The sequence below is a fragment of the Tasmannia lanceolata genome, unplaced genomic scaffold (assembly GCF_043159265.1).
Source record: "Tasmannia lanceolata isolate RefF3 unplaced genomic scaffold, GAP_Taslan_0.1 ptg000015l, whole genome shotgun sequence".
Taxonomy (NCBI): domain Eukaryota; kingdom Viridiplantae; phylum Streptophyta; class Magnoliopsida; order Canellales; family Winteraceae; genus Tasmannia; species Tasmannia lanceolata.
In genome coordinates this window covers 64,233,535-64,294,312 of record NW_027518692.1, presented here as the reverse complement: position 1 = coordinate 64,294,312, position 60,778 = coordinate 64,233,535, and the positions used below count along the sequence as shown (strand labels likewise).

The following is a 60,778-nucleotide window of genomic DNA, read 5'->3' as shown; positions in this document are numbered from 1 at the left end:
AAAAAAAAACATTTAAAAATACAAGAGACTACATGGTGAAGGTGGCCATAGAATGTACATAGTTTTGAATTAAGACCTAAATGCAACACGAGGTAAATGATCAATCATGTATGATTTATTGGCAAAAAATGTTTCATTTATTCATATGATTTAGAGCTTAAGAAGGAAATTTGCTTATATATTTTTATATTCACCCACAGCACTATTATAAGTATATCTTTATCCTCCCTATATTTAACTGTTGCAACACCGTATAACTTATAGGGAATCACATCTCTTGAAAAAGTTGGAAATGGAAGACCGAATGAAGTGATGACAGCTGTTGAGCGAGTGATAGGTAGCCCTAAGGCACCCAAACTGTATCTTGTAGACAATACTGGAACTCTTTGATTTGCATCTCTACTGTAGGGATAAAAAAACCTCAAAGAAATCAGACAGTCTCTATGCTACTACGAGGCATACAAATCTAATGCAAAGTACATTTATGGTCATGAATCGGTATGCCCATGTTCTAAGTCCTGCCGCAATGATCTTCTTCAACACAGAGGGCTTCGAATCCTTCCATTCCTGAAATATCGAATCTTTCCATTCTGAACATCGGGTCTGCTGTAAAAGCGTTTGCATAATCGTCGAGGCATGGATCATAACCTCCCATGATTCTTGGCATCTGATTAAGCACAACGATCATTCTCATCTTCATTTCCTCCGGCAGTACTTTAAGAAAATCAAATCAATGAAATGTAATTGATTGGATACAACTTAGGAATCTAGAACGGACAATCTTGGATTGGATTACCATGAGTCCTATGACTCAAATTACCTGCCTCGTGATAAGTCCAAACTCTATAGGCGACATTAGAGTTATCTTGAATCGTGAAATAATATTAACAAGAAAATCAGACTAATTTATCTCATTGCTCACCATTTTAGATGAAGATGACTTGCATTCAAGGTTTTAAATTTCGACCGAAATCCGAAATTTTGGGGTTTTGGTCGAAACCGAAATCAATTAAACCCGAAATTTTATGGTCGAAATTTCGTTTATTAGGTATTTAACCCAAAAATCTGGATTTTTTAAAATTATTTAATAATATCCGGAAATTCCAACCGAAATTACCGATATTTCAATCAAAACAAAGTAGGAGTAAAAATAGTGTGGAATAGATGTCGTCAAATTTTGGTTTCGGTGAGGACCGAAACCCATTCTGAAACCGAAATTTGAAACCTTGCTTCATTATGTTAACGTCTAGACCCATCAAATTGTTTATGAGGCTATAAATATATAATATATGTGTGTATCAATTTGATTGTACTGATTCAAGACATCATCCAAGCCTTTGTTTTATTTTATCTGTAATGATGCTTTGACATTTGCATGGTGGTTAACTACGTGATTGTGGAAGTTAACTAGTTATGGTAGTATTAAGGTAAGTGAGGTTGGTAGTTAACTTATCTGTAATGATGTTAATTACTTTTGATGGATATAGTAAACTTTTGGTGGTTGAATTTCATGCTTACCGTCATATTCATATCTTATATCTTTGGATGTGATGTGTTGTCTTTTTCTTAGCTGGGTATGAGGAAGTAAAAGTACTATGTTGTCTTTAATGGCAGACGGCCTATGATTAACTATACTTGGCCAGAGTGCCATGAGCAAGTTGACATATTTAGCGGAGCATGCTACCGCTCATATGGGACGTTGGTGGAGGCTCAATCACATCTAGAGACATATTTGGAGAGAGCCAAATATCGGAGCAGCGAAAAGGTTGAGGAAACGCAGAGGGTATAGGAGATGCCAAATGAAAGGGCAAAAGCAGTGCCACAGACGGCGACATCGATATTACCATGTGTTTCCCTCTTTATTGTTGGTTTCATTACCTTGTTTTTAAAATATGCTTCTTAAGGTTTTTTGAATATTTATGTGTTAGTGGACTATTAGGTAAGGCTTAGGGGGTGTAACTTGCTTTATATGTGGTCAAAAACATATTCTGTGCTGTTTCTTTTCCGTTTCCTGTCAACTGAATGCACATTCCTACTGTTTCTTTATTGTTCTTTTTCGTTTCCTAGCAACTGAATGTGCACTCCTACTGCTTTCTTAGCAGTTTCTTTTCCTTTTCATTTCCGTCTACCACGTCATTTCATTTTCCTTTCTGTTTCCTGCGCGCAACTGAACAGACCCTTAATCCAAACAAATCATATTCATCATTTAAGGGGTCTAAAGAAGTAATCCAAAACCTGAAACTCAAAGTAAAATCACAACTCCCAGATGGTTTGGGTGCCCGACCCTGACTGTTCGGGCGTCCGAAGACTCCCTTAGGGCGACCTTTTGGGCACCTGAGAGGCTCCCCTGCAAAATTTTTAGAAATCGGGGTTGTCTTCTATCACTAGCAATTTTTGTTCCGGAAGCTGCGTAACTAGGTTTTTACCTGAGGCCGTGAGTTTGCAGATATTTTTTTACAGAATTTTCACAACTTTGGGCGGCCATAACTCCTTCGTTTGAATGAATCGTGATCTAGACTCAAAAGAAGTAAGACCCAAAAAAGTAATTATGACCAAGACACAAGTGTGTATCGGAACGAAAGTGGACCATCGACACCCGATAGGAGAGCACAGCGGTTAGATCACCTGGAAGTTATCCAACGGGCCTGTAATGCTTAGAGCCTAATTAGACCCCCCTCGTCGGGAAATTTTTTGTCAAGTCCTATATCAGTCACGTGTTTAAGCACGTGACGAAACGGTAGTCGAAAGAAGGAAGAGACAATCGTAAATTAAAAATGGGAAGAAAGAAAGGGTAGGGAGTGGGGGAGAGGAATCGGAAGGAATGAGGCAACCTTAGCGGGTAAGACACAGCAGAGGGTAAGGAAATTAATTTAGCTCTTGTTCATTTCTTGTGAAAAAGGGGGTTATATTCTCAATTCCCTTCTTGAAATTGCGACTTTAGATCTCCATCGAAATTTAGGGTTTCTTTTTGGCTCTTCTTCTGCAGATTGGGTTTTTGTTTTCGATTTCAGTGGAAGAAGATATAGCAATAGTATCAATGGGGTCGAACTGATGTCACTGCTCTGGTTTGTCGTTGTTCAGCTTCACTCCATTCAAACAATGGTAATTCCCTTCTTCTCTGCTTTTTCCATTCCTTGATCGGAAAATGAAACGACCCAATCTTGACTGATTGCAACCGGATCTGCATGATCTGACTTCTTGTTTCTTTCTTTCTTTTCTTTTTTTTAGGTTTTGATGCGGAAATTAGATTATTCTATTTGTTTTTTTTTTTTTTTTTTCTTCTGTTAATTGATTGCACATTTCAAAGTGAAAAGTGTATCTATATAAGCCGCAGCCTTTTTTTTTTTTTTTTTTTTGCAGTCCACTTCGAAGAAGGTGATTACGAGGGATGAATGGGAAAAAAAGCTCAATAACGTAAAGATTAGGAAAGAAGATATGAACAAGCTGGTGATGAATTTTCTGGTGACGGAGGGTTATGTTGAGGCTGCTGATAAATTTCGGATGGAGTCTGGCACTGAACGTATCCATTTATTCTGCTATCTCTTCTCTCTTTGATTTTTCCATATATTACATTATTCTGTGTTCCAAACATACCATCTTAGATAGGTTAAAACCTCATTAATGCACCAAGTAACCTTCTCTGAACCATTCAATAAAAAACAACTAGCAAGTTCTGATACTCGGGAAGATATATTGTCTTACCCTGACAATGAAGTAATTCAAACCCATGCAAAATTAATCGAATGCTTAGAGGGAACAACAGTGCGAGAGAGACAAGAAGACGAGTATTGGTTGCTGTTTTTGATGTGGGGTGGAGAGTGTAACTCGTCTTCCACATTGAAGGTGTCGTATTCTACCGTAGCATGTTGAGTTTGGTTCCCCAAATTTCCGCTGTGCTGATGCCCTTTAACTTCATACCAACTTCCAGTTGGACTATGGTGGATTTCCCTTGGCTGCCCAACATAATTCCTACTACCTTCATAATGAAGGAAACTAGCTAATCCTAGACTAACGAGCAATCTAGGGCTGATGTAAAGTGTCTAGGGGATGCTTCTGCATCACATGGTAACTAGAAGGAAGTCCACGGATTGAACTTGCTCTGATACCAATTAATGTAGAAATCATAATTACCAAAAATGCTAGGGGAGGCTACGAAACATGTTTCCGTGGAAACACGCTTATGAAGCAAAAAATAAACATCTGATAAAAAATGTGGACAGTGTTTCAGAAATACATGGGAAACTTTCCCAAAATTTGCAAAAATATTTCGGAAATGTTTCACAAATGATTGAGAAACATATTTGAAATGCATGGGTAACATGGTTGAAGCGATACTGTATGAATTGGAAACATGAGTGAAACAATTGAAAAACACATGAAAATGGATCAAGAAATGTGGGAAAAACATTGGAGAAACATAAGAGCACTTCAAACACTTGGTGTATGCCCGTAGTTCTATACAAGCAATTCACAATGTTTCTTATGCACTATAGAAGTGCTTAATGCACGCATTAGAATCATTTTTTGTTTTGGAGGCAGTCCCTATACGTATTAGAAGGGTTATCTGCGGGCTTCAAGTGCGTTTCCCTCAACACTTCCCTATTGTTTCCTAAATGTTCCTAATACATTTCCCAAGATTTCTCATATGATTTCTTATTGTGGTCCCCTCTGTTTCTTTTTCCATGTATCCCATTTATCTTTTTCACGTTTTGCTTCCCAAATTTGTTTCCGAACCTGATAACTACGGTAGAAGCCAACCTGTTTTGATATCAATTGGACAAAATTTCACGACCACAAGTGAGCTAATTCAAACCCAAACAAAAACAATAGAGTCCTCGGAGACTATGAAGTACGGGTACTCTCTGGAGGCCCACGCACCCGTGTTGGCTGCGTATTGGGTGCAGGTGCGCGGTACGCACCCAAACATTATCGGGAGGATGAGGGCGTAGCCGGGCGCACCTGCACTCTCCGGTTTTTATAAATCCTCACTGTTGATCATCTTCAACATGGAGATAAGATCATAGGGGCTGTTTGGATACACGAATTTTAGAATCTTGGATTTCCTCAAAATCGTCGTTGGGAGACGAGAGAAGGAGACCGACCGTATCGCTTCTCTGGAGAATGAAAAAATCGTAGTTGGGAGACGAGAGAAGAAGGAGACTGACAATTAAATTTCAGTATTTAATTTTTATAAAGATATAATAAAATATAAAAATATATTATATTCAGCGTAGCCCCCAACATACCCGTATCCTATTTAAAAAAAAAAATCATGTATCCACGTACCCGTATTGTGTCATATCCTCACCCCGTCCCGTATCCGTGCTTCGTAGCTTGGAGAGAACAACAATACAAACTTGCATGCATTTCAAATGTAATAATTAGTCAAAATCTCCCCAATGAGTGTTTTACATCATATTAATAGACCCTTCTCAGCTTGAAAACATTTTTTGTTCCTAGACATAGGCATCCTAGACCTTTCCCACACACATTCTATCTTTAGAACACTTGTAAAATAGTCCTAAAGCAAGATAGATTCATCTACGAACAAAAAATAAAGGAACCTTTTTCTCTTATATAGACATTCTATCCTATGCATTTTCTAGCTATGGACTTGTTCTAATTCAACTTTACTACTTCAACGTAAACCTCAATTCAATTAGCAACTCTAGAAGCTTCTACCAGGATAACATTTTTCCAAAAGATGGAACCAAACAAAAATATTCTGAATATTCAACCAAAAAGCACGGAAAATTATGAACATTTATTTTCTTCAGAGGTCATCCTTCCTTCTCCAATTTCCAGTTTGTAGGTCATAGAGATTTCGATGCGTAACAAATTGTGCTTTTTTGGCTAAGATTGTTTTGGTCTTTTGTGATTATAAGCTTATCCTTATTGTGAAATAGCAGATATTGATCTTGCAACAATTACTGATCGTATGGCTGTAAAGAAGGCCGTACAGTGTGGCAATGTCCAGGATGCTATTGAGAAAGTTAATGATTTGAATCCTGAGGTAAGAGGCTTTTATCTCTTACTGTACGAAACATCTCCAATTATTTCATAGTTATTATTAGGGTCGGTGTGTTATAAGTTATAACTGCCTTTATGATATAGACATACATTGCAAACTGATGGCGGGGGATCAACGGCGAGGCACACTCAATCATTTTTTGTAAAAATAGGTTGCAAAGATACAAGAAGTAGAGAACTGTTCATACAAAGTATGTGTTATAGGTTGTTTTTTTTTTTTTTTGTTGCTTCAGGAAATAACCTTGGCTCCTGCTAGAGCCTGAAGTAACAGTTGCATAGTTGCAGTCTTCTACTAAACCTGTTGCTTGATGCCTTGCGAGTCATGAACATTTTAGGTCCTAAAATGGCATATTTTCTGCTTCTTTTTACTGGGCTCGACCCCACCTTGATTCTTCAATAACCAACAACAATTTTCCTTGGGCATATTGATTACTTTATTTGGCATTGCTTCTGTGTGTCACATTTTGTATGCAATTGTACTATAGAGATGGCTCCACTATCCACTTGCTCAACTAGTTCAGACAATTAACGGTTGTTTGGCTATCAAAGACTCAGGAAATATTAACTTATGTTCTTGTTTTTACTTTTTACCTTGTATTCAAGTGTATCCTAGAGATGAATCCCATATTTTTTGTTAGTTGGCAATGCTTTTATGCGTACATCTTGTATGCATTTGTACTAGATGGATCCTGTAGTTCAAAAATACTCCACTTTTCAGAGAATTAATGGTGGTTTGGCTATTCGAAGACACAAGGAATATTACCGTCTGTTCCTGGTTATACTTTTTTATCTTGTATGCAATTGTATCTTACAGATGGTGGTATTCTAGAGAATAGAGATTGATTCCATACATCAAAAAAATGGCCGGACTGCTGGATTAGTTCGTAGAATAAATGGTGCCTCGCCTATTCAAACACTCAAGGAATTACTACTGTTCTTAAGTTTACTTCTATGAAGGATTCCTCTAAGTTGTCACGACTTACCTGAGTATTGGTTGAGTGCCAGTGATTCCAAAATTTTCAAGACCTTGTTATCCTAATCACACTGTCTAGAACCGTTTCAAAAATCTACTACAACGGGTGGAGGACCATCATCACAGAAAAAAAAAAAACAAGGGCAAAACAGTCAATTTCAAGATACCCATGGTCAAAGAGGTGAAGCCCAAACTTTGGAGTTTCAATGAAGGAATGGTCCACATCTGGGAGTTAAATGAGTCATTAGAGTGTTTTATTAAGGTTTACGTCATGGAGGTAGTAGGGTCTTTTCTCGTTTAATTCAATTGAATCACTTAATAATGTTTAAATTGGCTCCACCAATGCATTACAAAATTGTGAGGCGGGGGGGTTGGGTTTTTATTTTGTAGATTTTTATTTAGGATTTAGTGTTTAGTCAAGGTTTCCAATTTGAGAACTTAGTGTCTTAAGAAACTTCAGGTGTGATAAGGGTTAGTTTCCTAATTCTATTTAAAGTTGTTTAGAAAGTCTTAGTAGAGTCCTTATTTCTATTTAGCATATGGAATAAAGTAGGTTACTTTGTAATATCTCTTGCTGGCAATCGCTTTACCAAGCTAACTGTCTTTGGAATGCTTATTGCTCTAAAATGTAGCATCTTCCAATTTCACTAATGTCATGTATATATTTTTATGTGCCATATTCTTTGAAAATTGCAATTGCTTATCATGTTGGGCATCTGTGATGGTTTTGATTCTTCCTGTACCAGTCTTGAACCCTGCACCTTATGCATGGCAACATGAGTACTTATTGCCTCTAACACTAGAGCATGTAGGAGATTAGTTGGGCATCTGTGATGGTTGTTCTCAATATTTGCGGTGGTTCGTGTATTTGGATTTTGAATTTCACATAACTGATGATTGTCTTATATGCAGATACTTGATACAAATCCTCAACTATTTTTTCATCTCCAACAGCAGAAGTTGATAGAACTTATTCGCAATGGAAAAGTAGAAGAAGCTTTGGAGTTTGCTCAGGATGAGCTTGCACCAAGGGGAGAAGAAAATGTAATTCTTTATTCCTTTATTGCACTTGTTTCATATTCATGGCTTCCACTAGATACTGTTTGTTACCTTGGGGTCCATTTAGGAAAAGACCTAGTGACCATCACCCAGTATTGGTCACTCCAATGCTATCTCAACTTGCTGGTTTGATTTACATAAATCCGAAGTTGCAGGTTTTGCATGTCACCTGCAAGGACGGGATGGCACTTGCAACCAAAATCCAACTTTAATTATACTATATAGCTTTATATCTAATTTCTTATTATGTTCTAAAACGAATTTAAGCGTTCTGCAGCAAAGCTTTTTAGAGGAGTTGGAGAAGACAGTTGCACTACTGGCATTTGAAGACGTGTCCAATTGCCCTGTCGGAGAGCTTCTGGATATATCGCAGCGCTTAAAAACAGCGAGTGAGGTAAACGCGGCCATCCTCACAAGCCAGAGTCATGAAAAAGGTCAGATGATTTTAAATTTATTTTTTTCCTTATGATCTGTTTTTGCAATTGCTTCACAAATGGAGGACATGGGCTTGAAGTTTTTTACTTATCTAGCCAGTCATTAGATGTTTAGTATCCTAAAACAGTTCAAAGCTCTCTCTCTCTCTCTCTCTCTCACACACACACACACACACACACACACACACACACACACACACACACCAAGCATAAATGATATTTCCCACCGTTACTAATCGTTCCACCCCAATTTTGTCCTATTCAAGTGTAACCGAACTGAGCTGGATAGTGAGACACATTTCTTCATCAAAGCAGAAATGATATTTCCCACCGTTACTAATCGTTCCACCCCATTTTTGTCCTATTTAAGTGTAACCGAACCGAGCTGGATTGTGAGATTCTATGATCAGTATAGTATTCATCCTCATCAATGTCTTCATTATAAACTTCCTCATTGAATTTTGCTTATAGATCCTCCCAAGGTTCAAAATATTATTTTTAGTCAGCGTATTGGCCACCAAAGGTCTAAACAACACGCATCAGCCTGAATTATAATGTCTGTTTCATTCAGCATTTCATTTTGGTCAGTGGGATGAGACTCACTGGTATTTCATCCATTTTCGAAAAGGCACAACGACTTGAGGATTTTTGAAACGGTTGAAAAATAAAAAATAAAAAATGAGAATTTTTAGTAAAATATAAGAAATCATTATATTAACCAAATTTAACAATCAGACACATTTTACTACTTATAAGATCAAATTTACTTCAAAACATCAATGAAACTAAGTACCATTCATCATGCAAAATGCTAACTAGTAAGTATAAATATTATAAGTAAAAATTAAGTTTGACTTGTTCAGACTTCAGACACATTTTTAAAAATTTGATGTGTTTTTATAGCCCCATTTGGTTGGGTTATAAAAATTCATAAAATGTCCTTCAAACAACTACAAAACAATAAAAAAAATAAGTCAAAAAACGCAAAAATGAAAAATGGCCGTTGGGGGCAAAATTTTAAAATTTCAATGAAAATGAGTTATTCTGGTCAGAATCGGGCATTTCGCCCTATCTTGTATGGTGTTGACAAAACAGGACTAAACGGATTGGATCAGATTGGAGTTCTATTCGATATGTTTCAGCCCTCTATTTTGTACCAGAATTGGTATTGGTACAGGGCATTTTGTCCATTGCGAATGAAACAAAATGGATGTATAACCTAGGTATCAATTGTATCGCCAATACGTATTGGCCGTACCAGCGATGGACTTGTGAATCATCGGGTGATACGAATTGTCATAGTCCAAAACTATGATTTTATAACATGATTTATTAAATTTTCACTATATTTGCGAGCATATTGGCGAGTATGCCTGCGTTTCTATCATTGTTTTGTTGCTACATGAATTAAAATTGCTGAAACAATTATTTTAACTAAAGAAATGATCAAATAAACAATGAGGGTAAAAGTTGAATTATTGCCTAAGTCTTCTTAAAAATCGTCAAAAAAGAAAAAAAATAGTAAATAAACAAGTATAAGCATATGCACATCGATCTAGGTGAAAATTTCTAAAAATATCAAACATTAAGGAAAGTTAATTATTAAGAGTGTAAAAATATTTACCATTCCAAAAAAGTGTAAAAATATGAGAAAACACATATAACACACACACAAACATATATATATATATATATGAGGAATAAGAGTGTGCGCTTGACCGCACCAAGCTTAGGTGCGGTCGAGGGCCAAAAACTCATGTGGGCCCACATTGTTAGGATGGCCCAAAGCATTCATTTGCAAGACCCATCATAGATAGGGTGTGTACAAAAAATCAGCTCCATAGGATCATCCTAACCCATCCAAAAGTGGAGGGCAAAATGGACAGACACCGTTTGCCACAAATCTGCCCATTTTTGCCCTCCACTTTTGGAGGGGTTAGGATTATCCAATGGAGCTGATTTTTTGTACACACCCTATCTATGATGGGGCCTTGCAAATGAATGGTTTTGATCACTACAAAAAGTGTGGGACCCATGTGTTTAGGCCCTCGACCGCACACTCTTATTCCTCTATATATATATATATATATATATATATATATATATATATATATATATATATATATATGAGGGCGAGGTTTCTGAGCTAGAGCTCTGTAAATACACCATTTCCATGTTGTTTTAGTCATCCAACCCATTCATTCTGTAGGACCTCACATAGATAAGGTGTTCCTAACAAACCATCTCCATACCATAATCCTAACCATTCAATCTATAGAAGCCCATTTTCAAGCCATCCATTCTAAACCTCCACAGATCATAACCCTAAACCTAACCTATAATCCTAACCATAACCTATAAAATGAATGGGTTGGATGAGTCAAACAACTATGGGAGTGGTGGTTTCTGAGCTCTAGCTCAGGCTGATCGAGCTTGAGCTCAGAAACCTTTTCCTAATATATATATATATATATATATATATATATATATATATATATATATATATATATATATATATAGAGAGAGAGAGAGAGAGAGAGAGAGAGAGAGAAGTTACTGCGCTCGAGTGTAGGAAACATGGTGGGCCCACATTTTTTGGGTGATCCTAAGCATTCATTTGAAAGGCCCCATCATGGATGGGGTGTGTACCAAAAATCAGCTCCATTGGATCATCCTAACCCTTCCATTTGTGGGGTGAAAAAATGGGTAGATTTGTGACAAACAGTATCCCCCCCCGCCACACACACACACAGAAATGGACACCCTGAGATGATCCAATGGAGCTGATTTTTGGTACACACCCCATCCATGATGGGGCCTTTCAAATGAATGCTTAGGATCACCCAAAAAATGTGGGCCCACCCTTGTTTCCTGCACTCAAGCGCAGATAGCTTATCTGCGCTCGAGTGTGTGTGTGTATATATATATATATATATATATATATATATATATATATATATATATATATAGAGAGAGAGAGAGAGAGAGAGAGAGAGAGAGAGGTGGGTGGGTGTATACTGTAAAGTGCTTTGGGTGACACCTCAGGAACCGTTTTCTCATATATATATATATATATATATATATATATATATATATATATATATGAGAAAACGGTTCCTACACATATGTGTAGAGAGTTCTCTACACACTAGCTTAAAATACAGTGGGGGCCCACATTGTTTGGGTGATCCAAGCCATCCATTTTAAAGGCCCTCACATAGATAGGGTGTCTACAAAAAATCAGATCCATAGGATCATCCCAACCCTACGATTTGTGGAGGTAAAATGGATGTCTTTAACCTTCACAAATTAGTCCATTTTTTGCCTCCACAGTTCGAATGGTTAGGATGATCCTATGGATCTGATTTTTTGTGGACACCCTATCTATGTGAGGGCCTTAAAAATGAAGGTTTGGATCACCCAAATAATGTGGCCCCCACTGTATTTTAAGCTAGTGTGTAGATAACTTATCTACACATATGTGTAGGAACCGTTTTCTCATATATATATATATATATATATATATATATATATATATATATATATATATAGAGAGAGAGAGAGAGAGAGAGAGAGAGAGAGAGAGAGAGAGAGAGAGAGAACAGATAAATGCATTCCTCTTTTCTTTTTTCTTTTTTTGAACAGTACCGATAAATACCTTCTCTAATAGGATCAAACACGATTTGTAGCAAACGTCAAAGAAAATGCGAGAAACACAACTTCTCAATGCAAGGAGACAAGACTTATATGGTTTGGCAGTGTGCCTAAGCCCATGGGAGAAGGGTTTTACTATTTCGGTTTAGGATTACAAAACTCTCCTTCTCCTTGGCTATGAAAACTCAAAGAACATGCACATGGACCGCTACACACACATATATGTATATGTATCAGCCTATGTATCATGATATTTAAAACCATATTGAGCTTGATCTACATGTTATGAGCACCATCCACCCGGCTAATTTATCACGATAATTAAAACCATGTGTAGAGCTAGACCTACGTATTATGAGCATAACAAACACCCCCCACCCACACACACACACGCGTGCGTGTGCGCGCAAACATCTATAATATATGGTAAATGTGAATCTTTCCTTTGTCATTTGTTTTGCCATGGGAAATTTTTATTAGAAAACTTTTTCCATAAAAAAATTTATTGGAATTTTTTCTATAGTGGATTTTTTACACCTCATGCGTAGCATGGGGTGGGGCACATCATCTTGAGCTAGAGTGGGGGCCACCATTTTACACCCATGGGAAATTTTTATTAGAAAACTTTTTCCATAAAAAAATTTATTGGAATTTTTTCTAAAGTGGATTTTTTACACTTCATGCGCGCATGGGGTGGGGCACACCATTTTGACCCTGACCCATGCATATGGTGGTGGGGGCCACCATTTTACACGCATTTATGGGCCCATCATCTCCAACCAATCCATGCATGGGGTGGGCCCCACCATTTTACACATGTTTTGTCCAGGTGAGGCCTACCATTTAAACCTAATTTTTTTTGTTTGGTGGGGCCCAATATTATACACCTCATGTTTTGTTAGGGTGGGGCCCACTATTTTACACCCATGCGTGAAATTATATGGTATCCGCACATTTTTGTGCATTATGGGGGTACAACAATGGGTGCTGCCCTTGATGTTTGATCTGAAAACAACCGAAAAATTGGCTTTCATCGGATCAAATATCAATGGTGGCACCATAATTACGCGCAGTTTAGCATGAACACCATATAAAAGCTTACTTCTATGCATAGCATGGGCCAAGAATGCACACGCACGCACGCACTCACAAGTGTTCTAAGTACATTGTAGTCTATGAGGTGATATTGATATTGGAGGGGATCAGATATGGGCAATATATCGTCACCCTTCTAATATAACAATTTAAAAATAGAATATGTTAAATAAAATGGAAAACTGAAATTAAAATAAATAAAAATTAGTAATGTAAAAACTTAAAAGCCAAAAGCATCTGTAACTTGATAGATCTAGCCTTACAGGTGTACAAAAGAATTAAAAAAAAAAATTACACGTATCATTGTTTAAAAACTTCTCGAGAGATTTTTGACTTGTCCGGTTCGGAGTTATGCCCTTCCAAGTCAATCAGAACTCTTTCAATTTGCCTGAGTTAATTAAAAATTAACCGTGCTGATAATTAACTTGCCCGAATCAACTATCCTTTACCTTGGTCGAGTTCTCATCTGAATCGACTCTCTTTTACCTTTGCCGAGTTCTCGTGTCATCCAATTCCGAGTTTTGAAGCATTGACATGTATAAATCTGTCATAAAAAGATAAAATATTACTAAAATAAATAGAAAATGCAAAAAAAAAAACAAAGAAAAGGGAACAATGCACCTAATCTCTTCAAATCTTGTCACAACTCACAATCATGCATGTCAAATTAGTCATGCATGATTTTGGCGTATTACTGCCGATCGATAATATAAAAAAAAAAGAGAAAAATAGAGAGTTTGCCCAAAACAAAATAAATAAATAATTGTTTTTGTATTCTACTTTGATTCATCGATTCGTGCTTCAAATCTTATCGTTAGTGGTTGAATCAAGTAAATTTATGTTGATTTACGTCATATAATCTTAAATCAAGCAAACCACTTTGAAAATGACTAAAATATTGAAAAGTGATACAAACTCCACATCGACCCTATATTGATCATAGATGAATCCTACTTCGATCAACAGTTTTTGTGAATCCTACTTTGATCAATGGCTTTTGTGAATCCCACTTCATTCTATAGATTTTTGGTTCAAATTTTGTCTTTCTCAGTTGAATCTAGTAAATGTTTGTAATTTTAGGTCAAACAACCTTAAAACAAGCAAAACCCTTTTTAAAATGGCAAAATAAATAAATAAATAAAGACTGAAAGGAGTACATGACACGAAGCAAAATCCCTTTTCGCAGTTCAAATATGTATCAGCCTATACGCATCCATATTATCTATTATTTGGAACCACGGATCCTCCATTCATTGTAATACACAGCGAAATCGAATGCTCCATAAACTCAAAATCATTTGCCTCATCTTCTTGATGCTCATTATCTTTTGGATCCTTGTAATTTTCATCATCGACAGTAGCATGTTGAATGAAGTCAAACTCTTCTTTGTCGAAGGCCTTTTGCTTCATTTCAACATGTTGTGTTTTGGCTCCCCAAAACTCTTTCATGCTGATTTTAACCAAATCGAATCCTATTTCCCCCATCCACTCTGGTCGGGGCTTTAATTCCACCTTTGACACCATCTGGCTGAATGGCGGAATTCTCTAGAGGACTGCGGCGACTGCCAGCCTCTATCTATGTGGCCTCGGCCAATCTTTATTACTAGAGTTGAATCTAGCACATAGCGTAGTGCATTTGTCTAATCAAAGTATCTACTTGTCTTGTCAGGATGTTAACATTTTCAAAACACTGCTTGATATTTTCTTGACTTCCACGAAAATTTCCACGTACCACGATTCCTTGCTACCATGTTACTAAATACGATTCTTAAAATCAAACTTTCTCTGGCACCAATTATGGTGTAGCTAAAACTAGAATGACAACCACAAGTTTTGAGCTTAAACCCAAAATGAATGAAACAAATACCTCAATAAAAGACTAGAAGGAGAACAGGACATGGTGTTGCTTTAGAGAGAACAACCGCGAAAAAGGGAAAAAAAATACTTGATTAACTTCAGAATTTGTCATTAATGTAAAACTCCCCCAAAAGCATTTCTTACATCATATAAAATTATAAATAGACTATTTTCGCCTCCAAAACTCTTTCCTTCCTATACGAAAACACTGTAGAAAATTTACGCAAAGACTTTCTAAAAATATAATTTTCTATCCTAAATTATTTCTCAATATATACCAGGTCATTCAACCTTCACTTCAACTTAAACCTCCTCAATTCAAATTAGAAAACTCTAGAAGCTTCAAACAGTCCCACTTCTTTCTAAAGCAGACTTTCTAAATTCTATAAAAACCTTACCTTGTTCTAAACCACGGTCTTTCTAAAACCCAAAAAGAATACTCCACAAATTCAAATAAAAATCGAAAAATTTATGAGTTTCTTTCTTCAAAGTTTGCTCGTCTTCAATTATGGTTTGACGGACTTATGGTTTGGGATGCATCAAGAATCCTACTCCTTGATCATACGTAAAAGGGACTAGATACACGCCCTGCATTCCCGTTGCACCCAAATCCATTCTTTGAATCAGAAGTCACTTCGAATTCTCATCTTGTAAGAAATGATTGTGTGGTGTCCTCAAAAGCAAACTTATACCAGCCGACTCCCCAACAAAAGGAGGCCTTATGTTAAACCCAGGCAAACAATGACGTCCAAAAATAGGGGGAAAAGGTGGGGTTCAATCAACTGCATTGCACGGTTTGGTGGCAAGAGGGAGAACAGTTTCATGCACATATTTTGTATATACTTATACATTGCTTCATAGATCCATATATACATATGCAGTTCTGTTTTCCATTCACCGTAAAATTTGAAATCAAATGAACACCACCAAATGGAACATCAAAGTGCACACGGTATGCACGTATTGATTGGCCATTATACCTGTTGCTGATTAATGTATGGTTTCCAAGCATTGCTGGAACTCTAGTTTTTCTCCCTACTAATTATGTCTTTTGATAATTAAATTCTGAGATTATCAATATGAACAGAATCTCAACTTGTATTGTTAAACAACAGATCCGAAACTTCCGAGCTTGTTAAAGATGCTGATTTGGGCTCAGAATCAGCTAGATGAGAAGGCTGTTTATCCCCACATCAACGATTTATCAACTGCCATGCTCGAAGATACTCCCCTTTGAAAGATGTAAAAGCTCCTTGTGTGGAAAAGCCAGGTCAGTCTGTTGTATTGCGAGACAAGCAAATCAACTGGAGCCTCATGTGCATAGTTTCATTATTGGATGTATGCAGGTTGCTTTTCATTTTTTTTTTATTTTCCTGTTTTTACAGTTGGATAGTACAAAATTTTCCCTTAAACCAGTTCCTTGGCTCTTGGGCTTCTGCTATACAACGATGCTCGTTTTCGTTCCTTATTGTGGAAATGTTGGGATTGCTTGCATTCCATTTAAAAATCATTCAGGTGTTTTCTCATCTTGGTTCTTGATCTTAGTAAAATTGTCATCATATGCCACTAGTTGGTCAAACAATGGCTGGGTCAAATCCAATGTTTAAAAACTCTCGAGGCTAGTCATTGAATCCAGTGACCTGACAGTCTGGCCCAACTGAGCCAGTTTAAAACTCGAGAAATAGGTCGAGTAAATGAAGGACTTGGCTTGATCGAACTCTTCCATCAGAGTCTAACTTTAAACATTGTTTTGACCCACCAGAAGCTTCCTAGGGTGGGAAGCTCACTTCGGAACTAAATTCTTCTCTCTTCCTAAACTAAGGGGAAGCACACTTCCTACACTTTTCCCCTTAATTAAGAGTATTCTTCCTTTTTAGGTGATTATTTTTTTCCCTAAAAAAGTACTACTTTTGATAACGCCGAAGGAGTGTTTTTTTTTTTTTTTTGAATGAAAAATGCATCGAATGACCATGGTGAAATAGACCGAGGAGGTCTCCACACGAAGAAAGCAAACACAAGGAAACAAAGAAAACAAGAGAAAATATAGAAAAAATGCAAACAAAGAACTTGACTCCTCGGGTGGGAACTAGGAAGTCAAAAGTAAAATCTATCTCTATCAATTCCCCAACGGGCGAAATCAAAGGAGTATTTAAATCTTAAAATCTCATCCTAAGTTTTAAATAAAACCTGTGAATCTTTTCCTAAAACCTTAAAATTAAGTATACATAAATTAAACATGTAAAACCATAAATGCCTAAATTTTGTAATTTTAATAAGTTGTGCCTCTTTAGTACTTGTTACACCAACCTACATTTACCCTTCCTCCCTAAACTTACTATAACCCTATCGATTTCTATATGCTTTTTGTTTGCTTCTAATGAGGCTTATTACATGCGTTATGTTGACTTTCGATGATGCTACTATCACTCCCTCGACCCCGGACACGTGACAGGTGTTGCACGCTTGCAACGCTCATAAGCGTGCAAGGCCTCTGAAAGCAATCATCTCAAACACACGTAGTAACATGCATAAAGATACTCACATATACACTAGTCCAGAAAAATCCTGCAAGTACAGGTGGATCCCTCGCTCACGACCATTGAAAAAGTTTATAATACCACATATAAGGTCGAGAGCCAGTAAGCTAGCAAAGTCTAAGCATGCTGAAAACAAATGCAACAGAACAGAAAATTATATTAGGAAATTCAGAATTTACTGGGTACGTAATAGAGTTTGCAATGTAAAAATCAGAATCAGAATATATATGGCACTACTAGTGCATATCAGAACATGCATAATGACAAATAATGCTCATGTGCTAGGCGGCGGTAACAAGGCTGCTTTTGGTCGCAGTAGATATCAGATTAAAGTCGACAGTCGACAGGGTCATTATTTTACCTCCTTTGACATAAGAGGGCCAACGAACCACTTCCCATTGGCGGGAGCACAAGACACACCAACCATCATGAGCCAGGCACGAGCGCCATTAAAATACCATTTACAAAATCATGCAAATATATAACTCAGTTTAAAGTTTTCATGGAAGGACCGCTGAAGTTACGCTATATTACTTACATTGATAGGCTTTCCCAATTTCTCAGAAGAACAAAACTTAGTCACCTACAAATATATTTGCCCAAAACTTAGAAACATGCTTAAATGAAAAAAAATGAATGCAAAGTGTATCCTAGGGTCGAATTTTACAAAATAAAACCCAAATTAGAATTTCTCTAGAAGTGTGATTTTTCTCCCCCAAAACCCTTAAAGATTATAATTTCCTAACTACCCAATGTGTAGAAGAAACCGAGAAATACCTTCTCAACACGGATCGAACACGATGTGCAGTAATAACGTCAAGAAACGATGGGAAGAAACAGAATCACGCAAGAAACACAGGATGTTACGTGACGGGGGAAGATTTTCACTATTTCGGTCTAGGGTTACAAAACTCTCTTCTTCTTGGCCAAGAAACACAAAGAAAAACCTAAACTTGCAACCCTAACATGTGGCTTATATATCAACGCCACTACATGGAGAAATTTATTGAAATACCCTTTAGGCTCTGTTCAGTTGCACGTTTGAAACGGAAACGGAAAGGAAAAAGTGCCCATTTTCTGTGGAAACGCGCCAAAATGGTCGTTTTGTTGGCCGCCTAAAGAAAGCGCGTGGAAATGAGTCTTGTGACGTGGAATCCCTAAAATCCCTTGTGGCGGCCTCATTTCCGCCTTCCAATATCGATCCAAACTATCGGAAACGAGTTATTTTCCGAAGAATCGCGCGAGGGTTTTTGCGGAAAAAAAAAAAACGCACCCTTCATCTTCCTCGAGCAGTTTTCAACCTCGCCGGAGCTCCGGCACGATCAAACGACCCTCCCTCTCTCTATCTCCTCTCTCTCTATCTATGTACTTGTTTTCTCTTTTTTTCCTGAGAAGCAGATCTTAGGGTTCTTCTTCATCATAGTACCAGATCCGAGAGTTCTTCTTCCTCAAGCATGTTTTTCTCAGATCCGAGGGTTCTTCTTGTCTTTAACTCCCTCCCTCTGTTAGATATGGTGGTTAGGGTTCTTGCTAGGGATTTTTAAGGTTTTTTATTTCAAGGCTTCTTCTTCCCAGATCCGAGGCTTCTTCTTGTCTCAGTCTCTAATAACAGATTCGAGGGTTCTTCTTCCTAGATTTTTGTTTCTTTTTATTACATAAATTATTCATGGATTTAGGGTTTCTTATATTTTTTTGGTTGTAAGGTTGGGGATGTTTTTGGTTGTAGGGTTTCTTCGTATATTTTTTTTTGGTTCCTGGTTACATTTCCGCAACTAAGAAATTATTCCTGGATTTAGGGCTTATTTGATCTCCTTTGTTTTGTAGGGGATTGGTGTCCTCATTTGATTTTCATTTCTCTTAAGAGACCCGTTTCCGTTTCTCTGGCAACTGAATGCACATTCCTGCTGTTTCTTTATTGTTTCTTTTCTGTTTCCTGGCAACTGAATGTGCACTCCTACTGCTTTCTTAGCAGTTTCTTTTCCTTTCCATTTCCTTTTGCCATGTCATTTCCTTTTCTTTTCCGTTTCCTTCGCGCAACTGAACAGACCCTAGTGAAAAAACAGAAAATAAAATTTTCCTAACGATGGGCGTGCGACCCCCGGCCTAGGAAGCACGAGTACTCTCCCGGGGCTCCCGCACCCGCACCCGATATGTATGGGGTGCGGGTACGTCCGGGGTACGTACCCCATTTTAAAAAGAAAAAAAAAAAACTAGTTTTGGTTGTTGGGTGCGTGTGCGCACCCACGCGTACCCGACACGTCCTGCTTTCTTTACTATTTTATTGTCCATTTACTTAAGATTTACATGTAAATAACGGAATACCCCCCATTTGGATTTATTAAAAATAGTTTCAAGACCCAAATCTAAAAGGAAAAAAAGTCAACTCTCCTGTTCTAGTACAAAATTCAAAGAAAAAGGGTCGGGTCACAATTTTAACTTTCTTAACTTCCAAACGGTGGGGTATTTTTCAAATTTTAAAAATTCATAAAATCTATCGTGTCCAAACATTATTAAATCCCAAAAGTCTGGTAAAAAAATCTCATAATTTGGTCTCTAAAAATTATTCATCATGTCAGGCACTGGTCAACACACTGGTGAGTCAGTGATAGATTTTTTTCTTCTAATAAATGATGTATTGATGCCTCTTGTTATGAAATATGGAGCTTAATCATTTATGAAATGAAGAGTAATATTAGAAATTTCCATTTTAGTGATGTTATTGTTATTTGATTGCTCACAATTATTTTTAAATTTTTTATAAATATATAATAAAATATTAAAATATATTATTATATTCGGCGTACCCGAACGTACCCGCACCCGGTTTTTTTGGCAAATCACGTACCCACGTACCCGTGTCGTGCCGTACCCGCACCCATACCCGTGCTTCATAGCCCCCAGCTAGGAAGCACGGGTACTCTCCCGGAGCTCCCGCACCCGCACCCCGACATGTATGGGGTGCGGGTACGTCCGGGGTACGTACCCCATTTTAAAAAGAAAAAAAAACTAGTTTTGTTTGTTGGGTGCGTGTCGGGTGCGCACCCACGCGGACCCGACACGTCCTGCTACTTCTCTTTCCTCTCCTGTACTTCTCTCTACTTTCCTGTACTCATAAAATCTATCGTGTCCAAACATTATTAAATCCCAAAAGTCCGGTAAAAAAAATCTCATAATTTGGTCTCTAAAATTATTCATCTTGTCGGGCACTGGTCAACTCACTGGTCAACACATTGGTGACAGACTTTTTTTTTCTACTGAATGATGTATTGATGCCTCATGTAATGAAATATGGAACTTAATCAATTATGAAATGAAGAATAGTATTAGAATTTTTCATTTTGGTGATGTTATTGTTATTTGATTGCTCTACAATTATTATTTTTGATTTTTATAAATATATAATAAAATATTAAAATATATTATTATATTCGGCGTACCCGAACATACCCGCACCCGATTTTTTTTGGCAAATCACGTACCCGTGTCGTGTCGTACCCGTGCTTCATAGGCCCCTGGCACCCCCAATGAGCTAACTGCGTGTGCGTCACGCACATTAGTCGTCAGGGTCCTATATAATGCCAGAATACAAGACATCTGCACAACACAATGGAATTGGCAAAGGCCGGACTCGTTGGAAAGCTCGTGAGGAGACGATTCCAACGGGACCACCCAAGCCACCGGGAATCTGCTAGAAAAGACTCGACGGCAAAGATAGACAAAATTTCCAATTTTCAAAACCCTAGGAAATCAAAAGTCCTATCCCCTAACCTACCAATTCAAAAGAGAACTCAAATAATCCCTAACTTACCTCCAATGCCAAAACTCTGGCGTCCGCCCACCCGGCGACACACACTCTCTCTCTCTCTCTCTCTCTCTCTCTCTCTCTCTCTCGCTGCTTCTTCTTCTTCTTCTCTCTCTCTCTTATTATCTATTTCTGTTTTTTTTTTCAGTAGGGTAATGCCCCCACCGACTTAACCCATGCGTCACCGATCTAGTGACGCGTGTGGGGCCAGGTGGGTGCTGGGCATTATAGCTACCCTCATTTTTACTTTTCTAGTTTTTTAGATCCCCAGCCTCCCGCTTTCGTGTCCCACATCGCTTCTCGCACTCGCTTCCCACTCTAGCAATAATAGTTTGACCTAATGTGTCCATTAAATATATACTATTTTCATGGACCAACATGGAAGCCATGTTGTCATATCTGTTTTCTTCCTTATTAGAAAGTGAACCCGTATGATCACAGTGATGCCGTGTTGTGTTTGAATGACATGATTATGATCAAACTGATGTAGTGCTGATGCTCCTCTGGGAATTATTATACCTTTGGAATCCTTAATGATCTGTAAAATGTTGTCATATCCCTAATCAATGAAAATGTTTTCTAACATATACTTATTTAGAACTGTTTTGAGGATTGAGTGCATCACATCTTATTACTGCCCTTCCCCGGAAACCCCAGATGTTCCTTATTCCTATGGATTTGTTTATCCATTGCTTCTATGGTATCCAGTGTCCGGAAACTGAAAATGAATTCGGCAATTGGTTATCCGAGATTTAAATTTGACTTGGCAGAGTTAATGAAAAGCTCACCAAATTCATAAAAAAATAAAGTTTGGATTTTGTACTTAGATTCAGGGCAAAATGAGTTGATCAGTCAATGAATTCTTGAATGCTGGCAACTCACCCTTAGATGCACATAATTTTATCTCATCCATTTATTTCGTTCATTTTAATTTATGCACAACACCTTTCCAGAATGTGTATCGTCGCACGCGGTAAATCATTGTTAGCTCGATCTGTGGTGGTGCGTGGACATTGGGCTGCTACAAATGGACTGAACAGTGATATGAAAGCCAATAGATAAGCATATTATGCAAATTTAGCACTTCTGTGTTGAAAAAAATGCATTCAGTTCAATAAATTGGGTTTCTGGAAACTGTTGGAACCACAAAGTTGCACATGTAGGACTTTTGGATCCCAAGGTTAAAATGTATAGGAATGTTTCTATGTAGGAATAAACATTTATTTTCCTTTGAAAGTCTTAGCTGCATATCACTCTTCTTATTTAAAAGCATTTCAGCATTCCCACCACAACCATACAGTTTAGAGCCTCATATTGAATCTGTATTTCTCACATATTGAAAATTAACATGCTTGAAATATCGAATGCCGTGCACATAAAGATACATATGCATATATGACATTGATATTGCATGATCTATTGTGAAGTGTTAATTATGTTGCACATGTTTGTTTTGTTCTAACTTACTAGCCTGATGAGGACTCATTTTCTAATTATATTACCAGTTTAAAAGGTATTTCTTACATTTTCTGGGAATATTGTTCTCTGTAATAGAAATGACCTAGGCAAATCAGTTCTTTAGAGACGTTGGACCATCAGAACTAAGGGAGATATTTAGTTTCCAAAGTTTGATAGTTTTTGAATCTCAGGAGGACTCATTTTCTGGTAGTTGAAAGGTTAAGACTTGTAGTTCATCAACCTTACCTGAAAAAATTAGCAATAAAAAAGCTTGCTCCCTGAACGCTCATGATTACATTCACTGTAAGAGCCTCAATATTGGAATCTACCAAACATTTTAAAAGAAAATGAAAAAAAAAATAGAGCCCACGTGCTTCTCATTACTACTCAGCAGGCAAAGAATGATGATGAGAGCGAAACAAGCAATCCAACTAACTCTGGAAGGTAATGTAGGAGAAGAGAAGACTCTCCTCTAAGACACAACCACAATTAGTTCGTCAGACTCCCCCTCACAACATTGGTGTCTGATTCCAAATTGAAAGGATGACCAACTCCAACATGCTGTGAAGTTGAAACTCTCTAGCTAAACAATCAGGTAAAGATTATATAAGTAGTAGAGCCAAATCAACAAGCAAACTAACCAGCCATAGGAGGAATGGAGAAGGAAAGCACTCCACCGTCAAACTCCCCCCTTTTCCAGTGTGTCGGATTTCCAATATAAGAGAAAGCTAATACTCACCTTTAAAAGAGTTGACGACCCACTTTAAATTCATGACTGCACTATGTCAACATCCCTAATATTAGAATCACCCACATTCCAAAATAAAAAGGAAAACAAGCCCTACTATGTGCTTGAAACTGAAACTGCTCTATGTCTATAGATAGTTACTACTTACTACTAAGCTAGCCAAACGAGAGATATTCCATAATCAAACTAAACTAAGCAAACCAGGCAACTCTTGAAGGGCACTGAAACTACTACTTTTTATCTCACTTAAGTAGATAATGAACTCGAGCTAAAAAATGTCAAGCTAACTAAAACTTAATTTCCTTCTTATGCTTCTAATATTTCACCCAGAGAGCATAAATCCGTGTAGAATTTTGATTTTGATGAAGGTCCTGAGTTTTGACCACCCTGGACAAATAGGCCTCTGAAATCACAACCACCGTCATCAAAGTTGAGAGAGCGTAGCTTGAAGGATCATATTGAAACTTAACCCTCTGCTTGCTCTCATTCTTAATGGCCTTCTTCGTATATGCTTTCATCCTCAGTAAGATGCTTTTGCAATGCTTCTTCTTACTGTGGTTCAGCCACCTTAATTTCCCAATGCAACCCATCTCAACAGATTTTTTAGTTTTTTGTAGCTGCTTACAGACCCAAGGAGAAGTTGAAACTTGAATCAAACAATCCGAAAGACGGCAGAAGAATTTGCTGGTTGACCTGTATAAGGATCAAGGAATCTTCCCTACATGCGCCTTAAGGGTCTCCTTTTTGCTTCATCTTACAATGTCCTGGGGTTTTAGCAGTTTGGTACTGCTTCTAGTTACTCAATTGGCAGACAAAACTTAGCTGTTTTCAGAGGCCACTTCAACCAGTTTGCTTGTGGCTTTAGAGAAGACGTAGACCCATAAAGAAAAACTGAGAGAAGATAATGCAATTTACTTCAGATGTCTGGTTCCCCCAACTACTCAAAAACGACCCAGAAACGATTGCTAGAGAACAGAGGCACTGCAGGTTGGCAGCAAGCAACAGACCGGGGCAAACCCAATCCCTGGGGGGGGGGGGGGGGGGGGGGGGGGCGCGGCGCTCTTGATCACAGAAGGAAAAAATGTAACTCAACCTCGGTTCAAGTTTTATTCTGAGGGATCAACTGAAAGGTTTGCCATAACCATATCATTTCCTTCTAAATTGTGGAAACTGAAAATTTCTCCTGGGGAAAAATTTGCGGTCAGAAATGTTTTTTCTTCTTGTTGCAATCCAAACAGGGATTTAGTGGACTTATGCCGACCAATTGATGGCGATGATGAGAACCAGGCACGTGGGTGTAGTAGCTCATCAGGATGGGCCTCACTATGGATTGCCAATGACTAAGAAATGGTCTTTGATCAGACAATCCGAACCATCCGCCTTCAGCTTTGCCATCAGGATCAATGCTCCTCCCTGTTGGTGTGATGATATATATTTGACTGCCATGACTTTAGTTCATTGTCATGCCATGATCGGATGATCGTAGCCCCTTGATCAGACATCCTTTAAGCAAGAAAAGATTTCATTTGGCTGATGATGGAGGTTCAAATCAACGGTTCTGATCATCACCTATGTGTAAACAAACACGGATGGTGACTTTAGGATCTTGATCGCGAAAAGAGAATCGTCCCCACTCTCATGATCAATCAAATCATTTGCCTCGAATCCTTTTTGGTCCCGAGATATTACAAGGCAAAATGTAGTTCTCTCCTTGTTGTGGTCTCTTGTATTCTCTTTTGTCTTGAGCTATGATCCATCCACATCGGCTTATCCTCTTCTCCAATCATTGGTGGTGATGGTGCGTCCATGGGCCCCATTTTCAACTTTTATGGTGCTTTCTTTTTTATCCCAGCTGTCATTCTTTCGGACCTGGCTGGCTTCTGTTCCATTGAGACAGGAGAGATGAGTAACGATGTGTGTTCTCTCCTGGAAAGATGAGTGGACCTGGGATTGAGTCTCTTAGTTCAATTGTCAAGGCTTTAGTCTTCAACCTTGTGTTTGGAGGATTGATCCCAGCTTACCTGCAAAAAAAATGATGAGTGTGTGGGCCCATTTCTACGATCAATGAGCTAACATCCCCATGTTTACCAATAGGTAAAAGTTGATATAGTAGGATTGTAGGATGGATCCAGACCCTCTTAATTCTCCGCGTAGTAAATTTAAAAGTAATTAGGGATGAGGGGCGTCAATATCGAAGATATGGTTGGGGGTGTAAACTGATTGAATTCGAATCGGATATGGCTATATCCAAATTCGATTACAGTATACACTATCCGAATTCGGATTCGGATTCGGATTTGACGGATATTTAATATCTATTACCGAATTTGTATCCGTCGGATATTTTTCGAATTCGGATATTATCCGTATCCGTTTATCCGGTAAATTTTAACATTTTATTGCAGCACTTTATCTTTCTTCTCCGTCTTACTCCTCGAATAAAATTTTCAAAACCTAAATCCAAACCTCTACCTTTTCTTCACAAAATTAACTCTCAAACCATAAAATATATGAGATCCTCTTCTTCCTTTTAAAACAAAGGCAGAGAGAGAGAGAGAGGCGGTGGGGATGGATGATGGTGTTGATAGTGGTCTTTGGGTTTTTTCTTTTTCTTTTTATGTACATGATGGAATGGGTTTGGGCTATTTTGAACAAGAGAAGTATGAGTGTTGATTGTAGAAGATGAAGAGAAATTGGGATGGAGATGGCGATTGGGTTAGAGATGGAGGTGACTGGCGGTGATGGAGGTGGCTGTGAGAAGGTTGAGAGGGGCGGCGGTGGATTTTGGTGGGGTTGGAGGCACCAAGGAATGCCGAAGATGGTGTCTCAGCCTCCTCCTTTCTCCTCTCTCTTGTTTCTCTTTGCAAACCTTAGAAGTTTCCTCTTTTAATTGCATTTTGGGTTTTTATATAACCCTAAGTTGAAAATTTGATATGAGCCGCCCATTTACCATCAATGAATATGGCCTTTTTGCTCTAGAATTCTCTAGAAACTATGACATCTTCTTTCAATCACCATCATCCATTTGTCTCTTTCATCCTACAGCTCACATTTGTTGCTTCATACAGAAGCCATGTCAAACTCCAAGAATGCCCTTAAAATGAAAGATTACTTCATTTCCTATTCAAAACACTTTTTTTTGTTGTTTTTTTCTAAGAAGAAAATTCACTTTTCTTTTAGAAACAATAGATAGTGTGTTATTATTAAAAATAAATATTAATGATATTATTAATAATAAATAAAAATGATTTACTTCTCGGATTCGGATGTTAAACGGATCGGATATACCATTTACCAGATTCGCCTCCGCTAAGAGCCGAATATCTCATAAATGGATTCGGAACGGCTGTTGCGTGAGAGTGCAGGCGTGTAGCTACCTAGGCTACCATTGTAGAAGGCATTTCGCAGAACGGCTGCTGCATGAGAGCGCAGCCACCTAGGCTTAGATGATTTAAATGAAATAAAGAGCCTAGATTTTGTCTCATTCATTTAATTCATGCGATCCTAGGTGGCTGTGCTCTCATGCAGCAGCAGTTCTGCGATGGTCCCTGGTGCCTTGCAAATCCCTTCGTATGAAGCAGTTGTCATGAGTTACAATTTCTGTGTGCCTCCTTAACATTTCATTCCAGGTGAGTTGATGACGAGTCAACTTGTGTTTAGTGGCCAGCTGATTTGACATTGTTTATCACTTCGTTTGTAAATGACGAAAAGGAACATCATTGCTTCTCACTCTAAACAAGAACGGTTGCACAATACTCACTCCCCCGGGACAAGGACACCCAAAGCTCCAAAAACCCTCACAAAATTCCAAGTAGAAAACCTAGAATTCCTCTCCCAAAAACAACGACCCTACATTCTCCATATCCAATTCCTAGTCGATGCTCACAAGCCAATCTAATATTGTGTTCTCCGCCAACCCCATCTATATCATCCATTCCTTTCTCCGCCTTCCATTCCGCTTGACTCCCCATAACTATTACTGACTCAACCATGGGTTCATTGTCCTCACCACCTCGGCCTTTGCCACCATCGCCTGAAAACTCAATTTCTGATCATCGAGTATATGCTTCCTTTTGTCCTAGAGCACCATCATCGGGCACAAACATGTCTAATTGGATTGAGTGTTACAACCCATCGGACAATACTTGGCATCGAGTAGGAACCATCCCAGGACTTGCGGAGAACCATGTCCTCAAGGACTTCGCCATGGTCACTGTTCGTGACTGCATCTACATTATTGGTGGCCGTCTATGCCAAAAGGAGTTTGGTGATGGTGATGGTGCACTTGAGGTGGATCTCGCTGTTCGTCGATCAGTATTGCGACATTGTGTCACTACCAGCGAGTGGTCACAATGTGCTCCTCTTGGCACACCTCGATTCGACTTTGCTTGTACAGTATGTGACAATAAGATATACGTGGCAGGTGGACAATGCACATTGGCTAGTGCAAGGGGAGTGTCTTCCGCCGAGGTGTACGATCCGGTGCTCGACGAGTGGGCCCAATTGCCTAAAATGTGCACTTTGAGGTACAAGTGTGTGGGTGTGACATGGCAAGGAAAGATCTATGTCGTAGGAGGGTTCGCTGAGAGGGGGGATTCCGATAGAACGGTGCCATTTGCGATGGAGCGAAGCTCGGCTGAGGTGTTTGACACATGGCGTGGCGAGTGGAACTTGATGCTAGGGATGTGGCAATTAGATGTGCCACCCAATCAAATTGTAGCCATCCATAACAAACTATACAGTTCAGGGGACTGCCTGAATACGTGGAAGGGACACATCGAGGCCTACAATGGTAAGCTCAACATATGGAATATCGTGGATGGGTCCCACCTACAGAGCCTCTCGGGCCCAATTTCCAGGTCAGATGCCAATGAGGCAAATGGGTCCCAGATGCAGATGATCTACCTCACCATGGCCCCTATTGGGGCCCACTTATACTTCTTGGCTGGCTTTCGCTTACGTGGGGAGCTCTTCACATGCATGTCAGTGGTCCACGCATTCAGCACGTCAGCAACGAGTGACGCGTGGAGGAATTTCGAGCCCATGGAAGAGGAGGGGGACAAAGAACTGTGTACCCATTGTTGTGTGGTTCGAATCTCTTAGCCAAAGAGGCCCACTTGCGAGTGGTAGGAAACATTATGGGTGTGATGGTTATTATCATCAGGGTTAGAGGTTCTGTGGGAATTTTACACTGAAGCGACGAAACTGGAAGATAAAAAAAGCCTGAAGTATCGTGACATCAACACCGCAAAAATGGCTTTCAAGGAGGGCATTCTCGGTAATAATGGTAGAAGCATAGTAGCCATGTGTGCTACATGTACCACACTAGATGTATAACATTTCTTAGTACCAAAAAAAAAAATAGATGTTCAACTTTGATAATGACAAGGGGAAGGTATGAACAAAGCAAAAACAAAAATTCCAAAACCAAAATTTCGAAATTTCAGACAAAATGTAATGAAATCAAATCAAATAATATTTTAACTCGTACAGAATTTCGGCTGAAATTTCGTGAAAATATTAAATAAAGAATAAAATCTAGATTTTTGGGGATTTTCCTTAAATTTCAGACCGATATTCCAGGGAAAACGAATTTAAAAAATCCACGATTTAAAACTTGGTTACAATCATGGGACAAGATGTCCCCAAGGATTTCAACATCCCGGCCCGCATGCTACATCAAAGCAAGCTTAGAGTACAATGGTAATGTGTTACGATCGTCTCCGATGTTCAATTGTTGGGCAAATTGTGTGAACTAAATCTTTATTTTCCACAGTATAGCTTCAAAGTCTCCACGGTCCTTTAGCTCGATTAGCTGCCCACACAACTGTATTGGAAGAGTCACCTTTAATGGTGAGAGGTTCATGAAATTTTGTAGCATTCTATTTAAGGCCGTAGAGTAATGCTCTTACTTCAGCTTCATTTGCATCACAAATTCCAGCCTGTCCCGAGTAATGCATCAATATCTTCCCATTTGAGTCTCGAATGATACTTCCAATCCCAGCCTTCCTCGGGTTGCCAACCGAATTGCCATCAGAGTTCACCTTAAGCCAATCCCTTGGTGGAGCCTTCCATTTTGGGGTTATCTTTTCCACTATCTTCCTCTCTCAATTTCTAAGTATCTCGCTTATTCCATAATTGCTCCCACGCTTCTACTTACTCAATTTTGAAATTAGAGTGATCCGATCAAGCGCCTTTGCAATACCTTTAAATATGCGATCATTTCTTTCCTTCCAAATATTCCATATGATAGCATATGGGAGTTTCCACATCACCTGTCTTGTTCACCAAACATTCCACCCGTCCAGTGTAGGAGCATCTTAGTGATTCTTTAGGGAGCACCCACACCACTCCAAAAGATCTTAATGTGTTCGTCTAGAGATGATATGAGACAGGACAGTGTAGAAGAAGATGATCCAGCGATTCCTCCTCTTGATTGCACAAGACACACCAACTTGCCATTTGAATTTTCCTTTTCTTGAGGCGGTCACAGGTATTGATGCTTTTGTGTGCTACGGTCCATGCAAAAGCCACCACCCTTGGAGGGGTGATGCTCTTCCAAATTGGTGCACGGCGCGACGTTGTCCTGCTTCCATGGTTCAAATAGTAGAAGAAGGACTTAATGGAGAAATCTCCCTGTCTCTCTGTGTCCAAATTCTTTCATCCAATGGATAAGCGGAACAACAATATTGGGAATTTAGGAGACTGAGTAGTGACTCAAAGCATGTAATTTCCACGTCTTTGAGGTTCCTTCTAAGTCTTATCTACCAAAATCCACACCCATATTGATCCCCCCTAACCAAATAATCAGCAACCTTGGCTTCCACATTAGTCGCAAGTCTGAAGAGAGTCGGGAAAGTATATAGCAAAGAATCCCCAATCCACAGATTGCACCAAAAAGTGCACTTCATCCCTATACCAATTTTGAATATGACGAGAGGTTCCAATTGTTCTCGTGAGGAACAAATAGATTTCCATTCCATTCCCCCATTCTCTCCCATGTTTATCACCGATTACCCTATGCCAAAGAGATTCCTTCTCCGCCTCATAACGCCATAACCACTTCCATAAGAGTGCTTTATTATGCCGTTTTAGTTTTCCTATTCCCAATCCTCCATGTTTCTTTAGTTTCGACACTTTCTTCCACTTATCAGATGTTTGAATGTTTTTTTATTGAGTTGAGACCCAATCTCCCTTGTTTTGATATTGGCCCTTGATGGGGTCCGGACTCAGCACTGATGGAATCCGGACTCAGCACTGATGGGTCCGAACTCAGCATCCAATTGGCTGCTGGCACGTGGCCCTCACAAGGACCGTTGGAAGGCCAACACCTGTCCCTACTAGGTATGACACCTGGACCAATCAGGGACTTCCACCTGCCCTCCTTAGGTATGAGACCTGGTCCATACAGAGGCCACCACCTGTCTTGGACAGGTGGCTCAGAACTACCACCTGTCCTAGACAGGTGGCTCAGAATCACTATAAATAGCCTTCACTTGTACTAAGGTGAGGGTCCTGAAATCTGAGAATCAAAACTCTAAGCTTTTGCTCTGACATTGCTCTGCACTCCTGCTCATACTGACTTGAGTGTCGAAGTGCCCGTCCGGAGTACCACTCCGGGTTGGTCTTCTGACCCTTTTCTTTCTTGTCTGTACCCTTGTGCAGCGCAGGACTCAACCAGCCCTTCAGTCGTGACTTGTTAGCTCGGACCATCCAGCCCTACCATAAACTGTTACCAATTTTAGACCTAACAGATTTGGCGCCATCCGTGGGACGGCCGCAACAAAAAGCTGTTCGACATCTTATCTCAAGAAACAATGGTAGGACAGACCAGCAAGCGAGCACCTCCGACTTCTCGGGCTACCCGGGCTACGGCCCCCCCGCGAAGGACGAAGTGAGCGACTGGCCTCGCAGGTAGAGGTCGGGGCGGCCGTGGAGCGGACTTCGCCTCGCTCAGACCGCTCAGACCCTACTCCGACCCCAAGGGAGATGCGGGCCCTTTTTCAAGAAATGACTGCTGTAGTTGCGCAGTTCAGGAATGCGGCCCCCGCACTCCAGCAACACCCAGTCGAAGTTTCTCGACCCGTTCAGAGGGGAGAGAGCTCCCGCAGAGAACGCGCGTCTCCAGCCCGGGACCAGACTCGTCACTCCACAAGAAGAGACCATCGCTCGCGGGACAGGAACGTGCGCCCCGAGCCTCGTCAGCATCACCGGTCACGATCTCCCTCAGTGCAGAAGCGTGGCAGCAAGAGAGACCCCATGCACGGAGAGGGATCGCGGCACCGGCGAAGGAGTCCGCTCAGCCAGTCCGCTTATGCAATGAGCCCATCAGCCATTAGGAGCAGACCTGCCCGTCAGGCCGAACAGAGGGATGATCCAATGTTACTGAGGATCAAGAAGATTGACAATAGAATCGAAGAGCTGGCCAGAGATCATGGCCGCCCTGCTTCGAGGATCTTCAGTAGCAATCCTCATTTCACAGACAGAGTACTCGGTGCGGCAGTCCCCATGGGCTTCAAGATGCCGCAGATCCCGCAATACGATGGGACCACCGACCCCGTGGATCATCTGCAGACTTTCAGAACCACGATGCTTCTCCACGGGGCGTCGGACGGGTTCCTTTGCAGGGCACTCCCCACCACATTAACTGGAGCCGCGAGAGACTAGTACTCGCGGCTGAAGCCCAAGTCTGTGGACAATTTCGACGACTTCGGGGATGACCTGGCCCGACATTTCATGAGCAGCAGAAGACCTCGAAAGACAACAGCTTCACTGATGGCCCTGAGACAGGAAGACGGTGAGGCCTTGAAAGCGTTCGTTGGCCGGTTCAATAGGGAGGCCCTGCAGGTACCCAACCTGGATCCCTCCGCGGCAACGAATGCCCTTCTGGCCGGAGCCCGGTCAACTGACTTCAGACGTGCAGTTGCCCGGCGCAATCCGCAGTCCCTGGCAGATCTGATGACCGGGGCGGAAGAGTACATCTCCGTCGAGGAAACTCTCGCCGCCCTGGATTCCGTCAGCAAGAGAAGACCCGAGGAGAAGAACCCTGCCAAGCAACGTAGGGACGACAGACCTCAGAGGAAGGAGAGCAGCCCGCCCCGGAAGGAGAGGAGCTCCCCCCCGGCTCCGGAAGGAGAGGAGCCCCCCGCCGAGGGAGCGCTACACCCCGCTCACCGCATCCAGGGCCCAAATCTTGGCAGCCATTCGGAAGGAGGACTTTATCCGATGGCCGAAGAAGCAGACATCAGAGGCGGGCACGCAAGATATGTCCAGGTATTGCCGGTTCCATAAGAGTCACGGCCATGACACCAATGCATGTATTCATCTGAAGGAGGAGATCGAGCAGCTGATAAGCAGAGGGTACCTCGGAAGGTACTTAAAAAATAATGACAATAGAAGGGAGCGCCAGGACAACCCGAGGCCCAGAGATAGAAGCCCCCGAGACGCCCAACCTCTGGGCGACCGCATCCAAGCTCCTGCCCCGGCCATTCTCCCTCCTCAGGTACCTCAACCTCAACCTCAACCTCATGGTGTTATTGGTACCATTTCAGGAGGGCCGACCGCGGGAGGGACCTCTTCATCGGCCCGCAGGACTTATGCCCGGCAGGTCAACGCCGTCCATGCCTGCAGTAAGAAGGCCAAGCCGGAAAACGAGATATCCTTTTCAGAAGCAGATCTTGACGGTCTGATCCTCCCGCATGATGATGCCCTGGTCGTCACCATGCTAGTGGCGAACTGGGAAATGAAGAAGATCTTGGTCGACAACGGGAGCTCCGCAGACATCCTCTACTACCACGCCTTCGAGCAGATGCTGATCGGAACTGACCGTCTGAAGCCGGCCAACTCTGATCTGTTCGGGTTCTCAGGAGAAGTTGTCAAGGTTGAAGGGCAGATTGAGCTTCCAGTTCTTATCGGGGAGCCGCCCTGCCAGTCCTTCGCCATGGTGACCTTCCTGGTGGTGAAGGCCAAGTCGGCCTATAATGCCATTCTAGGACGCCCTGGCCAGAACCTCCTCCGAGCTATTCCCTCCGCTTATCATCAGAAGATGAAGTTCATTACGCCAGGAGGCGTAGGTGAAGTCAGAGGGGATCAGCCCCAATCAAGACGGTGCTATGCGGCGGCGCTGAGAGGGAAGAATGCGTCTGAGTCTTTGTCAATCGAGCTGTATGATCTGAGAGATGAAGCGCAGATCACAGTCAACGAGCCGGCCGAGGACCTCATTTCTATCCAATTGAACAACGATGACGAACAGAGGGTTGTCCAGATAGGCTCTGCCCTGCCAGAGGCCGCGCAGCAGGATCTCGCTCAGTTCCTCAGAGCCAATGCAGATGTCTTTGCCTGGACTCCTTCAGACATGCCCGGCATCGACCCGTCAATTAGCACCCATGAGCTCGGTGTCGATCAGACCTGCAAGCCCGTGAAGCAAAAGCGGAGGCATTTTGCACCAGAAAGGCGGAGAGCCATCTAACCGGTCGCGTGGGAGGACGCCCTTGTACATCAATTCCGTGGCCACCCGGGTATCCCCCAGACCGGTGTCCGTTTTCTGCACGGGCCAGTTCGGGCGGAAGACGTTGTCGCCTCCAACCGCCGTGGCGGCAGCGATGCCCAGAACTGCCCCGCCGTGTTGCGGCCCTGTCATCCCTCCAGACCTGGAGCTCTGACCCGTGGTATCTGCCCGGCTCGATAGGGCAAGCTTATGCGTCGCCCGGCTGCTTTTCAGAGGCTTAGCCAGTGCGACCATCGGCGGAGTCGACTCCGGCACCTTCCTCTTCTTGCCCTTGGCTTGGGGCTGCTCCTGCGCTGAGGACGCTTGGGAGGTCTACTTGATTCTGTCCAACAGGGACATCTGCTTCACCATTTCTGCGAGAGAGAACGGAACGCAGTCAGAACTATGAAAAATTGAAGAACAGTTCAGGAAAATAAAATGCTGGCCTAAAAAGTCTACATACGTGCCGGAGTCGCACGACTGACCCCGAACGCTACCAGCTCGGCCTCCTCTTCGAATTCTGAGCAGTGTATTTGACCTCGCTTGAGCTCTTCTTTGATCAGAGCGAAGGTCATGTGGTCATAGTCCTCAAGGGCTGGTTTCTTACTAAGGAGAAGAGTGTCCGGCGTTCTCCATTGTAATGAGAACGACCAGTGGGAGCCCGGCTCGGTGTCCTTTACGTAGAAAAACCTGTTCTTCCATGTGTGAATGGAAGTAGGTATCCCAGTGATCATTCTCACTTCGGGCCTCTGGCTGATGTAGATCCAGCCGCCGTCCTTATGCCTCTTCAGGTGCGCACACATCCTGAAGACGGGCACGGTGGGGTTCCTACGGAGCCGGACTCCCAGAAGGTACAAGAAGCCGACCAGCGTTCTCCAAGAGTTTGGGACGACCTGTGTAACCGCCAGCCCGTAATAATTCAGTACGTCAACAAAAAAGGGGTGGAAGGGGAGCCTAAGTCCGGCCCGTAAGGCCTCTTCATATAGGCAGAGGTCTGCGCTATCGTTGCTAGCCCGGTCCCCTTCAACGCCCGCCCTCAAAATATACCGACCAGGAATACAGTATTTGTCCCTGACGGTCTGAAGTTTGCCCGGCCATAGATGGTTCACCTCGTACAGGGCCCCAATGTTATACTGTGGGTTGGCTTCCATCTGTGCCTCCGCTATCACCTCGACAGGCATGCGCGGCGAGCGAGGAACTGCCGTTTCAACGTCTTCTTCATCGTCGCTGGTTTCTACCCGGTCCGGTCCGTCCCCACGGACCGGGATTGTGTCTAAGTCCACAATCACTTCCTCACCGCTCTCCTCGTCTAGTACGATTACTATCTCTTCGTCCTCAACGCCGGCCTCCATAGGTGAGGCCGGCATCGCCCTCTCTGACGCCCCAGACCCCGTAGTGGTACTGGTCGAACCGGACTCCTTTGAGCTAGAGTCCGTCTCCGAACTAGTGCTAGACATTAAAAAGGGAAGAAAAGAAAAGCTAAAAGAGATTACCGAACTGAAGTGTTGGACGAAGATCTCCGGGCTCACTGATCCGAAGCGGGCAGAAAACTTGAATAGCCGAGCAGAAGAGGAGGAGAGTAAAAGATGAAAAGTAAATAATGAAGAGTAAACTTCAGTATATATAGAGAGGCTGGGAAGAGCGGGAAAAATCCCGCCCTTTTCCCGCCAGCCGGAGTGCGCCACGTCACCTGCCACATTAAATGCGCCATCCGCATTAAATACAAGGCACAGGTTCCAAAGCGCTAGAAGGCAAAAGACCTGCCTGGCTGGCCGTCCACAGCCTTGGCCGGACAGGATATGGCGCAATCGCTAGACGACAGAAGCGCTAGAAGACAAAAGACCTGTCCGGCTGGCCCTTCAATTATTTGGATGATCCAAAGCGTTCATTTGATGGGTCCTGACATAGATATGGTGTGCCCAAAAAATCAGCTCCATCGGATCATCCTAACCCTTCAATCTATGGACGAACCTTCAGCTGAGGGGGCAAACCTTAAACAAATTGAAACTACAGGGGTGTATTTGTCACGTTTTAAACTATAGGGGTGGAAGTGGATGTGTCAGAAACTAGAGGGGGTGTAAATGTAATTATCCCAAAGTTAAAAGTGAAAACCCACGCACCCACTGTTACTGCATGTGAGTGTAATTTCTGCTTCTATGAGTTGAGTTGATTCAAGTGTTTGATTCAGCACTGTTTGATTGTAATTACAACATTGTTTGATTACAGCATTGTTTGATTCAAGTGTGATGTGAGTGTAATTACATCATTGTTTGATTCAAGTGTAATGTGAGTGTAATTTCTGCTTCTATGAGTTGAGCTGCCTTGCCAAACAAGAATTTTCCTTAAAAATTTGCGTCAACGTGAAAAAACCCGACCCGACCCGAACCGACCCGAGATTTATCATGGGTAGGGCCGGGTTTGGGAATCGTGGGTTCTCCGAAAAAAAACCCGACCCGACCCGACCCGAGATATTTCTCGGGTAGGGTTGGGTTCTCCAAAACCCGACCCGCCCGACCCGAGTTGCAGCCCTATAGAGGAGGCCCTTGTAAAAAAAGAAAAAAAAAGAAAAAAAAAAAAAACCGGAGGCAAGGGCATCCTATTGGATCCATACGATAGATAGGGTGCGTTAATGAGGTGAGTGACGTTAGTGTGGCGAATGATACGATCCAATGGGGTGCCCTCGTCAGTCGTCACGAGTCGAAAACGATAAAGTTAAAAGATAGGAAAAAGGGACTCACGTGACCCGGGCTCGGTCATTCCCATCTCTGCTCTGACCTGCCTGACACCGACGCACACTTTTCTTTTCAGCAATCGCACGAGAAAACTTGCGTACATGACCTGACCCGACCCGGGACCATTGACTCGTTATCATCAAATCTCGAAGCTGATCAACGGTTCCAGTTATGTTAAATGATTTTCCATGTGGACCGTTGGATTTCTTCGTGATTCGACAATCTCTCTCTCTCTCTCTCGAGATCATCACCCAACTTGCGCCCTGAAAACTGAAAAGCCCGACATGGGAAGCTGCATGTCGGGTCTTGTTCTGGGGACGAGGGAGAACAAAAACAAACTCCCCTTTAACAGTTTAATGCCATTTTATGCCACGTGTCAATCCCGCTGACCTGCTTCCTCTAAGCTTTACACACGTGTGAGCTTTATTACGGTGGGGGTGTCTTTGGCGACACTCTCCATGTGGTTGTTAACTTGTTAATGAAGGATGGCCTTAGTGACTAAGACGCCACGTCACTGGTGTGTGCCACGTCAGCTTGACACCTAGGCCAAATGCGGGGGGGACCACCTGTTCTCGAGGAACTGCTTTGCTCGCTACTTTTTTATCATTTCCCGTGAAATTGTGCGCCTTTTTCGTTCACAGCCTTGACTTCTTAGTCCTAAGTCCTAAAGAGAGAGAGAGAGAGACTTAGAATACACCCACCAGTTCTACTAAAACTACGGAAATGCAGCTTTTTTTTTTTTTTTTTGGGCTATACTTACTCTTTATGACTAAGTTTTAATGAGATATAAAATGTAAGGTATTTAATAACTAAAAAGAGAGAATATTTGATAGATAAATTTACCTGTATAAGGTATTTAAGAAAATTACTTTTACAAGATTTTAAACAGCATTTCTATCCTCTCAACTTTTCCAATTACATATAGCATTGTTCTATGCACAGAAATTATTCATGCAAAAAATACATCTTGTTATAACTAAATTTTAATGGCGTAAAGATAGAGCCAACGCCTGAGTGTAAGGTATTCAATAGCCAAACATTAATTTGCATATATAAAGTATTTACTAGCTATGTAGTTAAATAACTTCAATTTGCATGTGTAAGATATTTAAGAGCTATAAATATATTTAAGAGGTATTTTTGATATATTGATATTTTATACGGTGTAAGCATGGAAACCTCTTAGATCGGAGGGCTAGGATCATCCTATGGAAATAATTATTTTGTGCACAACCTACTTACGGACAGTTTGGATCATACTATACTGTGGTATGTGCAGTACTTATTGAAAAATAAGAAACATTAAGGGCTTACACCTTATAAAATCTCTGATATAGTAAATAGTAATATTTCGGATGAGAACAGTGATAGATACAAGGGCGCCCTTGCATAAAAAGACACAAAAGGGCTCTTCATTGGATCCACATCATTTTTTCAGTTACACTTTAAAATCGGTTGGAAAAGTAAATCAATTACATTTGATGGCGTGGAACCAATCAAGAGTGGCTCTTTATGCAAGGGCGCCCTTGTATCTATAATTACTCTTTAGATGATACATGAGCATCTATTTTCCCAAAAAAAAAGCCCTTACTAAAAATACGAGTAAAAGCTAAGACTTTGGTTCGGCACAAGCCCGCGTTGTTGTGTGTCATGGATGGGCGTACGGTAAGAGCTAAGACAGTGATGGAGGGTCCAATTAATGGGATCCGTTGAGAGTGCGATGCAAATGGCAGGACGGAAATTAATCCAAGATACGTAGGCATTTTCCGTGGTATTTCCAGTATCTCCAAGCTTTTGCCCTGTTTAATATTGATTGATTGATTGATAGCAGTAAGCAGTAGAGGTGCCTAGCTAAGCTATCCACCCGACCGAATCCCGCTTTTGCACACCCTGCTCGTATCAATCAGCACCACCCTCACATGCTCTGTCTCTCTCTCAGAAGTCAGAAGTCAGAACCACTCCACCTTTGTATTGTATTCTCTTGATGATGCGAGCCACACCCCGTCTTCTCTTGTCTTTTGTTATGATCGCCCCTCCTCCTCCTGAACTGTAACTAAACACCACCTTGTTCCGCAACCTTTCATGAAGAAGAAGGTGTGGAGGAGGAGGAGAGCAGCAGCAGCAGCAGCAGCAGCATATTATTATTATTCCCTTTGTTTGTTGGAGAAATGGGAGAGAGGGGTTTGGGGGGGCCATCAATAGCGCCCTCAGTGTTGGGGGAGAGAGAGGAGGAGCGGTGGAGGCATTTCGATAACTCCGTCAACGCTGTCTCTTTTGGGTTCGTGGCCACCGCCATCTTGATCTCCATGTTCCTTGTTATGGCTATCTTTGAGAGGTTTCTACGTCACACCTCCCATCCACGCCCACAACATGCTCCGGATCATCTCCCCCACCCAGTCCTCTCACCAAAGCCTAGCAACAACGCCTCTCCCAAAGTAAATCTCCCACATTTCTTCTGATTTATTTATTTATTCATTTTTAATATTAACATCTGGGTATTTTACAAATGGGTAATGAGACTCAAACATGCCCCCCCATGATTTTCATTTATTATCCAACTTCAGAAAATAAGCAGGGAAACTAATACATGTCCATCATTTTTAGTTCCCCCCCCCCCCCCTTTTTTTTTAAACCATCCTCCCCTTTTCTTTTTTCTTTTTTAAATTTCTGTATGTCCTGCAGATTGGAAGAGATATCAGTTACCCTAGGAAACTAATAGATGTCCGCACAATTGCAATTTATTTTTGCAACCTCTGTCTCTGTCTGTGTTTTCTATCTTGTCATATTCTGCTGCAAATCCACATAGAAATTAATTATCATGAAAGTGACAAAAAATGTCAATGGTTTATCTACTTCTTACTTTTATCTAGCAAATTTTCAGGCTTCCACAATCATATGACTAGCTTACCTATTTTCTGATCGGAGTTGTAGTGCATTGTTACCTAACAATCCGTTCTATTCATTCGACATTTTCCATACACATCTTTGCTTGCCAACTAATTCAGTGCGAAAAATTGTCTAATAGCTTCCACCTCTCTCTCTCTCTCTCTCTCTCTCTCTCTCTCTCTCTCTCTCTCTCTCTCTCTCTCTCTCTCTCGGAATGATTCTAATAGCTTCCACTTTGGGGCTGTGGTCCATTGTCATGGTGTCCCTCTGGAATGAAAATTGTGTCTCCAGTGCATGTAGATGGTGGGGGTGACAATGACAGTGCATTGCCGCTTGAGTCATAGGTTAGGTTGTTGTATTATAGTTTCTGAGTATTGCACATATCAGTAGAGGAATTGGTCAATGGGATTGCTAATGCCCTATTTTCTCTTAACCAGGCCTGTCCATCTGATTTGGGCCCTTTTATGAATGGTCCATAACTCAGAAATCCCGGTTACTGAATGCTGGCCTGTAAACCGTTCATTACAAGAACAATTGAGGTAGCTATCCACCATCAACGGCAAAAGTCCCCCACTGATTGGATATTTAGGATTGTCTAATCAGCACGATAATTTTGGACCATGGCCCTACCTACAGTTGGGTCTATCCATCTACAATCCAGATTACCGTACAAGTGCGGAGCAGATTATATGATGAACCACGCTGTATAGAAACCACCCTCTTTTACAAATTGTTAATGGAACTAGTTAACCCAGTCACAATGGGAATGCCCTTGCTCCTGATAATCTTAATTTCTTCTTGCTTGGCATAGGAAAAGTCTACGAGCTACTTTTGAATTTTTCATTTTCTCTCGAGACTTGTGATACCAACTATTAAGTCTTAAGAATTTTTGTTTTTGAACTTCTGTTGACTTTATTATCATTTTATGTGTGTTGCAACAATATGATAGTCATCTAAAGTCTAAACTTTCACCACCTTTTGTCTTTGTAGTCATTTTCCAAAGAGAAAAAGACAAATGTGCATTGTCAGCTATTTGAATTTCTGTAATTTGTTTAAATGCAAAACAGAACACCTAAAAACAGCATATCGTTGTGTAATCAAGCTATGGAAAAGCTAGAAATTATGTTAAATTTTTTTTTTTTTCCGAGCTTTTCCAAAAATTATTGGAATCCAAACAGGGCCTTAGGGTTTGTTTTCTCCCTACTTTTTGCTCTCTTCCTTTCTATTTCTCCTTCCCTTCTCGATTGATCTCTTCCGAGTGATGAAATTCATTAAGAGATAAATCTTAAACTCGCCTTGAGGTCCTGGTGAAATGTGAGATCTGTTGAGCTGGAATCAGTTGTTGGATGTAAAAGAAAGTATTGTTGGATTGTTCGAATAAGTCTATTTGCAAATAATCTGAGAAGCCAAACCTTTCTGTCCAGGTGAACAATCTGTAGCACTTTTAGGGTAACTTCTTTCCTGTTATGTCAGTTCAAAGGTGTTCAACAAGTAGAACTTTCCAATTAATAAATGACTGATTAAAGCCAATATCAATGTTGCTTCAGGATGGAATGACCACAAGAGCTAGTAACAATAATGATCAAGATTAGAGAACCTAAATTCAAAACCCCAAAACTGACTTGATGATATGATCTAATATGTATTGAAAATGAATATATGAATGTTTGTGTTTGCGCAAGTTGTAACTTGTAACAATAGTGATGCGTAAACTTGAGCATTCCAACTGAAGATGATCGACTCAAGTGTACAATGTTTAGGTTACTTACCTGTGTGAAAAAGGGTGGTAGCAGCAAGGATTTAAATTTTGACCGAAATCCGAAATTTCAGAAATTTGAGAGAATTTTTTTATAAAAGATTAATTTATTATTCCTTTACAGAATTTCAGCCGAAATTTCGGGATTTCTGCTGAAATTTCGGTTTCAGTGAGGACCGAAATTACCCCTGAAACCGAAATTTAAACCTTGAGTAACGGTAACAACTAATGATAATACCAGGTAGTAGTATATTAGTAATATTAGAAACTAAGTGCTGTAACAGTAATTAAGAGTAGACTACATAGTTGTTGTTATACTTAATAGTGATTGGTAGTAGTGATTTTGTAGCAATTAGTAGTATAAGTAGACACTGAAAGATGTAGAAGGTGTCTTAGTGGTAGTAACTATGTAATATTAACTATAAGTAGGTGCAGACAGAGACGCTGTAGTGGATGCTGTTCTTGTGGTTCTGATATTAATAAGTAATGGTAGCAATTGTGTAGTTAGTAGCTGTAGTACCTGGACAAATACTAGCAAGTAGTGCTGTAGGAAACCGCAATAATGTTTGGAGTAGTAATTAATAGTACCAGTATTCCAGTATTAGTTAGTGCTGAGTAACAGCGTTTGAAAACTTACTCAGACAAGAATCCTCCCTAGGTAAAATGGAGTATACCCCAGAAATTCATTGACTGACGTGATCAAATTTTCATAAACATGGGCTAGCCAAAAGAGGCCAAAGCCCTTCTTTGGGGGTTAAAGTGGTTCAGGGTGAACTTATCATATCCATTGATAGTGGAGGGAGAGTCTTCAAATGTCATAGCGTGGGCCAATTAGTCAGCACCCTGCCCGTGGAAATTGGCGAATATTATTTTGGAGATCCGAGACTGCTGCAGGGTCATCCGTCCAACATGTTCACACATTCTCAGATCAACAAACGAGAAAGTGGACAAGCTCTCTAAGGAGGGAGTGGAAAAGTAGGAGATGGGAGTCATAACTCATAGCCACGATCTTTGGGTTGTGGTTAATTTTTTGTAAAGAGCACTGGAATAGGTTATACACTGACTATAATGAGGTCGGATGACACCTTGTTGCCCGCTTCTAAAGAAATCACATGTACTTACCTTTTATATACAGTCATTGGAATAAAGAAAGCCTAAAGAAAATCTCGTATCCAAAATTTATTATGGTATCAGAGCATTTTAGGGTTTCTTGAGCAATTTTCGGTCTCTCTATGGTCATTTCTATCCAGTAGTTTCCCCTGATCATTTTCTATCTAGTAGTTCCCCTTGGTCATTTCTATCCAGTAGTTCCCCTTGGTGTTTCTGTCCTGTAGTCCTCCTTGATCGCTATCAAGTGCATTTGATCCCCACTTCAATCTAGATGGCTATTGAACCAGTTTCTTCAGATGCAACAGTCACCACGGGTAACGTCAACTCCGGTGGATCTTCCATCACCATTGAACCTTCCTCTCCGTATTACTTGCATCACTCAGATAATCCAGGTACAATTTTAGTTTCCACTCCCCTTGATGGTGATGATTATCCCACTTGGCGTCGAGCCATGATGGTGGCTTTGTACGCTAAGAACAAAATGGGCTTTGTTGATGGAACTTACCCAAGCCCACATCTCCCCCTTATGATGTTCAAGTTTGGGAGAGATGTAATCTCATGGTTTTATCCTGGATTCTTAATGTTCTCACCAGAACATTAGCCAATAGCGTCATTTATGCCGATACGACACAATCTATGTGGGATGAACTTGAAGAACGTTTTTCCCATAGCAATGCTCCTCGTTATCTTTCATCTCAAACGAGCCATTGCTACCATTCAACAGGGAAATCAGTCCCTTGCTATCTAGAATACCAACCTGAAAGTTTTGTGGGAAGAGATGTCATCCTACACATCTATCCCTGAGTGTAGTTGTGGTGCTCAAAGAGCATTGAACACAGCCAATCAACAAGAACGTGTCTTTCAGTTCCTGATGGGTTTATCGGATAGTTTTGCTGGAGTTCGCTCTCATATACTGACAATGGATCCTCTTCCCGATGTCAACCGTACTTACCACTTCCTTCTTCAAGAAGAACAACGTCAACTCCATGTTATCCCTCCCATTCCTGATGTCGCGGCAATGAATGCAAACCGTATCGGTACTCAAACCAACATGGGAAATCAATCTACTGCCAGTAACCGTCCTAGGAACTTTAATTCAGGAGGAAACATATGCACCCAACTTGAGGGACGTGGCCACGGCAGACCATTTTGTGACCATTGCAATGTTCACGGTCACACCCGAGATACATGTTGGCCCTTACATGGGTATCCACGGGGTTATCAACCCCGAAATCGTCGAGGAACAGGATGCGGATCAGGTTCTGGTCAATCCTTTGGATCGAATCAACCATTCAGATTTCTGACATGCCATCTGCAAGTGCAGCCTCCTTGCCTCCTCTCACTATGGAGCAGTACCAACAATTCTTATCTCTGCATGGTGCTAATCACTCCATCTCCACTGCCAATCTAGCAGGTACTGTTACTTGTCACTCAGTATCTTCTTTAAATTATGATTCATGGATAATTGATAGTGGTGCCTCCCATCATATGACACCCTTTTTCTCTTCATTGCAAAACCCTGTTCCTACTCCTCACTCTAGACCAATTCGTCTTCCTAATGGTAATACCATTCCAATAACCAACCAAGGCACCACTAATCTCAGTCCTCATATCTCTTTATCTGATGTACTACATGTCCCATCCTTCAATTACAATTTATTATCTCTAAGCAAACTAACCAATTCCTTGAATTGTGCTATCACTTTCTTTCCCTCCTCCTGTGTTTTTCAGGACCTGTCAATGAAGAGGATGATTGGAGTGGGTGACTTTCTTTCCCTCCTTACAATTTGCGACAATTTACTACATGTCCCATCCTTTAATTCCAGTCTTCTTCAAATAATCCCATGGCATTTCCAGCAGCTCGTGACTCTCATTCCCATCTATGACAGCTACTCCTGGGTCATCCATCTAGTCATTGCATGCATCTATTATTTCTGCATTTTCTAAAGATTCTCATGTTTTAGATCTCCACTGTGATGCATGCCATTTAGCAAAACAGACTCGTCTTCCATTTCAGTTGAGTAATTAAAGCCTTTATTCTTATTCATTGTGATATTTGGGGGGGTTATGCCACTCCCTCCAATAGTGTTGCACATTATTTTCTTACTATTGTAGATGATTGTCGCTGTTTATGGGTTTATTTGATGCGCCACAAGTATGAAACTTTTCATCTATTGGTTTCATTTTGTGCTATGATTAAAACTCAATTCAATTGTCAAGTACAACAAATTCATACTGATAATGGAACTGAGTTTCTCTCAAACCATATGCAATCTTTTTTTTCAAATAATGGCATAATTCATCAACGGACATGTGTCGGCACTCTTCAACAAAATAGGGTTGCCGAAAGAAAACATAGACACATATTGGAAGTGGCCCGTGCCCTACGCTTCCATCCCCACTTACCCATTTGCTTTTGGGGTGAATGTATTTTAACTGTCGCTTACCTTATAAATCGTATTCCCACCCCTGTTCTTGATGGAAAATCTCCCCATGAAGTCTTATTTAGCAAAAAGCCCAGTTATGACTATCTTAGGGTTTTCGGATGTCTCGTGGGAAGGAGAATGACTGATTTTTGCATGAGAGATGGGCGTTCACACATGCTACATATGCCACATGTGCCACATGACACATGACGTCCACTCTATGTTGACGTTTTTCTTTTAGTTGTTTTTTTTTATTATTTACTTTCTATTTTCGTCATTTTATTTGTAGCCTACTTTTTAGGCATCAAATCTCATCTGTTTGGCGTGCTTTGGTATTATTAAAAGGGTTTTTCAATTACCTATCTAAAGGGCCTAAGATCACATGATTTGGATGTGTTTTGAGCAAGTTATGAGTGTTTTTAGGAAGTGGTATATGTCTATTACGGGATTACTGTTTTAGGTAAGTTTTTGTCTTTATTTAGCTTTGCTTTAGATTAGATGAATGGTTGAGATTAGTTTATAACTTTAGGTTATCTTCTAGGGTTTCTTTTCTTATAAATACATCTTATGAAAGCAATGTAAAAGGCTTTGGAATATTGAATAGAATTGAGAATTTGTTGTGAGAGCTAATGTGGCTTGGACTTATTCTTCTCTTCTCTTGGTGGCTTGGAGCCATTCTTCTCTCATCTATTATCTTCTATTTCTTCAATCAAATCAACACAAACAAGGTTAGTAAATCAGATTTTCTATTTTCTTTGTTCTTGAATCCTAAAACTAGAAAACCCAAAATCCATAGATCTCCCTTGTTCTCCAAGATCCTGTCATGAGATTTTGAGGGATTGTTTTTTTTATTAAACCTCTGCCTAAACACCTAAGAACCCTAACTTTAAACCCATTTTTAGCCTTTTTGCAATTTTCACCCATTTTCAAGCCCGTAAACCCTTTTTAAAAGATCCATAGCCTAAACCAACCATCAAATCATAACCTAAACCCTAAAATTACCTTTATTTTACCTTCTAAACCTTAACCTAAGATTTGGAAAGCATTATTAAATTAAAATCCCAGATCTGCCAAATTATCAAAATACCCCTACAACCCCAAAACTGGACCGTTTTGAGCCTTTTACTACTGCTGGACATTTTTTTTGTTTTTCTTCATTGGATATTATTATTCTCATGCTTGTGTGACATCTATTTCATTGGTACTTGCATTAGCTTTTAGTTCTTTTAATTGGATGCATGCGTATGCCTAGTTTCGGACTAATCTTTCTATTATCAATTCATCTAATGAATCATTATCGCTTTGATTGATTTGTATAAGGTTTAGTTTATGCTTAATTACAATCTTTACAATTATTTATGCTATTTAAGTCTCATTATTGCTGCTGCCCATAGACATAGTGGTCAACCCGTGACTCGACTCGTGACTCGATTTCTTAATTTTATGACTCATGAATCGACTCGACTTGTGACTCGTAAGAGTTTTTGAAAAGAGTAGAAATGTAGTTGAAAAAATTATCATTATATCTCAAAAGATGAAACATGTAAAAAAAAATATAACCCAATTGCACATAGATAAAGCACTAAGCCAAAAATATCCATCAATCCATCCATAATATATACTAAGCACGTAACTTTCCAAATGTCAGTCATCTCTTCCAGAAAAAAATTTCCTGGAAAGCATTTTCCCCTACATGTTTTGATCTTTTGATGGGGTGGCGTGGAGCCCATATTCTATACGCAAGAATAGCATGGGTAGGGTCCACTATTTTACGCTTAATCCGATGAGCCCATCAACTTTATCCAAACCCATGCACACACTGTAGGACAAACTTTTTTTTTGAATGGTTTGGACTAATTATTTTACACCTCAGGCTATGATGGGGTGGGGTCCAATATTTAATGACAATGCCTAGGATTGGTGGGGCCCATTGGCTCTACCCAAACCAATGCAGAAAGTGGGGCCCACCATTTTACCCCTAATGTTATTGACAAGGTGGTGCCCACCGTCCCTACCCAAACCTATGCATTTGACTGGAGCCTGCCATTTTACATCTTACATTTTGATGGTGTGGGGCCCACCATTTTACTAGTAAATAACTATATGCTTGTAACTTACAAAAATAATTAAGTTTTAAGTTCCTACTTCCAAGTTTTCAACTATCAAAGCAAGAAAGCCCAGGCCCAACGACTCGTAAGAGTCATAGTTTTTTTACTCGACTTGGAGCGACTCGTAAGAGTCACCAGCATGGGCGACTTGTCTCGAAAGCCCAGCGACTCGACTCGACTCGAGAGTTGACTCGTACGACTCGTAAGAGTTTGACAACTATGCCCATAGATTAATTAGGCGTTAATTCGGCCCTAGGCAAGTTGTTAAGTGTTCTTTTAGTTTTCCGCGTAAGCCCTAAATTGTCCTAAAGTCTTAATCCCACTAGGAGTGTAGGATTTTCCCTAAATTAGGTATTGTCCTGCATTAGTACCCCTATGCTCAAAAGGGTTATCGTGTCTTCGATCTTGACACCAAATCTATTTTTTTAACTCGGGATGTCTCTTTTCATGAGGATCATTTCCCTTTCTCCATCCCACATCATTCTAATAATGATCACCATGCTGTCATTCCCTTAACAATTCCACATATGACACCTTCATCGACAGCATCTCCCACACCATCCCCACCACCACCACCACCACCACTACCACCATCACCAACACTACCATCATCACCTCTACATCGCCGTTCCTCTCGTTCCCAGTGTCCTCCTTACCTTCAAGACTATTTCTGCTCCTCCATCACATCATCATCATCTCCTTGCTCCATGAAGTTTACTTCGCAGGTACTATCTCATTTCAAACCATGTCTCTTATTCTAAACTTTCCTCACCACATTTTGCTTTCCTCGCGGCCATCTCCTCCGAAGATGAGCCTGCTATCTTCTCTCAAGCAGTGAAGCACCCATAATGGTGTACCGCCATGGAAGTAGATATCCAAGCATTGGAAGATAATCGCACTTGGTCTTTACAACCACTACCACAAGGCAAAAAGCCTATACGGTGTAAGTGGGTATATAAGATCAAATACAAGGCCGATGGCACTATTGAATGATATAAGGCTCGATTAGTTGCCAAAGGATATACCCAACAAGAAGGCCTTGATTACACAGACACCTTTGCCCCTGTAGCAAAACTTGTCACTGTTCGTTGTCTCTGGGTTGTGGCTGTTGTTCGAGGTTGGCATCTGTAACAACTCGACGTACACAATGCCTTCCTACATGACGATCTTCAAGAAGAGGTCTACACGCAACTACCACCCGGATTTGGTGCTAAGGGGGAGACTCATGTGTGTAGATTACATAAATCTTTATTTGGGTTAAAGCAAGTCCTCTAGGAATTGATTTGCCACACTTTCTCAGGCTCTCAAGGATGCTGGCTATTGTCAGTCCCTTGCTGACTACTCACTTTTAACCAAGTCTACTAGCTCCAGTTATACTGTTGTTCTTATCTACGTGGATGATATCATTATCACGGGAAATGATCGGCAAGCGATCCAAGGACTTTTTTCCTTCCTTCAATTTTGTTTTCATATCAAGGACTTGGGGACACTGAAATACTTTCCTGGAATTGAAGTCGCACGCAACAAAGATGGCATTTTCATTAATCAGCGCAAATATGCTCTCAATATCCTCTGGGAAACTGGCCTACTTGGCGCCAAACTAGTTGCTGTCCCAATGGAGCAAAATCTTCAACTAGGCCCCTTGATTTATTAGCCGATCCATCGTGTTTTCATCAGCTTATTGGCCGCCTACATTATCTCTCCATTACCTGTCCAGACATCCACTTTTCTATTAATACTCTTCTTCTCGGAGTTCACTACAACTATCTGCCTTCTCAGATTCTGATTATACTACTTTTTGTATTACTTGTCGATCCATCACCGGCTATGTTACCTTCCTTGGGGATAGCCCGCTATCTTGGAAGTCCAAGAAGCAGACCACCGTATCCAAATCCTCTGCTGAAGTAAAATACCGTTCTATTGCTTCTACTACTTGGGAGCTCGTCTGGCTCAAAGCTCTTTTACATGATCTTGGCGTGCCTCAATCGCGGCCGATGCGCTTGTATTGCGACAATCAAGCAGCTCTCCATATTGCTGCCAATCCGATATTTCATGAGCGTACAAAGCACATCAAAATCAATTGTCACATCGTTCGTGAACATCTTCAATCTGGGGTCATCCATACTGCTTATGTTCCTTCTTGCTTTCAATTGGCAGATATCTTCACAAAAGCACTAGGCCGTGATCTATTTCATAGACTACTTTCCAAGTTGGGCATTCGTGACCTTCATGCTCCAACTTGTGGGGGAGTATTACCGTCTTCAATTTCCTATTCCACGCTGACACTCTTTGCAAGAGTCCAGCATTGAGAAATTACTTAAAAGATAAGCACAAAGTTATCCTTATGCATCATATTTATCTTTTTTGTTACGTCTGGAGATAAAATATCTTGGGATAATGTAACATTGAGTGTTGAGATAAGATCTCTTGAGATCCATGTAAATCTATATATACAGTCATTGGAATAAAGAAAGATACACGATTCAACTCCTAAAGAAACTCTCCTATCCAAAATTTATTACCTTTGGATCTTGATAAAGATACTGTTTATCAAAAAAAAATAACAACAGTGCTTAATAGTATGTCATATTGGTATTAACTAGTAAATAATAGTATCTATGCCAGTGAGTAGTAGTGCTAGTTGAGACAATAGTTTGCATAGGAGCTGGAGTTGTTGTTACCGTCAATTATTTGTCTTCAAATGATAGTAGTGGTGGCAAATGAAGTATTAATCTGTAGAGATGGTTATTATTGGTAGGCTGAAACATCTCTAGTAATTTTACAATTTGCACATAGTGAAAATTCACATGTTTTCTCTTCATTTTTTCTAGATATATTCATGTGATTGTTTGGATAATACTATCTAACTTTGTTATTTCCTTCCCAAGATTTAGACTTTGTGCTGTCTGTGATTTTTTTTTAGTTCTGTAGGGCTCCTACTATTTCCAGTTATTTGCTTGAACTGTTTGATGAGAGTGAAAGCATGGCCACCTCTAATGGACTTGTAACTGACTGAGCTGTATTGCTGACATCTTTATGGATTAATTCCTATGATAGTTATAGTTTTGTTATTATGGTATTGCGTTTTTTGGGTGCAGATGTCCATCTACGCCAAAGGGGTGTCGGTGTTAATGCCTGGTCAAGACATCCCCACTTTCATTGCACACCCAGCCCCTCCCCCTGCCCCTGCCCCTGCACCATGCCCCCCTGAGCGGATCTCGTGGCCTCTTCATCACAACTCATTCACCCACACCACCTCAAACACGCACCACCTGCCTATTTAAGTTCAGAAATTCTGCCTCAGAATCCATCCGACAGAACCCTAATCAGTCCATATACTGTCAAACTCGAGTTGGAGGCCATATCGATTCACACAGCGGTACTATGAGAGAATTCACCAACCAAACCTCTGTTGTGTATATTCTGTCATATTCCTACCTTGTTGTTGTTGTTGTTGTTGTCAGCATGTTCCCCCTCTTCTCTAGCAATGTTGGCTTGGTAGCTGATCCAACCTGATTGATTAGGCCAGATAAACTTTCTCGGATTATTCTGGTGCCACTCCATGTCTACAAAATATTCGCCTATTTCATCCAATAGTTTAGAATTAAATGAGTATCTGTGTAAAGCTTAACAGAATGTTATCAAAATTTGGAATGATAAGATAATTTTACTGTCCAGAAATCAGTTTAATTAGTGGGAAAGTAGTTCAGGAGGCATGGTTTCCACACACTAGCATGCATTGGCCAATTTTGCTGACAAAAGAGACAGGTAGATGGGTTTTTAAAGTGGATATTGGCAAGCTTTTGGTTGAATTGGGACTGGATTTCTGCACCAGGAATAAAAGGGAAGGAAAAACACTTAATTTTATACGCTGCACTAACATATCCCAGAGACAATGAACCAAACTTTAATATGCACCTTCCTTCATCTTTCAAGTGTTCTGCTGGCGGCAATCATACTTAATGGCAAACAATAGAAAATTCACACTCAGGGCTCACATGTGCCATGTGATGATCTCTTAATTCTCTTAATACGGAAGCCGGTTGTGGAGACCTAGGAATATCCACACCATTGGGGGCATGAAGCAGTTAGGTTGTGATTAGATATTCAAACTTTGTCCTTAATGTGATGCATCATTTTGTACAAGCCACGGTAGGGAGATCCAAATCTATGAAAGATGTTTCGTATGAAAACCGAATAAACGTGCATCAAAACCACCTGGGAGTTATTGGGAATTTCATGTAGGAATTCTATGTATATAGGGTTTGTGAACCCAAAAAGGCAAAACATAACGGTGTTTTAGACGAGATTTGCATAACTTAATCTCAATTATTGAGGTGGAGACCCTAATTGGACTGGTGTAAAATAAGTTTGCACATCAATTTGCAGGATATAATTAATTTAGAATCTTGGATTTCCTCAAAATCCTGGATGAGAGACGAGATCTGTCATTTTCTAATTTCTCGCACTTATTTTTGTCGAGTGAGAGAGTAGAGATATCGTCCAGTATTTCCAGGTTTTAGAAATCTCAGAATGGTGGAGAGATTTCTAAAACCTAGATTTCTTACTTAAAATCCAGGATAATGGATTGTAAAAACTAAAGCCTGCATTCTAAAATCTACGGATCCAAACAGCCCCGTAATGTTTGTATGATGTTGATTATACCGAATGGTGATGGCCAATAGGGTGTGATATACCGATTATACCGCCTGTAGGATGATTCGCACCCCTTTTACCCGTGAAAAAGTGTTCAGTCTGCCACAATTCACGTTAAAAAGGGGGGTGTGAATCATCCTTGTGGGGTGCGAATTTATCATTTCTCAAAAAGCACCATTCTAATAAAGGAGAATAATTAAGATATCATGCAAGTCCAAGTCAGCAGATAACATAGATAATGAAAACAGATTACATCTAGGGGGGCTCAAAAGCCAACAAAGAGGGAACAAGCTCCCATTTACAGCTCAAACACCCAAAATAGGCAAAGTAGACGAGGTAAAAAAGAAAAAGAAAAAGAGAGAGATATTTGCGATGATAAGACATCACAGGGCGATTCACAGGTCTAATGCCAAAAAGAGATCTTATAGGTGAGATTTAGCATTTCCTAATTATCCGATTCACCATACATGTGGCAATGGGTCCACGTAACTTCTAGTGACCAACAATATTCACGGCTGTCGGGTCTATGTATATAGTCTTCTTCGTTGGGAAGATGATATTTTGATTTTTGGACCGGATAATGTAGGCTTGTCAATGACCCAATGGACCCCTACAGTTTGATGGGTCCTTTAAATCCCTCTCTAAATGGAGATTTTATATGGTGCCCGACCGTCGAACAACAAGGGCGGAGAGAGAGAACCCCTCCACCCTTGATTTCTGATCCAGCAAAAGCCTCCTTTTTTTGACATTTTGTTGGATCGGAAATCAAGGGCGGGAGCTCTATATATATATATATATATATATATATATATATATATATATATATATATATATCTCTCTCTCTCTCTCTCTCTGGCCTTGATGTTTGACGGTCTAGCATCATATAATTTCTCCTCTAAATGAGTGGCCACTTATCTGAATGCATTTGGTTATGCTATTAAAATACTAAAATGCTTTATGTTTTTCTTACTCGGAGGCTAAGCAGAACGATTTTCTGAATATATAACATCTAACACAACAAAATAAATAACAGAAAAAATGCCCTTCGAATGGATGCTAGGGGTAAAATTCATCCCTCCAATGAGTGCACAGCGTGTGACCCTCACAGCACACCGAACTTAGAGGGGCTGACCTTGCCTCTTAAGGAACAAGGGCAAAAAGGTCATTCCATCTCCATGAATAGCAAACTCTAGTAAAAAGGCCGTAGGGAAAAGACCAAACCAAGCATGGCAACCTTCCTGAGAACTTGGAGGACCAGATGGAAACCGAGTTCCATGAGGAAACTTGGGCTTGCCAAGATAAACATAGACACTGAATCCTCAGATAAGTAGGCCAATTCGAAAGTCTCCAAGAAAGGCAAGCAGCAAGCTTCCTAAGCTGCCTAGGACTCCACCTCTACAGAACAACATCCACGCTCAAAGGTACTAATGCATGGCCGTATATGCGATAGCGGAAGCTTTGATATAAATTGATGTAGGGTAGGCTAGCTAAGGGTAAAAGAAGAATGGAAGGGCTGAAAATAGAAGGAACTAACCTGAAATAGGGACTCGGTACAGCAGCAGATGGCTGTATTTTTTTGGGGAAATCGAGCAGCAGGTGGCTCGGTTGTGAGAGGGCAAAGAAGAGCAGCGGATGGCTTTCTTGTGCAATTTCCGCGGTAACAAGGCAACAAAGCAACCAAATTTTCAATCAATAAAGCTGTCAAGTTATTTACAAAGTTGCATATCTAAAACTGAAATTTTCTTCGAGTGTACGTCCAATTCAAAAAGAATTCCTAAATTTTCTCTAAATCAAAATCCTAAAAGATATCCAACGCCTAAAAATACTCTAACTCAATCCACGTAAAAGTGGAACTCTAAACTAACGTCCCATCTAAAGAAAATTGCTAAAAATACTTAAAAGCAAATCTAAAATAAAATCAAACTAAAATAAGACTCTCATGAAGAGTAATAAGCAACGTGGACCGTTGATTCTGGCGTCGTATAATATCTTCTGATTTGAGGGATTTTGACGGTCCGATCAAGTTTCTGACGATCTTGACCGTTGATCTTTGTCGTCGTGCGAGATGCACCTGCATCAGGTACGCATATAACATCTGAGATCTCTGACATGTTGTTACTTCACTCCCTTGCTATTCTGATTTCTTGCTTGTTGCCCATTTCCAACTTGAGTGTCGGATTGGTCTCTCAGAATCCAAACTCCGAGAACCCTAGCTCTTGCTTTTTGAGCCAGGAAGAGCATAAATTGAAGCTGTACTAAAGAACGTTCGACCGGAGCGGATTTCGGCATCAACAGATCGACTCGAACAAAGTCTTTTTGTAATCTCTATTCCTCTGATTGCAAATAAACTTTCCATTTATTCTCTATTTCCCATTGAATGCTAAAACAGATCCTCATCTCTCCATTGGCTGTTGTATTGCGTGCCTAATTGGCTATAGCACAGACAAACAAAAAAGAAATAGCGGAGGGGTGGTTGGTTAGAGCCAACAAGACCTCCTAACGGCTCAATTGAGAGAAGCCATGACTCTCCTAAACAAAGTCACCTAGATGTAAATTTCCTCCTCTTCTCTTACATTCAATTACAGCATATATCGAAATATAAAACATCACCGTCAACTACTAAAGACACTTAACTAATGATATTCCCACAATACATTTACATAACTACAGTATTACAACACATCTTACAACCACCACCCACTGATACATAATAACTGCCCATAAAAATAAGCACATATGAGATAGTGTTGGTCAAATTGCGATTGAGAAAACACGCTCAAAATAAGCACCGGGATGGATGCTTTGATTCTTAGTGGGGCCGAGACGCACAAAATAGAATTCACAGATTGGACTCACTGACTCAGCGGAGTTAAAATTCAAATGATAAATAAATCAAAAGTTCGAATTTGGGCTATCGACAGCCCTAAGATTAGGTTTAGGGTGTGGATCTGCCGTTGATAGCCTTCGTGACTCATAATAAACATCTGGCGGTATAATTTCATTTCTCCCGAAAGAAGGAAGAAAAAGTGGCATCACGCGCGGAAAAGAAAATTAATTAAAAATGAGGAAAATAAAGGGGGCAGTGGGAGATGGATGCACATATCACGAGGAATGTACGGGGTTAACAGTAAAAAATAGAGGTTACAAAACGAATGGCCGGTTTTGGTCACTTCCACCCATCTTCTTTTCACTATACCATAATACCATAATAAATTAAGTTACTGTTGTTGTTGCTGTCGCCGGAGGTAATTTACCTTCTTCTTCCCCATTCCCTTCATTCATTGTAGGAGACTCTACCTACCTAGCTGGAATTATCTGCAATATTTCTAGAGAAAGATGAAGCATTCCAAGGAAACGAGAGGGTTTTCGAGTGATTCGTTCCCCACCGTCGTCTCTTGGTATTTGCTTCCAACATCTTCCGCTAATTTAGCCGGTCGACCATCCTTGGACGAGATCCGACTAAGATCATTCCGTCGTCGTGTTGCTGGCGACCGCGATCTCCAGCCAGAGTTCTCACCAGGATCTCTCCGGGATTCATTGCTGCTGCTGCTTGTAGTAGTAGGAGGAGGGTTTCGATATCGCGTGCTTGTCTGACCTACTTCCATTCTCTTGGCCGGCGATGGATCCAATCTCCTTGCCGGAGACCTCCTGCTGCCAGAAATTGAAATTGACCGCTTTCTGTTGTTAAACTTGGCTGGAGATCTCTTCTCTTTGGGCCGCATTTCAACTTCGTCTCCTTTCTTCTCCGTAGTAGTAATGGTGGTCGTAGATAGGCTCTCGCTCAAACTGCAGTAGTACTCTGAAATTTCCGAGGGGTCGTCACAGCTGTGGGTCGGAGGAGCTTTCTCATCAACAATAAGAGGAGGAGGAGGAGGAGGAGGTTCTTTCCCGATGAGTTCGATCTTCCTCGGGAATGAGGGTTTCGCTGTCTCTGACAGGCACAGCACCTCCTTCACTGTCTCCTCTTCCTGAGCGGGATTTTCTTCCACGGTAGGTGGAGGAGTTGGGGTTTTCTTCTTGCTAAAGCAGCTGCCCATTCTCTCCTCCTACAGACTTAGACATCTTTGGATTCTCTGACAACAGATTTGGAAAGCCATGGTGCCCCGGCGAAGATTAATTACAAGTTAAAGAGACGGAGCTGTTAATGGATGGCGGTAAGATTTCCCTTTTGCCCCGAAAACTGAAGATATTTTTGGTTACTAGTGGTGGGATTTCTCCGGCGATCTTTCACCGTCTATGACTCGACTCCTGGATTTTTATGAGGAGACAAACGAGAGTCATACAGTTGAATCTTGCGTGTAGGTGGTATCCAAAGTCTATTTATTAACAAGAGAGGGTGGATTTACGCAAATGCCACTAGTCATGCGTCTTCCAGCCCACACCTTCCGTCTTCACCTAGCTTTCCTCTTTATCTTTACTCATTTGACCCCCGATTAAATGATAAAAAAGACAATGTGAAACACCCGAATTAAAAAAAAATCTCTTTTTCGCCCCGTGATCTGTGCCCATGTTCCGTTGTTTTATATGCTTTCGCATAATGCGCTACGCCATGTTCCCCGGTTTCGTCTCCAGTCATATTATGGAGATGATCAATGAATGGTTCGAGTCATCCAATAATTCGAGCCCCATTGTATTTTGTTCACCCATAGTTCATTCACAAGTTTATCACAAAATGGAAAACCCTTCTAAAACGGGATCCCGTTCAGGAAAACAAAGTAGATCAAAACCATTCATTTGTTGGAGCCCATGTAAAAGGCAGTGATATATCCGACCCTTTTGATTACTACGGACACCCAGCAGCAGCAGTGTATCAGTGGCAACCACCCCCATTCAATCCTTCTTACATTAAGCACATGTGACAGACCAACTGTGAAACGTCTTCTGCAATGGACGCTAGCAATTCCCTTAAGAAAATATATTGCACCCATATAGACCTGGCAAGAATTGACCCGGACCCGCGGGTCAACCCGGCCCGTAATTTCCGGGTCCGGGTCAACATTTTGTGTAGGGGTGGCCAGAACCGAAGAACCGAACCGGAACCGAACTGTAAAAAAATATTTTTGGTCCGGTTCGGTTCCACTGATGAAGAACCGAAATTATTCGGTTCGGTTCCGGGTCTAATGTTCTCGGTTCCGGAACCGAAGAACCGAACTTTGAATATATATATATATATATATATATATATATAATATTTTTATCTTTCTATTATACATATACTTAATAATATAAATTACTTATAATATTAATAAGTAATAGTTAATACTATTCTTATAATAAGAAAGTAACTTATATTATAACTTTAATTAAAAGTTTTTATAAATTATAATTAATAATTAATAATTAGCCATTAGAACCGAAGAACCGGATCGGACCGAACCGATTATGTTCGGTCCGGTTCGGTTCTTACGGTTCATGGAACCGAGAACCGAGAACCGAAAAAAAAGGAACCGAGAACCGAACCGGTTGGCCACCCCTAATTTTGTGACCCGTTTTTAAGTTGACCTGTGGGTCAGCCCGGCCCGTCAAAACTGGCCCGGGCCCACGGTTGCCCGTAAAAACTTAACCAAAATAAAGAAGTTTAGGTTTTTTTTTTTTGCGTAAGTTTAACGAAATTTGTGACCCCCCAAGTGTAAATTCCTGGCTCCGCCCTGACTCTCCCTAAGCTTCTTCGCAGGTACGGTTCTCTCTCTCTCTCTCTCTTCTTTCTTCTCAGTGGTTTTTTTTTTTCCTTTTTTTTATCTTCTTAAATCTCAGAAAATAGGCTTTCTAAAAACCCGAAATAGGGTTTTTGTGGTTCTTTGTTTGTTGGGGTTTCTGTAGTACGTTTTTTTATTGTTCTTGTGTCTGTGATTTTTTTACTGTCCTTTTTTGTGATTCTTTTGTTTGGTTTATGTAGTGGTTAGGGTTTTTGTGGTTCTTTTGTTTGGGATTTCTGTGTTGGTTTTGTTTGAATTGTGGTTCTTTTGTTTGGGGTTTTTGAGGTGGTTTTTTGTGATTCACCATTCCTGGGTACTTATTCTGCTTGGAGTAAACTTGTTGCTTACATTCTTGGGATGTGTCTTGGATGAACTAGTCAAAGTGGATTTGACGAATCAGGATTGGATGCTAGGTGAGGATCACATGGACGGTTTGGATCATCGTATTATAGTGTGGCTGTTTGGGTCAACTTTTTTGTGGAAAAAATCCAATATTCATAGACCCAATCCTACTCGAGTTAGTTTCAAGGGTCGTGTCGAGTATTTTTATGTTTAGGGTAAGTAAATAATTGAGTAATATTAGCCTATTAGGGAGGCCGCAGTACGCCCGAGCACGGACCGAATAAATAGCATCTTGTCACAGCATCACAGGTGACGTAAGGCAGCCAGGAAAATCCACAAAAAAGTAAATTTTTTTAGACACATGGCACATGCTCATCGTTGGTTCTCTATCTTACTTGCTGCTCCCCATGTCATTTTCCTAATTAATTTCCTATATCGTAGAAAATTGTAAATTTTCAGGCTAAAAATCTCTAAATTTAAGTAATCAAGTGCATAAATTTATGAGAAAATACTCGATCACATTACAAATCCGATCCGATCATATTAATGAGTTTTTATATGTTGCTTGACCGTCAAAATCTCAAAGGCTAGGTGGCAAACCACCTGCCCTTGGATTTTGATCCGGTTAAAACACCTGTTTTGAGTGTTTTGATCATATCAAAATCCAGGGGCCAGGTAGTTTGCCACCTAGCCCGTCTGATTTTGACAGTCGGGCATCATATAAATTCTCCATTTTAATATACCAAAAAGGAAAACACTTTGAAAACGGAATTCCATTTAGAAAATTAAAAAGGGCATGACATGACCGTTGATTTGACCATTTGAATGTGTATTTGTTATGTTATTCAAGAGATATTTAATAAAGTGAGTGCACCTATATGAGTGGTGTCGGATTATGAGTTTACTTCAAACTAGATTTGACCTGAGATTTGAGACGGGATTTTCAACCTGAAACTTGACCTAACACAAGAACCTTGTTTTTTAGACCCAACCCATGTGTTTTTCGGGTTGGGTCGATCCGGATCTGGTCAGCCTTAGGTGAAACCCAACCTAACCCAAGACCCTTGATTTCTAGACCCCACCCATGTTATTTTCGGGTTGGGTCGATCCAGATCGGGTCGACCTTTGGTAGTACGCCTAAAATATACCTCCGACTGTCCTCGGTCGCCTTTGCCTATGGTTGCGCTTTCTCCTCCGATCGAGTTGTCCCCAGTTACCTTTGCCTATGGTTGCTTTGTGATCAGTGGATCTGATAACGCAAACAAGGTAATAAGTGTGTGTGACCTGATCAGTGTCTTTTTAGGAAGGAGCATAAAAGTTACTTCTTTGTAAACATTTTACGAATAAGTGGCATGGATATGAAACCAATACCGTTGATCTTCAAGAAAATAACCAGTGGTCCCATCCGGAACTCACATGTGTGAGACAAACGACTAGAGAAATTAAATATTAAACTTTTCTTGATGGAATGCTAAGCCAGGCCCTGCGATCTGATGGAGATGTTGTCAAAAGGTATTTGGCCTGGCAGAGAAGTGGTCCCAATAAAATGGCTTTTAGAAAGGAAAAGAACAGCCCCCCTTTGTTTTTTTATCATTTTCCATCCAACTCATATTTGGGTCTGATATATATTCATTCATTCATTAAACAGAAAAAAAAAATCAAACACAAATCACTGTGTTGAAAGCAACAGCGGCAAAATAAACGAGCTCAAAATTACAGAAATAATGAATTGAATATACATATAGAGAGAGAGAGAGAGAGTAAATAGATGATGAGTAAGACTAAAGGAGTTTTACCTCAGGAGACAGGGATCTGAGAAGATATGGCCCTATCAGATTGAATCATAGATTGTTCGTAAGAGGACCTCACAATGGGACCAGATGCAACGTATCTGAACCCCTGTAAGAGCCAAGAAAAACAAATTAAATACTCAGGTATTTTCACTCTGAATTTCACCTACCACTAACAAGGTACACACTATTGAAAACCAGTAAAATGCGGAGAAAGAAAGACACAAGATTGGTTGCAATACTAGCTTCAACCTTTTATAACCATCCATCTATATTCCATTACTAGTGGAACTAACCGTGGCCAAGTAATTTTTTATTTGAAAGAGGTAGAAAACTGTAAAATAAAGAATCCAACCGTTTCATGCACCCAACTTCAATGGTATCAAAGAAACTGCTCTTTACAATTGCACGGGAATGAAAAACATGAAAAAGTAAGAAAAAATTCAATTTCATTGAAAAATGAGATTGTAATGAATAGAATCAAGAAAAATGATTCTCCTTTACAGCTCAAAATATCATTAATGAAAGTAAAAAACCAAACTAGAAAATACAATCTAGCCCAATAAAAGAAAAAGTAATATAAAGAAAACCATCTTAAAAAGATTAGACAAAATAACTCCTGGGCAGTGATAAATCGACGCCCAAATATCTTAAATTGACCCCCTATGTGTCTTTCTCTCTCCTCTGGGTTAGAGAGAGGAAGACACAGAGGGGGTCGACTAAAGATATATGGGGGTCGATTTATCACTCCCCTAACTCCTCAGCAAACACTCTCCTCCTCTATACCCCCTTGTCGCTACCTCCTATCCTCTTTCATCACCCACCGCATTAGACGGTGCTGCAACAGGCTCTGAGACAACAATAATGCCCATCAAATAATTCGCGATGAAATTTTTTATCAGAAATTCAACACAAACTCAAAATGAGTGAGTGAGAGAGAGAGAGAGAGAGAGTTAAGTCCAATTATCAATTTTGGACAATAAATTCTCGAAATCCCAAACGAACCAGGCCTGGACAAATTAAAACAAAGAAAAGGTTACATATGAAAAGAAAAGAGATGTATCTATCAAAAATAGGGTGGAGAGCATGACATTGTGAATTGTAATAGCTAATGAAAATCTTTGACCTACAAAATTAAATAAA

At 40.7% G+C, this 60,778-nt stretch overlaps 4 protein-coding genes and 1 long non-coding RNA gene across 9 annotated transcripts; 4 read left to right on the top strand and 1 right to left on the bottom strand.

Moving 5' to 3' along the window:
• Positions 1-2,729: 2,729 nt before the first annotated feature.
• Positions 2,730-24,694, top strand: LOC143893033 (protein GID8 homolog). 5 transcript variants are annotated; one of them, XM_077397976.1, is made up of 8 exons: positions 2,730-2,856; positions 2,987-3,102; positions 3,361-3,520; positions 5,907-6,013; positions 7,916-8,047; positions 8,340-8,496; positions 16,218-16,372; positions 24,265-24,694. In XM_077397976.1, exons 2-7 carry the CDS (start codon positions 3,052-3,054, stop codon positions 16,337-16,339), a joined length of 729 nt encoding a protein of 242 aa, XP_077254091.1. In that variant the 5' UTR covers positions 2,730-2,856; positions 2,987-3,051; the 3' UTR covers positions 16,340-16,372; positions 24,265-24,694. The 5 variants fall into 5 exon arrangements, with proteins under 5 accessions (XP_077254091.1, XP_077254090.1, XP_077254094.1 ...); XM_077397975.1 differs by lacking the exon at positions 24,265-24,694 and adding an exon at positions 22,395-22,689; XM_077397979.1 differs by lacking the exon at positions 24,265-24,694 and having other exon boundaries at positions 5,910-6,013; positions 16,218-16,568.
• Positions 24,695-25,430, top strand: LOC143893035 (uncharacterized). The gene is made up of 2 exons (XR_013255686.1): positions 24,695-24,777; positions 24,886-25,430. It is a non-coding gene; the product is annotated as an uncharacterized LOC143893035 (long non-coding RNA).
• A 2,007-nt stretch (positions 25,431-27,437) lies between these two features.
• On the top strand, positions 27,438-28,986 carry LOC143847372 (uncharacterized). Its single transcript, XM_077356181.1, has one exon. The coding sequence runs from the start codon at positions 27,638-27,640 to the stop codon at positions 28,748-28,750; it is 1,113 nt and encodes a 370-aa protein (XP_077212296.1). The 5' UTR covers positions 27,438-27,637; the 3' UTR covers positions 28,751-28,986.
• A 9,680-nt stretch (positions 28,987-38,666) lies between these two features.
• On the top strand, positions 38,667-50,832 carry LOC143893034 (uncharacterized). Its single transcript, XM_077397980.1, has 2 exons — positions 38,667-39,300; positions 50,250-50,832. The coding sequence occupies exons 1-2, from the start codon at positions 39,034-39,036 to the stop codon at positions 50,433-50,435; spliced, it is 453 nt and encodes a 150-aa protein (XP_077254095.1). The 5' UTR covers positions 38,667-39,033; the 3' UTR covers positions 50,436-50,832.
• A 3,592-nt stretch (positions 50,833-54,424) lies between these two features.
• LOC143846544 (uncharacterized) lies at positions 54,425-56,149 on the bottom strand. Its single transcript, XM_077355003.1, has one exon. It carries the CDS (start codon positions 55,842-55,844, stop codon positions 55,134-55,136), a length of 711 nt encoding a protein of 236 aa, XP_077211118.1. The 5' UTR covers positions 55,845-56,149; the 3' UTR covers positions 54,425-55,133.
• Between the last annotated feature and the right edge of the window lie 4,629 nt (positions 56,150-60,778).

What these genes read in the sequence shown, in the direction of transcription:
- LOC143893033 (XM_077397976.1), top strand. Translation starts at nt 3,052, where the DNA reads ATGTCACTGCTCTGGTTTGTCGTTGTTCAGCTTCACTCCATTCAAACA. An exon ending in TTCACTCCATTCAAACAATG is followed by an intron (nt 3,103 to 3,360) that starts GTAATTCCCTTC and finishes TTTTTTTTGCAG; the next exon opens with TCCACTTCGAAGAAGGTGAT. An exon ending in GATGGAGTCTGGCACTGAAC is followed by an intron (nt 3,521 to 5,906) that starts GTATCCATTTAT and finishes ATTGTGAAATAG; the next exon opens with CAGATATTGATCTTGCAACA.
- LOC143847372 (XM_077356181.1), top strand. Translation starts at nt 27,638, where the DNA reads ATGGGTTCATTGTCCTCACCACCTCGGCCTTTGCCACCATCGCCTGAA.
- LOC143893034 (XM_077397980.1), top strand. Translation starts at nt 39,034, where the DNA reads ATGGGAGAGAGGGGTTTGGGGGGGCCATCAATAGCGCCCTCAGTGTTG. An exon ending in GCAACAACGCCTCTCCCAAA is followed by an intron (nt 39,301 to 50,249) that starts GTAAATCTCCCA and finishes TTTTGGGTGCAG; the next exon opens with ATGTCCATCTACGCCAAAGG.
- LOC143846544 (XM_077355003.1), bottom strand. Translation starts at nt 55,844, where the DNA reads ATGGGCAGCTGCTTTAGCAAGAAGAAAACCCCAACTCCTCCACCTACC.